Genomic DNA, 72,089 nt, shown 5'->3' with positions numbered 1-72,089 from the left:
ATAGTGACTTACATGCCCAAACTTATGCTAACTAGGTATGTTTGTTCATACATGTGAACTAGCATAAAAAGCATAGCACGTTAACATGCTTCTACCCAGCAAGCTGTAGAAAAATGTGTCCATTTGAAGACATCTTGATTCATTAAATCACTTCATGTTGTTGATGCAAAGTCCAGAGTTCCCTTGGGAAGATTGTGGTCTTTACTTTAGTGCCAGTAACTACTTTGAATCTGCCAATGAATATATTTCCTAGAATTGAGCAAGCTTCTCTTCTGATAAATGAGCTTTCTCACTCAATGAGATGTCCAATAATTGGTAGGATGGTGCTTCCCATTGCTTTGTCATTCATCTCTGCAAGGCATTTTGTGATCAGACATTTCAGAGATTAGGTCCAAAAATTGGCCAACAAGTTGTCCAAAAAAGTAAAAAAATGCAAATTTTGATTATAAATGAAAAATGAGTATTACTTGATCAAAACAAGTCCAAATTTGTCCAAACTTCACCAATGCAACTAGGGTAGCTATAGACACTAGGTCAAAAGGCTGCATGTCAAATTTGACTCAGGGGGTCATGGATCGTGATCCATGTTGGACAACATTTTGAACTCATGGTGGTACCATCTGATTAAGCATGTTGGGATGCTATGGATCCTTCTTTTTGAATTCGGATCACTGGTTGGGATTTCATGCCAAATTTTGGAATTTTTCTGAGACACAAATTTTTTTGGCATTTTGGCAAATATTTCGGAATCCAAATGACTTGAAACTTTAGGGTTAGGTTATGCTTGATATTTGGGACCAAGTGGTATGGTTTTGGCTTGGAGAGCTTGTAGGGGGTCATGGATCACCACCCATGTTGGAAAGACTTTTGGAATAAAACTTTGGGAACTTGTTCCTATAGTCTATCTTAACACACTGGTGAATTTATTCTCAAATTAGTTACTAGTTTATCTCTAGTTTTCCAAGTTATGGTCTAATTAGGTCCGACTTTTCCATATGTGGTTTTGAGTGGCACTTTAGATCCCTGATTGTGATCAATCTGGTTGGCATTTTGACCATCATAAGCTTTGGAGCTGAAGAAGAGACCCAATCCCAGCTATTTGTTGATTTTCACTGCATTTGGAGTCTATTTGTGCCCTCTCAGGCTCTCTAATACTTTGATTCATTTCTTAGGCATTTTTGACAGTCCTTGGGTTACAATAAGTTCACAACCCCTTTTGATACCAAAACTTTGCCCATGGCCACATTTTTTGCACTTTACACTTTGACAATTGTAAACTTGAACAAAGCACTTGACCAAAATTTGAAATTTTGCTACATCTTCTATTCCTTGACTTATGCACATAATGTATTCGTTCTTCATAAACTCTGAATTTGAACCTGAAACACTTTTCCAGTCATTCAGTCTGTTTCTAATCCCAGTAGAGTATTTCAATTCAGTTAACTATTCCAGTTCAGTCTCCAATTTCACTGACTAAACTGACGACTTCCGGTAGCTGTAAATTCTAACACTGGAATCATCTAATATAAGGAGATCAACTCCAATTCCATTTTGGCGATCATGGTGGCTAGAGCTATTTGCTTGTTGACGAGAACGCTTCTCCCAGTTTGAATTTTCAGTTGAAGTTATGGCACCCAAAACCAGTCGTGGTTGTAAACCATCCTACCACGTTGACCCTATGCCTGAGGAGTCAGAAAGAGATTATGATCCTAAGAATGAAGCGGGGACTAAGACTGAGGCTCAGTAGGAGCATAGTCATGCTAATGAGGCTAAGAACTCTCAGCACGCCAGTCAGTCCAGAAGAAGAAGTGATGAGAGAGAAGAACGCAAGGCCAGAAGTTCTCAGACCACACATGGGGATGAAGGAGCCAAAGGGAATAAAGGTAGTCGCCATAGTTCCAGTAGAAAATCCAAGGAGGAGGTAGAAACTAATACTGAAGAAGAAATTAAGTGGGATGCACACATAGACCATTACAAGAAATCTTCAAGAAAGAGGCAGGTTCCTAAGGTGAAAAGAGGCAGAAACGATGCTGATCGACATGATTACACCTCTTCATTGAAAATTTCTTTTCCAGTTTTCAAAGGTGGGAAGAAAGATGACCCGGATGTTCATATCCAAGTCTTTGAACAGTATGCTGAGTTGAAAAATATTGATGAAGATGACTGGGGAGAATACTTTCCTCAAACATTAAAGGAGGCAACAAGGAAATGGTACTACCATTACCCAGCTTGCCAACTCAAATCATATAACAAACTACTCAAAGCTTTCCAGCTGGAATATTCAGATAACAGAGGAGATGAGGATATCCTCTGTGAACTGGATAAAGCAAAGGAAATTATCAGTCAGAAGTTATGTTGAAAAAATCAAGGAGCTAACTAGGCCTGCAAGAACCACCATCAGAAAAGCGGTTGCAGGCATGGTTTTTAAATGGTTTCCGTAGTAAGAAGCTTAGGGAATAGGAGGTGGCTGCACCAACAAAGAAATTTAATGATTTGGTGCAGCGAACCTTGAAGCTGAACAACAGGCTAAGAAGGAAAGGAGTCATAAGAAGAGGAGGTCCAGTAGTAGCAGTACTTCTACTAAGAATTCCGATTCCAGTAAGACCTCCAGTAGTTCTAAAAGTAGCTTGGATGAGAAGAGAAAAGACAAGGCTAATAAGGGGTCTTGGTCTAGAAAGATTGATGAGATGGCCCGACAGATTGTTGAAATCAACCAGACCAGACAACCAATAAGAAGACTGGAAACCTGGTGTTCAAAGGGTAAATCTAAATATCATGTTTCCAATGAATGTCCACAGTGTACTTACTGCAGAGCTTATGGCCATCTATGGAACAACTGTGGCATTTGCATTCATCATTTCAAAAAGGGAAAAGATCTGTCTGTGGTAGCATTTACCAATGCTGAACCAGTCAGAGTGGAAACTACAGTGTATCCCAAGAAAAGAAATCAGGTATCAGTGGTACTGGTACGGGGCACGATAAGTACCAAGGGGGTACTGGCCCGGTCCAAGGTCATGGTAATTTCCAAAGTCGAAGTCTGAATTGCTATACTTGTGGTAAGTATGGGCATTTTGCGGCTTAGTGTCCAGAAACACCTGTTATTGCGGCTACTGAGGCGAAGGCCCGAGAACTAGTTCCTGTAAGAGCAGTTACATGCAGCAAAGGGGTGGTTATTGAGAAAATCCCAGATAACCCAGCAAAACCAGTCAATCCTAAAAGTAGCAAATGGGCTCAACAGAGAGAGGTGTGGAAAGCCAAGGGTAAAGAAAAGGTGGTTGATGAATGGCAGGAGCAGAGAGAATTGGCGGTGGTGAGAATCACAGAGGATTTAGCAAGAGCAGCCAGAGAATTTTGATGTGCTCGGGCCATTTAGAAGATACCAGCCTAGTCTTCTGAGAAAGCACAACCAGATTAGTCAAGGTTTGGAACACCTGAGACCATGTTGGCTGCAGTTCAGGGATTGATGGAAGAGTTAAGGACTGATAAGGGAGATGAAAGCACTAGAACAAAGGAATGGTATTGTGTAGATACTACCAATTCTTCAAATTCTGATAACAACTCTGATCATGAGAGGGAGGAAATTTATGTCAAGATTTGTGACATAATTCAAAAACTCATGGTGGAGTTAGAGGACGTTAGAAAAACTTTTCTTGAAGTAGTGAATTTCATCAAACAACGAAAGAAGGCTGAGGTGGAAGCTAGAATGGTTGACTTGGCTGCTATCAGAGATGATGAAGTGCCGATGATCCAGGTAGATTATAAAGTTAGGAAACAATGGGAGCCACTATCTGGCGTTATATGGGATGGAGGAGCAGGGGTAAACATCCTTGGGGAACATCTTCAACAAAGGATGGGAATTACAAATCTGAAACTTGCACCTTTCAAAGTTCAAATGGTGGACCATCGGGTAGTGCAGGCAACTGGTATGATAGAGAGTATGTAGATAAGCGTGGGCAAGGAAAAATTCAAAACTAGCTTCCTAGTATTAGATGTGCAAGGCATGTATGGGATGCTATTGGGGCACCCATGGCTACAAATGACACAAGCTATTAACGATTATGCTAATTAGACTCTAACAATACAAGGTGTCAGTCGCAGAATTCAGATTTAGACAAACAACACTAGGAGATGGAGAAAGGAGCTGAGACCCAAAGAGCTCTAGCTAATCCACACTGGCAGTGGCAGTCTACTGAAGACTGTCATTCCCTAGCCATCGAATTAGAGCTTCTGCTGGGGAACATGCCAACATATAAATGTATGAAAGATGTCAGAAGTCAATTGAAAGAAGGTTTATTGTAAATGCAAATTGCCAGGGGAGTTCTAGATCAGAGGGTATAAGCTATTATTGAAGATTAGGCTACCACCAGTAAGAGGCCTCCAACTCAAATGATAGTAGGAGAACAAGCAACTGCTCTCCGAAGACTGTTTCAGCTGGTCAGAGTAACTAGAAAGATGATGCAGCAGGAGAACCACGCTGTCCTCAACTTTCTGGAGTTTGTACCTAATTCCCCAGTCCTCTTGTATGCTTTACTAGCTAGAGAGGTTGAGTTGCCTAGGTTTTCACCAGCATTGTATCCTCAACATCTGAAACCAGTAGATCATCTCAAATACTATAATATTACTGATGATCTTCACGATTGGTATGAGTGATCCACTGTAGAACAAACACTACTCAATGATGCTCTTCAATTAAATGATCCTAGGAAACTAAAGGAGAAGATATAGAGGGTTAAGCTGTGTATCGGACCCTGGAAAATCCAGCTTAGAGGTCTCACCAAGATCACAAACCAATTGTTGCAACTTACTGTGGAGTCCTCTAAAATCCCTGAAAAGGATGTTACGGCTAAACCAGGCCTGGGACCATAGTACAGAGAGATGGCTGAGATTCTCTTTGAAGCTAGGATTAAAACAAATCAGCCTCTTCCATAAGGATGGATCCATACAGCTTTGCATTGTCAGAAATTGACCAGAACTCATCTAATAAAAGGCAAACGCACGCTCTATGATCTCGACACTAAAACCTATCATCCTTTCACGCCTTATGAATTCGAATTGACCACAGAAAGGTGGGAACAGCTTGAGCAGGAGGCTATAAAAAACTTAGAAGGACAATACTAGCACTAGGACTTCTGAAACATCAACACGATCAAAGGGCAAGAGGAAGCGGTTTCAGTGGAATGATACTGGGTAGTTCCATCTCAAAATCTGATGGTGGATTTTTCCAGCCGTTCTCAGAATGAGATGTTGGATTTTTCTAGCCAATTTTAGAATGAGACGGTGGATTTTCCCCGTAAGGTGCTGGAATTTCTTTGGCTAGACACCCTTGGAATTACAATTATAGGGGTGTCAGCATGCAACAAGCATGAATTATGGTATAAAGGTAGCAATATTAGGAGAGCTAGCAACTTCAGAAGAGTACTATCATGAGGAACATTGGCCAACCCAGCAAGCAGGCAAAGAAGTTCCTCAATACCTCAAAAGAATCAGATGGTGGATTTTTTTCAGAAATTTTGGAGTCATACCAAAATTCAATAAAGGAGGGAAGGATGTAGATGGTGAAGACAGTCTCAACAAGCGGAAACTGTCTCCTAGAAGCCAAACAGTGGATCAGTCATCAGTACCACGGCGGTTACCACAGTAACATCGAGAGGCTATAAATAGGACCCATTACATTGTAATTGGGCTGCTTGTATTTTTGACTTCTTACTCCTAGTCTCTTGGTTTTAGTCTCCGAATATGTTCTTGAGTTACAATCTCTTGACTTGTAATTCTACTTTGTAATCATTACTACAGTAGCCAATTGGGCTTCAGTCTATTATACCTTGTAATCGTTCTTCATAAACTCTAAATCTGAACCTGAAACACTTTTCCAGTCATTCAGTTTGTTTCTAATCCCAGCAGAGTATTTCAGTTCAGTTAACTATTCCAGTTCAGTCTCCATTTTCTATTCCAATTTCACTGACTAAACTAACGACTTCTAGTAGCTGTAAATTCTAACACTGGAATCAGCTAATCTAAAGAGATCAGCTTCAATTTCATTTTGGCATTGGTGTATCCTACCAATTTTGACGATATGTGCCCAGCCTACCTTGAATGCAATGTGCATACTTACCTTATTTGCCCACATTTCTCATGACATACCACTCGCAACTTAGACGGCTTGTTGTTTGGACTCTTGGTCGTTATTTGCTCCTGATTTTGCAATTTTGGACCATTTTAGATTAGCCCTAAATTTGACTTTTGCCAAATCATTCCACATTTGTCATGCTTGAAGCTCTTGATTTGTAGGTTTTGCGTTTGCTTTCGGATCTCAAATTCAAAATTCTTGGCTTTGTTTATCAATTTTTTATCATTATTAGGTTAAAAGGGAGAGAAAATTACTCAAAATAATTATTATTTGGCCATTTTATTTCCAAAATTATTTCTCACACTTGTATGTATATACTCTCACTCTAAATATCTCTTTCATTGAAATTTGTCAATATGGCTCAATACTTTGTCAGATAAGAGTAAAATTCTACTAAAAGTTATCAAAAACACAAGCATTTAACATCAAACACACTTTATGCATTGTACACATAATCTCTCAGTATCTTGTAGCCTATTATCTTGCAATTTGCTGCTTCATCTCTACTGTACCCACTATTACTCCCCGCTTCCCATTTTGAGTCACCCTGCACGAAGTTTTGTAGCGATGTACATGGGCAAAAAAAAACATGTCTACGCAAGGTCTTGTAAGATGGTCATGTAATGCCTAGAGAAGAGATACATTTATAACATAGTGATATGAAAAATGTGGGTACTGAATCAAGTGTCCAATGCTTTTGGATGGTGAGTTTTCATCTTTTGTATGTTTGCCAAATAGAAGTTGTTGAAGTTGGGAGGCCCTCTCCTTAATGCTTGGTTTTGTGATTATCCTTTGTGTGTCCAAGAGATGATTAGGTTGGACTTTAGGGATCCATTTGAGCCCTTCTTTTGGAAGAGTGAGACAAGATTTTGTTGTTTGATGGTTTCAATCTCCATTTTCATTTGGTTGTTGTTGATTTCTTTGGCTATTCCAATTTAGATTTGGGAATCCATTTGTAGTTTGTTAAGCATGTTGAAACATTTAGATGTCGATTGAGTTTAGCTATCAATTATGTTTAGCTTTGTTGGGTTTGTCAATAGGGAATCTTTTTTGTAGAGAGGTGCAATATTGAGTAACAAGCATTGTTTTTAAAATCCAAATTTGTTACGGTTTTGATGCCATGATTGATTTTTGGATCCAAACTTTGGTGATTCTTCTTTCATGATTGTGTGCAGACAACCCATATTGAGATGCAAGCATCTCTTCACTGGGTCATATTCATGTGCATGCTATTGTTCATCCTGATTGTGTTTTGCTTTTGCAATCTAGGCAACATAAGGCTTATCCTTGAGAGAATAATGCAGCATGTCATCTTTCCAATCCAGAACAACCTTGTAAGTGCGCATCCACAAAACTCCCAAAATGATTTTCTTGCTGATATCTGTATCGGCCATGATGTGGAACCAATGTGGGTAGTGGTTACCATCTATGTCAATTGAGACATTGGCTTGTCCTAGACTAACCATGGTTTCTCAATTAGTCGCTTTTTCAGCTCAATTCGAGTTGTTTCTATCATTGACTCTAATAGTTTCAGGTAGCTTGAATATTGCATAATTGACACAGGCTCCAATGTCTACCAATTCTTGTTTTGTTGTGCCGTCATCTAGCTAGACAGTAATCCGTACATCCATCTTCCTAGCCACATCTTGCACTACTTAAAGTGTAGGAATCAAGAACTCGATTGGCAGTATTGTATTTATTCCAAACACTAAGTTGAAAGGTGAAAATTTCTGTGAGCATTGTGCATAAGATTTTGTTTGTGCTCTCACCTTATCCGTTGGCTTGGGTGGTATGGACCTGACTTAGAATGAAGCACCATAAACTCCTTGCCCAATCCTCACTTTTGCCTCAATCACTCACGATTTCAATCAGAAGGCTATACCTCATAAAAATGTTCTCGTGATTCTAGGGTCATGAGTCTTTTGTGTTTCCTTAGCCTTGACCCATTTGGTCAAATAATCTGTGGCCACTATAATGTATTTAGAATGCATTCTATATGCCGGTGGGGAGATAGGCCCTACAAAGCCTATTCTTCATTTGGCAAAAGCTCGTGCTCCCATTATTGGTTGCAGTGACATGTCATCACATTGCACTGATACTTTAGTACGTTGGCAAGCATCACATTATCTCACGTAATATTCAGCATCCATCAATAGAGTAGAGGGCACCAAATTCCTTCTAGGAGTATCACTTTTACAGTTTTGTCTGTAGAAAAGTGTCCTCCAGCTAGACTGGTGTATGCTTGCTCGAGTATCGGTAGGTACTCATGTTTTGTTGCACAAATCCTCAAGTTTTCATCTATTCCTTTCCAATAAAATTGTTTTTTATGATAGCATAGTTTTTTGCTTCTTGTTGAACCAATTGTAATTTGGCTCTGCTCAAGTTCTCAAGAAAAACTTGTTGTTCTAAGTACTCCACAATGTACTTTTCCCACTTGGGTACTGTTTCTATTCTGAACAGTATAGCATGCTTGATTGTTGTTTTGATTTCACAAACATCACATGAGCTAACATAGTCGTATATGCTTTTCTGCATGTGACGCAAATACACTCCAAGTAGCATTACTCTCTGATATGTTTGCATTTTCGCATTATAATATCCAAAGTTTTGTACATGAGCTTTCTTCACATATATCTCTTTTTTAGATGGCTTGATGTGTAATTTGAGTATGTCGTCGTGTCCTTGCTTATATAATCGTCTTGTAATCAACACTAAGTTACAAGATTGCTCAAGGATTGATGACTGTCTCGCAATTTGCAGTGAAGCAATGGTGAGAAATGGTATAATGCATTCGCTCCACCTTGGTACCATCTGGATGTTGAAGAGATAAGAGTCAAGCAGATTATCTTCAACCCTGAAGGAGATTCTCCAAGTAGAATTCTCAAAAAATGGTCTGCTCTTTGGTGTGTAGCCCCTTTTTTGACCAGCACACTGAAATCAAATTCCAATAATATTAGGAACCATCGTGATGCGACCTATATTGTATGGTTTGTTCACTAAGTATAACAACGCCTCATGACAAAAAAGAACACAAACTTGTTCATGAGAAGGTAATGCCTAAAATTTTTTACAGAATAGATCATTCCCAAACCCTCTCTTTCTATGGTCGTGTAATTTTGTTCCATGTTTCGTATTCTATTCTGCATGAGGACACTATCACTTGTTCTAGCATTCCCAAGGGTCTTTTCACATACCCGTTCGATAATTCCAATTTTATACGCGTTTTCTCGAGAGTTGGTCTCCATTTCTCCTAGATTCACGACAGTGATTGTGCACCTTATAGGAGAAGACAAGACATCATGCAAGATCTTTGTATCCGTCACTCGTGGAATAGAATTCCATTGTGATGGCACAATTCTTACCTCGAATTTTGTCACATATTCCCCTACAAAGGATGATAAATTTTCTAAAGGTTCATGTTTACACTCTACAGAAACCTCCATTCTTGCATCTCCAAAGAATGATTGAATATCTCCTGGATAGATCTTATGGTCCATGTTGATTTCAAGGATTGGTGTTGATAGAAATGTGGCACTTTTATCTTTTCTATTTCTGATTGTTTTCCACAGTGATTGTGGCCACGATTTATCTATTTTTGGAATTGATTGCATCTCCAAAGATTTACCCTCATCTATTGTGTTCCTTGCGACAATCCCAAAAGTCCAGGGCTCCTCCTTGGTTGTTTTCATATATTTGATTTTATTATCTGGAATATGAGTGCAATTTATGAGAAAATGATCCCTTCCACAACAATCACAAAATCCTTGAATTTTATGTTTTTTGCATGTGTTTGTTTTTTCCCACATCCATGTGTTTTCTTTTCCCAGCTCATGCGTTACAGACTCGGGAGTTTTTGGACATTCAGGCTATAGCAAGGCTTGAGTAGTTTTTATGATTTTTTTGCACATCTACATTCTTTTGGTTTCATGTTCTGGATGCGGATAGGTTTGTAATCTTTGTTTCAAAGTTTGATTGTTATTGAGTCTTTCCTTGTAGGCTTGCAACATAGCATCTAGTTTCTTGTTCACCTTTTTCACCAAGACTGAACTTCCTAAGTCAATCTTTGACTCTTCCAAACCCTTTGTGTCTTTCTTGCTCTCTTGGTCACGTCTAATCAATTCCTTTGTTTGGTTCAATTTAGTTTCCAAAGCTGTTTTTTCCTTCAACGTCTTTGCTTTCATTTTATCGTGTTTGTATTTCCATGATTTTCTTTGAGTCCTAATTGACCTGTTTTCAAATTCAATTTGTTCAAAAAGTTTCAAATTGTCTGCTATAGGCTAAGTTTTTGTTGTTTCTTGAACTTGGGTTCTAGTCACTACTTTGATTAGAATTTGTTGGCTTAGACTCAGATCAGCTTGTGCATGGTAAAATTCCAATGACATTAAGAGCTTCCTTCTTGTGATTATCACCGGTTCTTTGTGCAATTTTGAATCAAGTGATATCTCCCACACCTGTCACAAAATCCAAATTTTTTTGTTCGTTGAACTTTATGTGGACACTCTCGTACCCAATGGTCACCTCCACATTCATAACAAGAGCCCTCTGGTCAGGCTGCTAGTAGTTCCCCTATACCCTAGGAAGACATCCCTTGGGCTTGTATTTTTGATTTTCTATGAACATGAGCGTGTTTTCATTTATCATGAACTGATTTCTAGTTGTTTGAGCCACAAAAGAAGATTCAACAGCTTCATCAACACTAACCCAAAATGGATTGTTTCCAAAGGCATAAGCTACACCCTCCGTCTCCCTCACATGGCTTTTGGCTGGTAGCATCATCAAATCAGTTATGAGAGACTTTGCCGGGTGCACATAACACACAATGGCCCCAATACTAGTTGTAGTTTGTCCCCTCCTTGTCTCAAGGGGGTCAGTGGTCACTATGTGTATAAATGTTGTATATCACATGTGTTCAAGGACTATTTATAAAACTCCTTATCTATGAATTTTTGAAACATAAAATGCACCCTTTTCCTAATCAATCTGCAAATTTGTTTTTCAACCCCATTTTATGGTACCCTTTTGTATGTAAAAATTGTGGGCACTCACATGATAGTAAGTCAACCCCCAAGCTCCCTGTATTGGGTTGTTGGGTCCAATCTGATACCTTGGAGGTGGTGAAAATTGTACGGGTGGTCCATACATCCTTTCCCTCACATGGCTTTTGGCTGGTAGCATCATCAAATCAGTTATGAGAGACTTTTCCGGGTGCACATAGCACACAATGGCCCCAATACTAGTTGTAGTTTGTCCCCTCCTTGTCTCAAGGGGGTCAGTGGTCACTATGTGTATAAATGTTGTATATCACATGTGTTCAAGGACTATTTATAAAACTCCTTATCTATGAATTTTTGAAACATAAAATGCACCCTTTTCCTAATCAATCTGCAAATTTGTTTTTCAACCACATTTTATGGTACCCTTTTGTATGTAAAAATTGTGGGCACTCACATGATAGTAAGTCAACCCCCAAGCTCCCTGTATTGGGTTGTTGGGTCCAATCTGATACCTTGGAGGTGGTGAAAATTGTACGGGTGGTCCATACATCTTTTCCCTCACCTAGTTTGGATTATAAAGGCACTCACTAGTGTCATGGTTTGTGTGTTTTTTCTCTATGGAACACCACTTCAACACTCTTGGAGCATTGACTGCTTGTGGTTGTTGTGGTCTCAAATTAGGGTTTTGCTTGTAGGTTTGGTTCATTCTGCAAACCACTTCTTTGACTAACTGATCTACGTTTTGTGCGATTGAATTAGGAGCACTACGTTTTGCAATTGACTCGCTGGTGGTAGAAGAGGCATTGCTAGTATTGGTCTCTACGTCTTCAATTACCTCCTTGTATGTTTTGCAATTGTCAACCAGATACAATGCTTCCCTAGTGACTTGTTTGAATGTTGTGCATGCTTAAGTGTAAGTCCTTTTTGATAGTTTTATTTCTTAAGCCCTTGATAAAGAGAAACAATAAGCAATTGTCCTGAGGTAACTCTTGCATTGGACATCTTTTGATGTATTGCTTGAAACAAAGTGAAGCTTCACCTTTCATTTTCTTTTTGTCTGAAAGCATAGATCTGAGAAACCATGTTGTGCTTGATTCCCCTCTTAGAGAATTCCTCCAAAAACTCTCATAAGAGTTAATCAATGTTCAAGAAATCTCTACTATTTAGTGGTTGGAACCAAGTCAATTCTATTCCTTGTAACGTTAAACCAAATCCCTCATATTGTGTGTGGAAGTCCACTAATTATTCCACTCTTAAGACTTGCTCAAAAAGTAGAAACATGTGCATATGGATCTCCTAATCTTCTTTACTTGTTTGGCACATACTTAGTGTAACAGTTAATGGCCTAGTAACTTGTGTGTATTGGAAAATAGCATAGACATAGTGAGCATTTCATTAGAATAGATTTCTAATGAGCATAGCAAGAGTGCTTGGATGGAGAGAGAAACAAAAAGTATAACATCTACTTATACAAGCATGAAAAATACTTCAAAAGAGAGAGAAATTAAGCTATTGACAATAGTTGAGGACCGTATTTATATGGAGCCGGTCCCCCCTCCAAAAGGCTTTGTATTATAGGTTTCTCCCATCAAGGGAGACATTTTACAATACAATTCTTCATGTTCCTTCAATAAATAGCGAGTGCAATGAAGATGAAATCTTCAAGCACTAGAAAACACTTTAAAACCCAACATCAATTTTCTCACGGTCTCAGACCCAAGGCCTCACACACCTTTGAAGATGGTGAGAGCTAGCAGGGTACGAGAGTATATTGAGAGGAAGGAGTAGTCTTACGAGAAAGAAGTTTATCTCCTCACATAATCACTCATAATAGCCTAGCATAGCTTAGTAATTAGCATGGGAGAGGAGATAAGCATGCATTGAAGCTTGGATCTTGGTTGGATTTGTATCACAAAGCCAAGAGTTGTTGGTGTAGGCCTTCCTTCTCACAAGCTTAGAGTAGGTGATGAGCTTTCCATTAAAGCTTGAGAAAGAGAGAGAGAGAGAGAGAGAGAGAGAGAGAGAGAGAGAGAGAGAGAGAGAGAGAGAGAGAGAGAGAGAGAGAGAGAGAGAGAGAGAGAGAGAGAGAGAGTCTTCTTGCTTCACATATGATATTGTGTGAGTGTGTGTGTGATTATGCCTTGCCAAAATCACTCCCCCTCTCTCTCTCTTGGTCGACCCCTCTTGCAAAATACTCATGCTGACACCCCATTGGACCCTGCCAAAGCTTAGCCAATCAAAATTGAGAATCATAAGTGATAGCCTTGTGACATGTGTCCCCCTTTCCCCTTTTGTGAGAGAATTAGGTAATTAAATGATGCAGATAAAATCTCATTGGACCCCTTTTTCTTTTGACCAATAGGAATCTGGCAAGCCATTGGGCTGCTTAATGCTCATTGGACCCCTTAGGAGATTGTCCATTAGTCTTCTAGAGAGCTTAATTCTTATTGGTTCTTTTATCAAGTTTTTTTAAATAAATAAAACTAGATTTACTCTAGCCTACTTCCCATTGGTCCACCTCTATGGTCATCCAATAGGATTTGAGTGCACCTTGAGGGCGATTGGGATAGGGAGCTGACATGTGTCCCCTATTCCCTTTGTGTAAAGGGAGCTTGTGAGTGTGTGAGTGTGTTTCTCTCTCATCCCCTACTTACAGGGCTCGCCCCCTCCTATGTAGGAGTCTTGAATACTTTTGTGTACACTCACAAAGCATCCAATTTCTAAGCTTGAACATTTGGACATAACCTTTGAAATTTTGGAACCTTAGCATTTTGGAAGTTTTAATGGATCCCTATTTTCCCTCCTTTGGATCCCTACTGTGGCCAGTCTACCAGATTAACCAATACTCTAGCTTTTTCTCCCCTGGTACTTCCCCATATTAAATGATATATTTAACATGAGAAAATTATTTAGGAGAATTAGATATTAGTTATTATGACATTACCTCTCTCTTGAAATCATAGTTGTCCTCGACTATGGGGTAGAGAAGATAAAGCCTATTCATTAGTCCTTGTTCTAGTGGGTAGAGGATCCCTATCTTACCCTATGACATCGTTCCAAAATGGATGACTAATCCATTTGGTGCTTGAGAGCCTAAGGCTACCGCAAGCATGTCTGCACAATAGTCCTTTCAATCCTCCATACTAGAGTGACAAGCTCTACTGGGTGTTTGGGAGACGTTGTCTTAGCAAACTTGATCCTAAGCATGTGTACTACTTAACATTTGTGCACAATAAAGAAAAAGAGAGTCTTACAAGACAAAAAGTTTGTTCATTTTAAACATTTGTACATTTGCTTACTCTAGGGAAGCATTGTAAGCATTTACAAGGTTTAGGTTATCCTTTAATTGTATGCCTTGCATCCATCTAGCATCTTCAAAAGGATAATTCTTAAACTTAATAAGATACCGTCGGATAGTCTTACCACCTCTTAATACCTTGTCTTCATGTCAGAGAATGGTGGACTCGGGATGCAGCATCTCTTCTTGGTCCTCAATCTCCGGTGGGTCTTCAATAGTTGGTTCTTGAGATGGATCTCCTTTGTAAGGCTTTAGTAGGCTCACATGGAAATCATTGTGTATGAACCAATGAGTGGGCAACTTGAGTTAATAGGCCATGTTATTGGTTGGTCTAAGAATCTAGAAGGGACCATAGTACCTTTTGGCTAACTGATCATAGTACTTTTGTTGTTCCGTAGGATTCTTGCCCGTCGTGTGCCTTAATCGAGCCTTGGGAAATTTAAGCAAGACCCAATCATTTTCTTTAAAGGCTTGGGATCTTCTGTGCTTATCCCAGCAGCAGCATTTTGCCTTTGTTGTGAGATAGAGATAGCATCCTTTATCTTTTGGAAAGATTCTTGTAGGTGTCGGCTCATCTGCAGCAGCAGTAGATGAGCCGTAGGATTCTTTCCCGTCATGTGCCTTAATCGAGCCTTGGGAAATTTAAGCAAGACCCAATCATTTTCTTTAAAGGCTTGGGCTCTTCTGTGCTTATCCCAGTAGCAGCCTTTTGCCTTTGCTTTTAGTAGATGAATAATTTTTGGTTAGCTATTTCACTTTGGCCATCCGTTTTCCGGTGTTAGGCCGAAGAGAAGTTTAGCCATGTCCTTAAATTCTCAAAGAGACCCTTACAAAAATTACTGGTCATTCTAGGATCTCTATCCAACACTATGGACATTGGCAATCCATGGTACTTGAAGATTTGTGAAATGAAGAGGGTTGCCCTTTGATGGGCTTTGATAGTCTTTTTGACAGGTATGAAATAAGCTTGTTTGCTGAACCTGTCTACTATTTTCCATATTCCCGGATAGACTTGGACAATCCAAAAATAAAATCCATGGATAAGCTCTCCCATGGTGAATTAGGGATTGGCAATGGTTGAAGCAATCCAGGTTTCTTCCCTCTATCAAACTTCGTGTTTTGGCATACCATACATTTTGAAACATACTCTTGTATGTTTGCTTTCATGGTAGGCCAATAGAAATATGTTTCAAACCTTTTAGGGTAGACTGAATCCCTCTAAGCCCCGCATAAGGAGGAGTATGAGGTTCATGCATTACTTTCTCACATAGTGAGTTGGTAACACATGGTCTATTGCCATAGAGAAGATAACCATCTTGTAAAGTAAATGGTTCCTCTTTCTTCCCTAGTGCAAGGGCTGAAATCAAATCTCTAAAATTGGGATCAATAGCGTACTCATCTATCATAGAAGATAGATCATTGTGAGTTGCTATGGAAACCGCATTCACTCTCGACCGTCTTGAGAGTGCATCAGCTACTTGATTATGCTTGCCGGCAATGTGAGAAATATGAAAATGAAATTGAAAAAGGAGATTTTCCCACCTCATTTTTTTGTTAGAGAGCTTGGGCTGCGTCATGAAGTACTTAAGGCTTTGGTGATCCATCCGCAGAATGAACGGAGTCCCCAGTAAATAGTGTTTCCACAAGGTCAAGGGCATGTAGAACTATGAGGAGTTCCTTTTCATATATGCCTAGAGCTTGCTCAACAGGGTTGAGCCTTTGACTTTCATAGGCTATGGCATGCCCTTCTTGGAGCAAAACAACTCCAAGGAAATTACCACAAGCGTCACATTGGACCTCAAATGGCTTTGAGAGATCCGACAGTGTAAGCACAGGTTGAGAGGTAAGCTTTTCTTTAAGATTTTTGAAAGCATTGTTCTCCTTGGTAGACCATGTATACTTAACATTTTTCTTTTTAGGTCATGTAATGGTCCTGCTATTAGTGAGAAATTTTCTATGAAGCATCTATAGTATGCACACATATCTATAAATCTTCTTAGTTCATGAAGATTCCTTGGATTAGGCCATCCTTTTATTACCTCTAGCTTTGATGGATCCATTTGGATGCCATCTTGAGAGATAATGTGACATAAATACTGAAGCTCTTGTAAGAAAAACTCACTTTTATTTCGATTAACATAAAGGTTATTCTCTAATAGAACTTGAAATATTACTTGGAGGTGTTGCTTGTGTTCGTCTAGTGAATTAGAGTAGATGATAATATCATCAAAGAACACTCCAGTAAAGGTTCGGTGAGGCCTGAATAGCTTCTCCATCAAGCAATTGAATGTGGTTGGTACATTGGTCAAGCCAAAAGGCATGACTATATATTTGTAAAGGCCAAACGTAGTGCGAATGCGGTCTTTACAATGTCTTGATCAACTATCCTTATTTGACGGTAGCCATTTTTTAGATCAATTCTACTAAAGTAGGTTGACCCTTGTAGCTTATCAAATAGGTCTTCTACCCGTGGAATGGGAAACCTATTTTTGATAGTGATCCTATTTAGTGCTCTATAGTCGACAAACATATGATATGTTTCATCTTTCTTTTGCACTAATAGAACGAGTGAACAGAATGGAGATGAACTAGGACTAACCATGCCCTTCTCAACTAACTCATGTACTTGCCACATAATCTCCTCTTGTTGAGCTTGAGAAACTCTATAAGGAGGTTTATTAGGCGATGAAATTCCTAGAAGAAGTTCAACTGCATGGTCATCATTGCCTCGTTTAGGAGGTAGTTTGCAAGGGATGTCGTCAATAAAAACATCTTAAAATCCCTTGAGAAAATTGGATAACTCTAATTCTTTGTGATTGTTTAAATTTTCTTTTGCTAAAGCATTAGGTTCATTTTGAGAATCTTTAACAAAAATCATGTACACGAAAATAGAGCTCTTTATTGACTTATTGAAAGCTTGTGTATGTACAATGGGTATGGTGGTACCCAACTCCTTAGCATCTACGTACATATCTTTTTCCCTGAACCTAAAGTATATTCTCCTTTCAGGGAATTTAACATTGGCAGACATGCGATCAAACCATGCTACCGCAAGGATTACATCCTCATTCTTGAGAGGAGAGATAAAGAAGTCCTCTTTGTCCACATAGCTTTGGACATGGAGCCTCAATTTCCCAATTAAGGGAATGAATGAAGCTTCTTGCCCCTTGAAAGCACCATCAGTGGGTAGGACATCTCCCATTTCATAGGATTGGATGCCTAGCTTGGTGGCCAAATCAGTGGTGGATATGAAATTGTGAGTAGAACCAGGGTCAAAGAGAATAAAAGCATCATTTTCTCTTACCTTTCCCCAAGCATGGCTAGAGGAGATCCTTTGTGGTGAGCTTCCTCTTCTTGGATTTCCACCAAGGTAGCTCTAGGAGGCTCATGGTGGGTGTTCTTTTGAGGACAAGCATGGTGCACATGCCCTTGCTCGCCGCATTTGAAACAACTGTTATCCTTGCGATAACACTCAAGATCTTCAGGAGAGAGTTTTTTTTTGCCTTTCTAAACTCCCTTATCCTTAGCTCTGTTGTTATTGGAATTGCCCTTAGGAGACTTTTGGACATTTTCCTTCCCCTTTGGCTCATTAGAACCCTTGGATTTCGTGGTCTTAGGATTTCTCTTAGCCCCTATTTGGAGATTGACTTGTGAAGCCACCATGGAATGGTGTATGACCATAGATATGGTGTGTGGACTTTGGGAGTTGACATACTCCACCATTTCTTTAGTTAAGCCTACACAAATTTGTTGTTTTTTCTCTCCGAAATCCATCTTTTTGAAGACAGTGGCTTTGAGATATAAGTATTTTGTCTTTGGGATTGGTGGCCAAAAATTGCTTCATAATGGAAGCTCTTAACACTAGGTTGGTAACCTAATAGGACATAAAACTGTCCTTTGCAAGGTTTAAGAAAAACTTAACAACTCCTAGAAGAGGTGTTTATTCACAAAACCCTTCATTGAGAGTATTCACAAGACCCATGTGCTTTAGGAAAAATTATAAGAATGTTGAAATGTGTAATCCAATGGAAGAACTAAGCCCTGAAAGTAAGTGCTTTTTTACAAATAGCAAAAAACGGGAAGTCCATTAGTGCGTAGCTTAGTGCTCCTAAAAAACATTTGTTCTAGTCATTCCAACATTTTTCCAGGAATCTATAATAGTATAGATTTCAACTGGAAGAGTACCTATGACCTCAAAAAATCTATTAGAAGTCTCACATTTTACTTGAAATTAGCATGTTTTTAGACAGTTTGAGGTGTAAATGCATTTACGATTACACATGGCTAATTGATCATTCAATTTAGTATACGAAGCACTTTATGAGCACTATGACTCTTGCTAGGTATCACTGACACAAAAAAGTCACTTCTTTTCATCCTCCATTGATAATGACAAGGAGATTATGAATGAGAAGTTCTTCCCAGCTATAGAACACTGTAATACTAGTAAGTTATATTGTAGAGGAACAAATTTGCAAGCTTGAATCAAGGTCCTCCATGATAATTTTCCATGTGCACCATGAATAGGGATGACCAAAAAACATTATGCACATTAGAAATTAGAAACCATTTTATAACAATGTATTTTTTTCTAAAAATATAAAGCTTATTAGAGCCATTCTAGAAGGACAAAAGATAACATGTCAAAGCACTAACTTTACAACAAGAACAAATTCTTCCAACCTAATATGCATACCACATTGGTCATCATCACCACATTTGAAAAGACTTGCATATACTACTGTTCAATGAATATAAGTTACAATGACCATAGCCTCCCACAATGATAGATAGACCTAATGAGAAAAACCATACAACCATGTGAAAGAGATCCATATGTACATTGGCCAAAAGGATAGCCATAAAATATAAGCATTTGGACGTCTTTAAAATCACAAGTGCTATTCTAGCATAGTTATAACCATAACAAGGCAATAATGCTATCATAATCATATCATGGCACATGTTGCTATTCCATGTTTCAAGAGAAAAATATTCTAAAACCCATTAGTGATACCATAAGATTCATGAGACAGGAGCTACCACATGTTCACAAGACCATAAGCCATCCACAACATCATGTCAAAAATACTTGGCAAGATGTAAAATGGTTGGCGCGATTAAAAACACCAAGAAGACCGAGAAGGATCACAAAATTTTGGTAAGATAGAGAACACTAAGCAAACAGACTTGGTACCTAATAAAACCACTTTAGTGCGTACATAAATCATAAGACCACAAACCATAGCAAGCATTTGGCAAAGGGCTCATGCACACCCTTCCGTACATAAACCACATCAAGTCCCTCCAGTGGAGTATTATCAACAAGTAGCACAAACCCTAACAAAGTTGGGCATGAACATTAACTTCATCAACTCGCTCCACCTAACCATCATACACAAGATCACAAACCTTGGCATACATAAACCACAAATACTTGCTCCAAATGAACATTACACACTCATGAACTTTGCGACGATGAGAGGAGGACAATAAAAGAAAGAGCAAGCCATCTACAATGGGAGAGCAAGCATCTATTGTCGCCATATGTCGCCTTAACAAAACATAATCTTCCAAAATTTGTTCCTACAGTTGTTACCATAAAAAAGTGTAAAAACATTTCGAGTGAACCCTGGCAAGAGAGAACTGGACAACAAACCAACAAGATAAATCATGAGACCCTGGCGAGATAAATCATAAAACCTTGCCAAGAACTCATAAAACCCCTGGCAAGAAAGGAAAATCATAATTTCAAGAGGGAAACACTGGATCAGATGTAGGCTATTTTAGAACCGCTATTATAAGTGACAAAATGCAGACACAACCCATAACCTAGCAATTCACAACCCATAACCTGGAGACAAAAACCCTGGCGAGACTGAACCCTGGCGAGATTGCAAACCCTGGCCTGGCGAGACAAAAAACCTTGGCCAGCCAAAACCCTGGCGAGATTGCAAATTGTAACAAGACAAAACCCTGGCGAGACACTACCATGAAGTATAAAACCATAACCATCAAAAAACAAGAATGGACCTCACAACTTGTGCAATTGCCATAATCATAATTGGGCCCTTGCCATAACCGTAAGCAAAAAATAAAACCATAAACATAACCTAGCAAAAACCATAAACATAACTTGGCACAAGAACATCTCTATCCATAATTGCCACAAACACATATGCCATAAAAAGACCAAGATATAAAGATTTCCATATCCATAATTGAGCACTTGCCATAACCATAAAGTGGCCCATGACCAAAACAACCACTTAAACTTGTCCTTGCCACAAGGCACATCACCAAAACCATAACAAAAGGCACATTGTCTTCACCCAATCCCCAATCCCTGGAAACAACACAATCGGCTAGGTGGCAACCATATAGAAGTTCTTGACATAACCAAAGGCATCTGTCATAACTAAAACCATAGACAACCATAATGCCGCAACAAAAGATCGTGCCAAAATATCACATGAAACCATATTACCTGCCATAAGACCACAACCAAAGAAACAGACCATAAGCTCAAAATAAGGGCAGCCCATGTCAGACCAGAAGCAAAGGGAAAAACCAACAGCAAATGTAAAAACCTACCATCATCAAAGGGAAAAACCAGCAGCCAAAAGGACCAGCAAAAGGGACCAGCCATCAGCAAAGAAAAACCATTTGTCACCAGTAGAAAACTAGTCAACCAACAAAAAGAACCAGCCATCGGGTAGAATCCATCATCCAAACCCTCCATGTCCTGCAAAAACAGAAGTTAGAGAGTATGAGAAACTAGGCCTAAGCCATGCAAGTATGACAACAATCACTAGACCATGAAGAATGTTAAAAGACTTACATAAGATGGAGTCTCGTCGTCTAGTGACTCTCGAGCGACCATCAAAGAGAAAATCAACAAACACCCTTGCATGGTAGTCCTTGAAGCAAGGATCAGCACACATTACCTTCTTACACTTACCACATCCCCAAATAGTGCGGGACAGTTTCGAGCCCTACACTTCTTTGTGCTCAGACAAAAGCTTCTTCCGTTTTGCTGAGCATACCACACAATACCTACTTGTTGTATCATGCAAACGAATGGGAAAATGGCCATTGTATGCATCCTCTATCACCGGTCGCTTACACACATACAGCCTAAAAGCATTATTTACCAGATGCTCATGCATATGTAGCATAAACTCAAACGTGAATACATCCCTCTTGCCATAGAGGTCTTTCCAAATGATCCAACAATTTGTGAAGACGGAATCCATGAGACCCTAAAAACCTGCATGCCACCACTTAAAACCATGCATTGTACTTTGCAAGCTATAACCACTCCCAAGAACCATACTATCAAATGTGTCATAGCCAGCCTTACATGCATTGTATTGCACCGCAACATCAGGACATACAACCTCCCTCCTCTTTCCATCACTCATCAAGCGCTTTACCTCACCTTTATGCATTACATAACAATTAGAAGCAAACAAAATTTCTTTCTTGTCCATCCATGTGCAAGCAAGGACACCTTGCTTCTTGCAATATGCAAACCAGCAAGCACCTCGTGATTGCTTACCCAAATGTAGCATCTTTGCATGTGGAAAGTTCTTTCTATTTGCTACATAAGTACCTGTACCACCTTGGCCTTCATGAAGCAAGTGCTCAAGAAGCTTAACTGAGGTAAAAAACCTATCAAAAAACACATGATGACCCTTCCTTGGAAGGGATTTTACCAAATTTGCAACTGCATGAAAAGACAGTTCTGGGCATGGCAATTTATCATAGATTTGAAATGCATGATTATACCCCGTTGATGAATCACATAGGTTCCATACCTGTATGCCAAACTTATGCGTCTTCTTTGGATTGTAAACCCTACATGGGTTCAATTTGCATTTAGAGGGAATTATGCGCTCATCAACAGTGACACACTTGCCTACATTGTAATGCTTTTGAAAAGTGTAATTCAGCCTCTCCTCCAAATCAATTAATTGCCACAACTTGTGCTCTCTACATCCACGAGGTGGCCTTTGTGCATTGTCTCGTAAGTGGACGAACCGTTTAATTTGCTAAAATGTAGTTTGGCTCATCTTCTCACCAAAGTTAGGAAACAAGAGTGAGCCTACCACATCATCCTTCCAATAGTGTTTCTTGGAAGGCATGTAGTGAAGTGCCATGCCCAATGCTATGCCCATGAAACGCATAAAAGAGTGACGATCAATAGGAACCCACCTACGCATGGAGTTATGCAAGCTCCCACACCTTCTCCTCTCTTTTTCCGCATACGTGTTTGTTTCACTTACAATGTGATCAATGAGATCAAGTGGAAACAACATCAAAAACAAATGAAATTCACAAAACTCACGAGGTAAATGACCCAAATCGGGTCCATGGAATCCATTGAAGGGAGGGAGAGTCCTAAATGTGCCATGGGGCTCTTGCTCAAGGCCATCACCACTATGCCATTCTAGAGGAATAACATCAACAAAGTCATTATCCGCTTCGGGAGAGTCATCAAGTACCGGCCCTTCTGCCTCCAAGGCCTCATCATCACCACCTTCAACCCCCTCACCCTCCGATGCATGCTCATCATTGCTTTCCTCCTCATCAACTACATCAAATGGGCTAGGTGAGGGACTAGCTCTACCTCCTGCATGCGGTAGTTTATGTTTACGAGGTCGGCCACCATTTCGGCCACTATATTTGCTAAATTCGGGTGATGGTCCTGAGGCATCATCACTTGTAAGCATGCTACAGCCCTTGGGTCTACCCCGGTTTCGTGGTTTGGGTGGCCTTCCACGCTACTTTGAAATCGGTGTGGCCTCCACCGGAGTGCTTTCAAAATCAGGATTGCTAAGAGGAGTATCCTCTTCAAGATGGTAGGAATGGCTTCCCTCCCTCAATGCATCCTCAGCAAGCTTCCTCCACATTTCAACCATAGGTGCATGACTAGATTGACCAATTTCATATGTGGAAGAAACAGGGGTACTTGCATGGCTTACCTTGCTTATTTTCCGAGGAGAAGTGAGATTCAGGGAGCTTTGAACAAGGTACTCGCAGATGCCATTCCAATTTGCAGCATAGGACTTTGGATCCCCCTCAAACTGACATGCAAATTTTTGAGTTTTTTCATGGTACTTGTGTATCACCCCAAAGAAGAACACCTCAGCATGATTATCCCCAAATTCTTATTGTGCCCAAGAAGCCCCAAACCAAGCCGTGGGTACTTGTAACAGGGCACCTTCTTGGGCCACGAGAAACTCAAAGGAGCGTCCAGCACAGTTGCAGCCTACCTCTGCAGGTGAGTAGCGCCTTCAATTGAGCTCCATGCGTGCAGAAAAATTTGATCCCTGCACCCGTTCCTCGGCCTCTATTTCTTGGATTTTTGGCTCTCCTCACGCTGCCCTACCCCAATTGCTTGAGTTGGGGCTTTCATTTGGAGCCCTTGGATCTAGGAAAGATCGTACGGGCCTCAATTCTCCCCGATCTGGAGCCCTCATGCATGAATTTGAGCTTTTGGGGAGGCACGACAGTCAATTGGAAGGTGACTGTTGCATGCAATTTTCCATGCTTGGATTGGATAGTTGCTTAATTACTCAAATTAGAAGGCATGCAACAATGTTGAAAAAAATTCCAAAGTTTTTTCAAGTTTGTCCTCACCTACCCCAATTGGTCAATCTATGTTATCTAACTTGAATTTCTAGAATTAATTTGTCGAACTTCTCCAGTTAAAAGGACATAAAACTGTCCGGTTACCAACCTAGTGTTAAAGCTTTCATGTTTGTGGAGATTCACCGTTTGGCCATAGGCTAGATCACCATTGCCTGGCCGACTTTTGAAAATGCATAGCTACATGGCATAGCTTAGAGGACTCCGTGAAGCCCTCATCTCTAAACGCCGCATCAAATTGTTGGATGAAAGCCAAGAATTTGTCCGTAGCACCAAAGGTGCCATTGTAGGTAAGGAAAGAGATGCTCTTCCATCCCTCTTTGAACTTTTTGAGCTTGGATGATCTCTTCCACGTGGCATAAGATTTCCTATGGCCTCTTCTTTTTGATGATTCAAAAGTTGCACCATTGCTTTCTTCAAAAGATGAAGAATTTGAGGAAGATGGAGAAGAGAGTGACCTCTTTCTTGCCTTTTTCTTGCCTTTTTCTTGCCTTGTTCCTCCTTGTCTGCACCATCGCTTTCTTCATAACAGGAAGAAATGAAGAAGATGGAGAAGAGGGTGACCTCTTTCTTGCCTTTTTCTTCTCTTGCTTTCTGTCATCCCTCTTTGAATTATGGTGTGGAGAAGTGTGCGATGGTCTTCTCCGTTTATGAGGTGATGGAGAGTGCTTTGCCTACCATCTTTACGGCGTCTTTGTGGATCCATCTCCGTCGAGGTGGCAGGAGACTCACTTTTTTCTTGTTCTTTTGGTGGGGGATCTTGAGTTCTCCTTTGGGAAGGAGATGCATCATCAAGAAGTAAATTTTTGAGCCCTTCGTATGGATCCTCTTATTCTTCCGAAATCGGAGAGAGGCCTCTTTTGGAAGTCTCTCAAGGAGCCTTCCTGGGTACTCTGTTGTCATGGTGGGGAGTTTGGAGAATCCCATGAGCACAAAGCTGCCGTTGCACTTCACTTTGGAGGGATGGATTGCCCATGGCTTGTTGAAGCCTAGAAACAATGTAGTTAACAAAAATAGGGGCATCATTAGTAGCTTGCTCATTAGAAAAATCAAAGATATCAACATTAATTTCACTCTCTTTACTATTGTCAACCATTCTAACAACTTTTAGGCATAAACATTTTTAGGTATACTTTGGCACTTCAAGCCCTAGTTGCTACTCCTCTTTACCCCTTTAGAAAAGAACTCAAGCTTCTGTACCCGTGGCTTGAATATCATTAATTGCAAGGTATAACACCTAGTAAGATATGCTTTGTATTATAGGTTTCCCCCATCAAGGGAGACATTTTACAATACAATTCTTCGTGTTCCTTCAAGAACTAGCTAGTGCAATGAAGATGAAAACTTCAAGCACTAGCAAACACTTTAAAACACAACATCAATTTCCTCACAGTCTCAGACCCAAGACCTCACACACCTTCAAAGATGGTGAGAGCTAGCGAGGTATGAGAGTAGATTGAGAGGAAGAAGGAGCAGTCTTACAAAAAAGAAGTATATCTCCTCACATAATCACTCATAATAGATTAGTATAGCTTAGTGATTATCATGGGAGAGGATATGAGCATGCATTGAAGCTTGGCTCTTGGTTGGATTTGCATCACAAAGCCAAGAGTTGTTGGTGTAGGCCTCCCTTATCACAAGCTTGGAGTAGGTGATGAGCTTTACATTAAAGCTTGAGAAGGAGAGAGAGAGTCTTCTTGCTTCACGCATGAGATTGTTTGAGTGTGTGTGTGATTATGCCTTGCCAAAATCAGCCCCCTCTCTCTCTCTTGGTCGACCCCTCTTGCAAAATACTCATGCTGACACCGCATTGGAACTTGCCAAAGCTTAGCCAATCAAAATTGAGAAGCATAAGTGATAGCCTTGTGACATGTGTCCCCCTTTCCCCTTTTGTGAGAGCTATAGGTAATTAAATAATGCAACTAAACTCTCATTGGACCCCTTTGTCTTTTGGCCAATAGGAATCAGGCAAGCCATTAGGCTGCTAAATGCTCATTGGACCCCTTGGGAGATTGTCCAATAGTCTTCTAGAGAGATTAATTCTTATTGGTTCTTTTATCAATTGTTTTTAAATGAATTAAAATAGATTTACTATGTCCTAATTCTCATTGGTCCACCTCTATGGTCATCCAATAGGATCTGAGTGCACCTTGAGGGCAACTGGGCTAGGGAGCTGCCACATGTGTCCCCTATTCCCTTTGTGTAAAGGGGGCTTATGAGTTAGTGAGTGTGTTTCTCTCTCATCCCCTACTTACAGGGCTTGCCCCCTCCTATGTAGGAATCTTCAAGACTTTTGTGTACACTCACAAAGCATCCAATTTCACTAATCTTGACCATTTGGAAATAACCTTTGAATTTTGGAACCTTAACATTTTGGAAGTCTTAATGGGCTGAACCTTAGGGTCTTTGAAGCCCATTGTTGCACATTTCTCTTTTGAAAATGGCCGTCCCTTTGTATCCCTACTCTGGTCGGTCTGCCAGCTTAACCAATACTCTAGATTTTTCTCCCCTGGTACTTCCCCATATTAAATAATCAGTTTAACATGAGAAAATCATTTAGGAGAATTAGATATTAGTTATTATGACACTTAGCCACTTGAGAAGTTTGCATTCTTCAAGTTTTTGCTACCATCCTCATCATTCTAGCTTCTCCTACTGACGGGAGCAAAGCGAACCCCGAAACCCGACGGCCTCTAAAACACCGGGGCCGAATGGCGCGCCTCGAGCCTGTCTCACGGTACAGCGAACAAGGGGCAACACCTAGCTTTGAGCAGTTAGGACGCAGACCATGATGATATGAACATCGCAAAACACACAGACACACACACACACACACACACACACACACACACACACACAGATTGAGATTTGCAAATGATGAAAGCCCTCGAGGGTGTGAGGGAGTATTATTTTTGCAGTATTTACAATGACCTTCCTTCCGGCGAGGCGGCACACCGTGGTGATAGAGAAGTAGGGAGAGATAATGGTGCAAACTACTTGGTGCGTTCTCTAAAACGACTCAATGATTGTGAAGCTTGCTACCAAGAGCATGTGTACGTGTGTGCATCGACCATTGGAGTCGAGAGGTGGACGTGGCTCCCTTCGCATGGTGCAAACCTCAAGGCAAACCAACACACAAGCCCCCCTTCCCCGTGATGCCAATAGTGTCAATTCTTCCCACTACACTCTACCAAGTGCTGACCTCTCGTGAGCTGCCCCCCCCCCCCCCGATAGTGACCTCTTAGTGATAATTTATAGGTGTTGGCTGCTTGGATTATGGTAATCCTAGTGTGATTAGGGTAAGCTAATCGGGGAGACAAAGCAAGTGGTGGGCCCGGTGTGGTTGACCCTTGCTTTGTTTTGGGAGGTTATTGAAATATGAGAATCTCTAGGTGGGCCTTTGTGACCATCACCTAGAGAGAGGGAATTTACAAAGTGGGAATTTTACAATGGCTTGGGGGAAAAATGAAGAAATGATGAAAATAGCCTATAAATTACTGAAAATGGCATCGTGGTTGCATGATGTCGGCGAATGGTGCGTTGCCGGTGCATCGGTGTAGCGCGTACTTCTCTTCGGGGTCGGCCGGGGCATGCCTTTGGCGCATTTATCCTTTTTGTTGTTGGCGGCACGTGATTTGGGTCCTTCTTTTTCGTTGTCGTCGTAGTCGTGAAATCCTTTGTTTGTTTTGTATTTGTGGTGCGTATATGCGTGTGTGTGTATGTATGTGCATGTGGACGGATGTGTGTTTATATATATAGATGTGGGTGCGCATGCGTGAGTGTGGGTGTGTGTGTGTATTTATATGTGTATGTGTGTGCACGAGCGTGCGTGGGAACGGGGCTTATATAATATATATATATTATATATATATATTTTTTAGTTTTTTTTCTTTCAGCCCTGTTGGCGGTCTGCTGCTGCAGCTACGCGATGCGAGGATGAGGGGTGGGGGGGGTGATGGTGTGTGTGTGTGTGTGTGTGTGTGTGTAGGCGTGGGGTGTGTGTGTGATGTGTGTGTAGAGAGAGAGAGAGAAAGAAGAGCAGTTTTTGCTACACCTGTACACGCTCGAGAGCGAGTGAGAGAGAGAGAGACTACGGGCGGGCTGGAGCCGTAAACAGAGCGCGAGAGAGAGAAGGGGGTGAGGGGGCAGAGAGAGAGTGTGTGTGTCGTGTGTGAGGTGATAAGGGGGGAGAAACTCTCGTTCTTTGCGCGCCTTCACCGGCTGGGACGAATGAGAGAGAGAGAGAGAGAGAGAGAGAGAGAGAGAGAGAGAGAGAGAGAGAGAGAGAGAGAGAGAGAGCCTACGGCAGGCGGGTTGGACGCCAGAGAGAGAGAGAGAGAGAGAGAGAGAGAGAGAGAGAGAGAGAGAGAGAGAGAGAGAGAGAGAGAGAGAGAGAGAGAGAGAGAGAGAGAGAGAGAGATGGGTAGGTGGGAGGGTGTGTGACACTGGAGCCTTCGGGCTAGGTCCGGGAGAAGGAGAGGGGAGGTGGCGGCGTGGCGACAGAGGGTGATGGGGGGGGGGGGTTGGTCAACGGGCCTTTTGAGGGAGAGAGAGAGAGAGAGAGAGAGAGAGAGAGAGAGAGAGAGAGAGAGAGAGAGAGAGAGAGAGAGAGAGAGAATATAATAAAAGTGGGTTTCCACCGAGGGGGGAAAGAGAGTGTGTGAGTGAGGGTGGTGATAGGGAATGGGTGAGAGAGGATAGGGGGGGGGTGTGTGTGAATGAGAAGGGAATGGAGAGAGAGAGAGAGAGAGAGAGAGAGAGAGAGAGAGAGAGAGAGAGAGAGAGAGAGAGAGAGAGAGAGATTCCTTCCATGGTCTGCGGGGCCACTCTCCAAGGAGAGAGAGAGGATGGGTAGGTCTAGGTGAAGATAGGGGGGGGGGGGGGGGGGGGGGGGGGTGTGAAGCTGGTGGTCCGCCAAGGTTGGGGAAGAAAATAGAGGGAGGAGGAATATGGCCGAACGGGGTGTGGACGAGAGGAGAGGTAGGGGTCGCGGGCCAAGGGAGGGAGAATTAGGCCGAGGGTGAGGCGAGCGGGTGGGGAAGAGAGAGGGAATATTTTCGGGTTACCGGCTTGCATAGAGAGCAAGGGAGGGAGTTGTTCTATGGGCTCGACACCACGGGAGCACGAGAGAGAAAGCGAGAGAAGGGGGGTGGGTGCTCGAGGCCGCTCCTGGACGAGGGTGGCGAGTGAGGGGGGTTATTGGGGTCAACAAGGTGTTGGTAAGAGAGGGAGGATATTAGAGCGAGATATGTAGGGAAAATGAGAGAGAGAGAGAGAGAGAGAGAGAGAGAGAGAGAGAGAGAGAGAGAGAGAGAGAGAGAGAGAGAGAGAGAGAGAGAGAGAGAGAGAGAGAGAGAGAGAGAGAGAGATACCTCAGTCAATGCCCGCCGGGGGAATAAAACTATAGAGAGAGAGAGAGAAGGGGTATCTGAAATCGAGGGTGGCCTGCTGCACCAGGGCATAGACGAGCGGGGGCATGAAGGTGATAAGGCCGGCCAATAGAAGGGGGGGGGGGGGCTAACTCTATGCCCGTAAAAGCATCGTGAGGTTGACCAGGCGTTGCCGAGCCTTCCAACAGTGTCGCCAAGGCTCTGGCAGAGGAAAAATAAGTTTTTTTCTTTCCTTTTTCTTTGACTTTCAAAAATCGGCCATCATTAGCCCTCTCCTTTTGGCTAGAGGCATTCATGCTTCTAGCCCTTCCTCTGCATCTTTAGCTGTGGCGTTAGAGGGTCCTCCCTTTTTCAGAATGTCTAGCATGAATTCTGGATCAAACCTAAGAAAATACCTTTTCAGTCTGCATCCATTGACCCTAGTCTTGTGAATTCTCCCATTTGCTTCCATCAGTTTATAGATGCCGTTGTCATAGCGTTTCTTGATGATGAATGGTCCCTCCCATCTTGGTTGAAATTTTTTGTCCTTCTTGTGGTTAAATCTGTTGTCGTACCTCAGCACTAACATACCTTTTTCCAGTCCCTTTTCTTTAAGCCCTTGATTGAAAGTGAGCCGACGTCATTCTGCCTGCGCTGCATAGTGATTGATTGCTTCTTCCCTATCTAGTTGGAGCCTCTCCAAATCCAAGATGTGGTTTCGGAGATTTACAATTGGACGATGTATCTGGCTAGCCAAAACTCGTAAGCTGGCTATCTGTACCTCAATGGGTAGAATTGCCTCCTTCCCATAAACTAGATGGAAAGGGGTGAAACCTAGTGATGTTCGGAACGTTGTTCGGTAGGCCCAAAGAGCTGCCATGAGATGTTTATCCCAGTACCCTGTGTGATTGTTCACCTACTTTGTGATGATTTTGCAAATCATTCCGTTTACCTTCTCTACCAGACCATTGCATTGTGGATAGTATGGTGTGGAATGTCGGCGTGTGATGCCTAACTTCGTCATCAATTCTCCCACCAAATCACCTCTGAATCCTGGTCATCTATCTAATGTTATCTCAAAAGGAGTGCCAAAACGGCAACAGATATGTTCAAAAATGAACTTTGCTACCTCTTGAGCTGTAATGCGGGTGGTGGCTGTTGCTTCTGCCCATCGAGTCATGCAGTCTACACCCACTATGATATACAGTTTACCTGATTGGGCCCTTGGTAAAGGACCGATTGCATCTATTCCCCATTTCTCAAATGGACCATATGAGATGATAGGAGTTTGTGGCTCGTAGGTTAATGTGTGATCATTGGCCATTTGACAGGCCTTACATGTTTTACACCAATGGTGTACATCCCTGTTCAAACTAGGCCAAGCGTATCCTGCTTGTAGAATCTTCCTACTGGTGATATCTAGAGCAAAATGACCACCGCAGACACCATCATGGCAACTTGAAATTACCTATGTGATCTCACTGGAGGTTGGCACCTGCCTGAGAATTTGATCATTTCCCTTACAATACAAGTGGTCGTTTTCAAGGCGGTATCTAGTAGCCTTCTTGACCAGCCATTGTTTCTGGCCTTTGGTGTATCCTTACGGACATTCTCCTGTATCTAAAAAGATGACAACATAAGGCATAGCATCACTACCTTGAAAGAGAGGTAGCTTCAGTTTGATGGCTCCTACGGGAACGTCTTGTATTCTTTCTTTGGCCAGAGCATCTGCCTCCTGATTTTCTGCTATGGGGACATGAAATAGTTTCACTGCTTCAAACTTCCTTAGAAGATCCTTAACTTGGCGTAGTTGACCAAGTAAAACCTGATTCTTACAAACCTAGCTGCCATTTATCTGCCTTATCAAAAGCAAAGCATCGCCAAACACATTTAGGCGCTGAATTCCTTGTGAGATACATTGTTCCAACCCAAGAATTAGGGTTGCATACTCTGCTTCATTGTTGGAGTGGGAGGGTAATAACTGCTCGATGGAGAATACTCTTTCTTGTTGCTCGTTGAAAATGCTATGCCTCTGCAGACTGGTCCATTGTTCTCTTGTATGGTCCGTCAAAGAAAAGAGAGTGAGCTCTTTCCGACCTAGGATTCTCTACCATTGGTGTTTCTTCCTTCCCTCCCGTGTTGACCTTCAGCTTCTTCTCATAATGGCGATGAGTGAGAATTCCCGCTAAACTAGCCCTGGTGGAGTTTTCTACTTGCATGGTTCAGTCAAACTCTTGTAATCTAATTAACCACTTTGAGATCCTAGATGAGACATCCATGTGTCACATTACATATGGGAAAAACTCTTCCATTGTCAGGATTACAAAGGGTCTAGGCAGGAGATAGGAGCGGAACTTTGTGGTGGCAAACATTAGTGCCAGAACCATGTGTTCTACTTCGGTAAATCCCTTTTCTGACGGGGTCATGACACGACTAGAGAAGTAAATAGGACGCATGAAAGAAGTTTGGGGGTCCTTTTGCATTAGCACAGCTCCGAGTGTATCACTTCCTACACTAGGGTTCACATAAAATGGCTCGTCCCACCTAGGAGATGAAATAGTGGGAAGCTTAGCTAGGATTTGCTTTACCTCAGTAAATTGATGCTCATTCTCTTCACTACATGAGAAGACATCCCTCTGGGTGAGTTGTTGTAGGGGAAGGACCACTTGAGATAGCAAGTGAATGAACCTGCTTAAGTATCTTACTTTTTGAAGGAAAGAAACCAGGTGCTTAGCGGTGGTGGTTGACGACAAAGATACCAGGGCTTGAATCTTGCTAGGGTTAGCCTCAATCCCTTTTGCTAAAATTACATGGCCAAGGAGAGTGACTTTGCTTTCACCAATGTGACACTTATCCACGTTGAGCTGGCCACCCAAGGTTTGCAGCCTGGTTAAGCCATCATAGACTTTGCTCAAATGAAGGGCTCATGAACTATAGATGCAAAAATCATCTATGAAAACCCGTATTGATGTTCCAAAGTAGGGTTGGAAAACAAAGGTTACATAGCGCTGAAATGTGGCCAGGGCGTTAGTGATGTTAAGTATGGAGCCTTGATTTACCCTTGTAATTTTCTGTGGTAAAAGCGCACATTTGTAAGGCCCCCATTATGAGGAGAAGCCATCATGCGTGAAGGAAAATCACTCACCGGAAACCAAAATTTTCACGGAGAAAAATCAGGGGCAACTTTAGAGGCCTCGGGGGCGAAGGCCCTCGAGACCTTTTTTTGCCGGAATATTCCTTTTCGCCGGAATATTATGGCCAGACGGCGGCCGGAAAGTGGTCGGAAAACAACCGGTCGGTTGGCCGATGGCCGATGGCCTGTGGTCGGAAGTCAATGGCCGGTGGCCGATGGTCGGAAGTCAATGGACGGTGGCCAGTGGCCGAATTCAAAAGCGGACTTGTCTTCTCAAGGGCGGCCACACATGGGTGGATTGGAGGGTCCGATTTGGACTTATTCGCACAAGGGCGGCTACACATGGCTGTCTCTCATAAGAGAGGGCAGCCCTTTTGGCCTATAAAAGGAGGCCATTTCTACACACATTTCATAGTGTGAAGTTGATGCAATAAGGTGAGTGTGAGGTGGTGAGAGTGAAGCAAGGCGGGAGCAAGGCTTTTGAAGTGCTAAAGCCATTGAGTGGCTGCTTTCCCGTGGACGTAGCCCACATTGGGTGAACCACGTATATCGTGTGTACTCTCTCTCTCTCTCTACTCTATAATCTCTTGTGTGTGAAATCTATCTCTCTCCATTAAGTAATCTACTCAAAAATCTATTTAGCTACGTCTTATTTCCTAACAACTGGTATCAGAGCAAGGTTTCCTCGTAGCTAAATTATCTCAAGGAAAGGATTCCTTGAATTGAGTGGGAGTTATGGCGGAGGAAGGGAAGCTCAAGATTGAGAAGTTCAACGGAAAAAACTACCAACATTGGAAGATGCAGATTGAAGACTATCTCTACCAGAAGGACCTCTATTTGTCACTAGGCGGTCTTGCAAAGAAGCCCGCAACAATGGCAGATGAAGCATGGATTGTCCTTGATCGAATGGCACTGGGAACAATCCGGTTAAGCTTGGCGTCAACGGTGGACTTCAATGTTTCGGAGATGAAGACCACGGAAGACTTGATGAAGTCACTTGACGACTTCTACGAGAAACCATCAACATCTAATAAGGTATTTCTTATGAAGCGCTTGTTCAATCTAAAGATGGCAGAGAATGGTTCAGTTGCAGAACACCTAAATGACTTTAACACAAACATAAGTCAACTTCGATCAGTGAAAATCAATTTCGATGACGAAGTGCGAGCTCTCCTTATACTATCATCTCTACCGGATAGTTGGGAAATCCTTGTGATGGCTGTAAGTAATTCTATCTCTGGCACAAATACTCTTAAGTTTGATGATGTTGTGGGTGTTCTCCAAAGCGAGGAAATGCGAAGGAGAAGCACAGGAGAATCATCAAGTGCTGCACTATCAGTGGAAACAAGAGGAAGGCTTAAGGAGAGGTTCCAAAACCAAAAGGGTCGTGATCGCTCAAGGCGGAGCAAGTCACGCACAAAGTCAGTTCTTGAATGTTGGAACTGCGGCAAGAAGGGCCACGTCAAGAAGGATTGCTGGTCCAAGAAGAAGAAGGAGACAGAGTCTCAAGACAACAAGCCAACATCGGAGGCCAATGTGGTAGGTAAAGTAGAGCAAGATGCTCTAATTCTCTCATTAGACAATGTGTCTAATTCCTGGATAGTAGATTCCGGGGCTTCATTCCATGCGACACCACACAAGCAACATTTCCAAGACTACACCAAAGGTAATTTTGGGTATGTATACTTGGGAGATGATGAAGCTTGTGAGATTGTCGGCAAAGGTACAGTTTCTGTCAAAACTGCTAACGGAAATGAATGGAAGCTTAAAGATGTTAGGCATGTTCCTTCTCTTCGAAAACATTTAATCTCTACAGGACAATTGGACGATGAAGGTCACAACATTGCATTCGGAAATAAACGGTGGAAGATCTCAAAGGGATCTTTGGTGGTTGCCAATGGTGAAAAAGTCGGTACACTTTACTTGTGTACTGTTAGCACGCAACCTTCAGCTTGTGTAGCAACTACAAAAGTTGACAGTGCGGTGTGGCACTACCGACTTGGGCATATGAGTGCCAAAGGAATGCAAATCCTTCAAACAAAGAAGCTTCTACCAGGTTTGAAAGAAGTGGACTTAGAGTTCTGTGAAGATTGTGTTTATGGTAAACAAAAGAGGATAAAATTTCAAAAATCAAGAAATGAAAGAAAAAATAAAAAACTTGAGTTGGTTCATTCTGATGTTTGGGGTCCTGCAAGTACACCATCACTTGGTGGCTCATTGTACTGTGTAACATACATAGACGATGCGACTAGAAAAACATGGGTTTATGTCATGAAGAATAAATCTGATGTATTTTCCATATTTCAAAGGTGGAAAGCCTTTGTGGAGAATGAAACAGGTACCAAGGTTAAATGCCTTAGATCCGACAATGGAGGCGAATATTGCAGCCAAGCTTTTGAAAGCTTTTGTGCTAGTAATGGCATTCGGAGGCAAAGGACAACCCCAAGGACACCTCAAGAAAATGGGATTTCGGAAAGGATGAACAGGACAATCATGGAACGAGCACGAAGCATGCGGCTACATGCAGGCCTACCGCTTGAGCTTTGGGCGGAAGCTGTAAGTACGTCTGTGTACTTAATCAATCGGTCACCCTCAACGGCATTGGATGGGGGAGTTCCAGAAGAGTCATGGACAGGTAAACCGGTGAATTATGCATTTCTCAAAGTGTTTGGGTGTGAGGCTTTCATGCACATAGATAGAAGCCTAAGATCAAAGTTAGATGCAAAGTCCAAAAAGTGTTTCTTCATTGGCTATGGAGAAGGAGACTTTGGGTATCGCCTATGGAATCCTGAAGATGGTAAAATCTTAAGGAGTAGGGATGTAATTTTTAACGAAAAAAATATGTACAAAGATTACTTGGAAAGAAAACAAACAAAAGAAACAGGTGATGAGTACATGGAGCTTGAGGACGGTGAAGACTCAAGGACTGCAAACGGTGACAATGTGCAACAACGTCAACCAAATGAGGAGCCTCAACCTATTCCCCGAAGATCTACAAGAGCAAGTAGACCTCCAGAAAGGTTTGTTCTTCCTTCAACCATCTCTTGATCTCAGATTCTGGAGAGCCGGAATCATATGAAGAAGCTATGCAACATGAATCCAAAGAAGAATGGACGAAGAGCATGCAAGTGGAGATGGACTCACTACATCGCAACCAAACATGGGAGTTGGTTGAGTTGCCTAAAGGTAAGCGGGCACTTCAAAAGAAATGGGTGTACAAGCTAAAGGAAGAAGAAGGTGGGAAGAAAAGGCTTGTCTTAAGCCTTGTGGCTGCTCATGATCTAAATCTCGAGCAAATGGATGTAAATACGGCATTCCCTCACGGTGACTTAGAGGAGGAAATCTACATGCTTTAACCAAAGGGGTATGAAGTAAAAGGTAAGGAGAAAATGGTTTGCAGATTAAAGAAGAGCTTGTATGGTTTAAAGCAAGCATCAAGACAATGGTACTTGAAGTTTGATCGATGGATGTTGGATCATGGATTCACAAGATGCAACTCGGATCATTGCATCTACACGAAGAATTTGGGAGATGGGAAATTTATCATCCTAATGTTGTATGTTGATGACATGTTGATTGCAAGTGCTAACATGCAAGACATCAAAGACCTAAAAGAGGAGCTATCTAAATCGTTTTCAATGAAAGATTTAGGTGCTGCAAAGAGGATACTTGGTATGAAAATATCAAGGGACAGGACGAAGAAGACAATAAAGCTATCTCAAGAAGATTACATCAAGAAGGTACTAGAAAGGTTTGCAATGCAAAATGAAAAACCAATTTCTACACCTTTGGCTGGTCATTTTAAAGTAACGAAGGATATGTGTCCAAAGACACAAGAGGAGATAGCCTATATGTCTAAAGTTCCATATGCTACAGCGGTAGGTTCTCTAATGTATGCTATGGTCTGGACAAGGCTAGACATTGCACATGCAGTGGGAGTTGTGAGTAGGTTCATGGACAACCCAGGTAAAGAGCATTGGCAAGCTGTGAAGTGGATACTTAGGTATCTAAAAGGGACAACAACAAATGCTTTGTATTTTGAAGGAACTGATATTTTTCTAGAAGGGTATGTTGATGCAGATATGGTAGGTGACAAAGATACTCGAAGGAGCACTACTAGCTATATGTTCACAGTTGGAGGCACAACAGTAAGCTGGGCTTCAAAGCTGCAGAAAGTGGTTTCACTTTCTACCACGGAAGCAGAGTATGTAGCAATGACGGAGGCAAGCAAAGAAATTCTGTGGCTTCACAGATTCTTAGAAGAGCTTGCATTTAAACAAGACAATTGTGTCTTGTACAGTGATAGCCAAAGTGCTATCCATCTTGCGAAGAACTCAGCCTTTCATTCAAGGACAAAGAACATTGAGGTGAGATATCATTTCAAACGCACTCTTTTGAAAGAGGGACAGCTCAAGCTAGGAAAGGTGCATACGAGTGAAAATCCTGCAGACATGTTTACAAAGGTGGTCAACAAGGAGAAGTTGAGCTTTTGCTCATCTTCAATCGGCATTCAAGGATAAGAAGCCAGAATGGAAAGCAGTCACAGGTTTGGTTTGGAGATTAGTCTCCAAGTGGGAGATTGTTAATTATGGAGCCTGATTTATCCTTGTAATTTTCTCTGGTAAAAGCGCACGTTTGTAAGGCCCCCATTATGAGGAGAAGCCATCGTGCGTGAAGGAAAATCACTCACCGGAAACCAAAATTTTCACGGAGAAAAATCAGGGCCAACTTTAGAGGCCTCGGGGGCGGAGGCCCCCGAGACCTTTTTTTGCCTGAATATTCCTTTTCGTCGGAATATTATGGCCGGACGGCGGCCGGAAAGTGGTCGGAAAACAACCGGTCGGTTGGCCGATGGCCGGTGGTCGGAAGTCAATGGCCGGTGGCTGGTGGCCGAATTCAAAAGCGGACTTGTCTTCTCAAGGGAGGCCACACATGGGCGGATTGGAGGGTCCGATTTGGACTTATTCGCACAAGGGCGGCTACACATGGCTGTCTCTCATAAGAGAGGGCAGCCCTTTTGACCTATAAAAGGAGGCCATTTCTACACACATTTCATAGTGTGAAGTTGATGCAACAAGGTGAGTGTGAGGTGGTGAGAGTGAAGCAAGGCGGGAGCTCTATTAAGGTTTTAATCCCTTTGTAAACCACTTCTTCTTTTGAAGTGCTAAAGCCATTGAGTGGCTGCTTTCCCATGGACGTAGCCCACATTGGGTGAACCACGTATATCGTGTGTACTCTCTCTCTCTCTCTCTCTACTCTATAATCTCTTGTGTGTGAAATCTATCTCTCTCCATTAAGTAATCTACTCAAAAATCTATTTAGCTACGTCTTATTTCCTAACAAGTGAGGCCAATTGGAATCACTGTGTAAGCAAAGCATCCCCAAGGTGTGATGAAGGTTGTCTTCTTCTGATCTTCTTCCGCAATGCTAATCTGGAAGTATCCTGAGTAGCCGTCGCACACTGTGTATCGTTCGTGACCTACCACTTCATTGAGATTCTCATCCTGGAATGGGAGGGGAAAGTGATCCCTCTTCGTGGCTGCATTGAGAGGTTTATAGTCCACATAGACTCTCCACTTACCATTTTTTTTTGGTGTGACTACTACTAGGGAGACCCACTCTGAGTCTTCGATAGGGTAGATGAAACCTGCTTGTAGCAAACCTCTCACTTCTTTAAGAAGTGCCTCTTGTTGGATTACTCCAAGTCTTCTGAGCTTTTGTACTACGGGTTTACTGCCTTCCTTGAGTTTTATGTGGTGTTGCACTACTGTAATTCCTGTGATCTTATCATAGCCATCAATGAACAAAGTAGTGAAGTTACCTAGCATGGAGACATACTCCTTCCTTTCTTCATCGGTTAACTCATTTGAGAGCATTTTTTGTAACTTACCTGCATCCTCCAAGGACTGCATACCTGATGATCCCTCTTGGTTTGTCGGGGGTGTTTCAAATTGTGTCAATATTTTTGGGTCTTTAAGAATGACCCCCATCACTTCGATGCTACTGTCACTTCCGTTGGTGGTGGTTGTCTCTTCTCCTGAGGTAGACGAATAGTCGCTGGTGGACTCATCTTTTGAAGCCTCCAAGATCATGTTGCGCTGCTTTCCAGTCCTCATGTCGTAGAATATGGACTTCCCTTTAGCGTCCTTCATCTGAATCATTCCGAGGCTCCAGTCTTGTTTAGCTTCCATAGCCTTAAGCCAAGGCCTCCCAAGAATGATGGGGTAGTCCTCCCATTTGTGTGGCATGACGAAGATGTCTACCTCTACTTCTGTACGGAATGCGTTTTACTTTGACCGCATCTACAATGCCCACGCATTTCACTCTTACATTGTTTGCCATCTTGGCTCGGCAGGGTGCCGACCTACTTACCTCTAGACCTAGATGGTGCATCATCTTTTCACTCATGACGCATATTTGTGCGCCACCATCTATGTAGATGTTTGAGATTCGTTGCCCCTTGATGTAGGCATCCATGGTTGGTAGGATTTCGTCGAGATCCCTTCCAGAGATAGCCCCAGCTATCCTGGGTGTTGATTTCCTAGTACTTAGCATTTTTGTCCATTGGCTCCTCATCCTTGGTGCGAGGTGGAGTAATTGAGGCCAAGTTATCTTCGGGCCCCTGCATTATTACATCCGGAACTAAGTCATAGGGTTTTGCATACTCACCTAGTGAGAAGTCCACGATGTCTATCTTCCGTCGCGGTTTAGCTGCTTGCTTGATAGACTCAGCCTTCCCTTTCATCTTCTCTTCTCTTTGAGAGGCTTCCTTGTGCCTGGCACGCTTTACTCCGATAGCATCCACTTCTTCTACCTTTGCTTTCCCTTTGTGCTTCTCTCGAACTGATTCTTCTACCTTTGCCTTCCCTTTAGCCTCCAAGCTAATAACACTCACCGCTTAGTTCACAGCAGGTGGTGGAATAAGAGGTTGGGGTGGTGTTTGTTGTTGTAAAGGTGGTCGAAGGATTTGGACCGGTGGGATCGGTCCTGGTTGCCTAGGTGGTGGTGGTCTTGCTCTTGGCAGAGAGATATGATTTTGTCTCCCCCCTCTATTGAAATTTTGCCTCCTTGGGTGTGGACAGTAGTACATTCCATGGCCGTCTTCCGCGCAGTTGTATTAGTGGTACTCCTGGTTCTGCCTTCGTTGTCCTCTTCCTTGTTATGGATTCCTGACAGGTGCATGACCTAGCTGCACCTGATGCATAGACAAACTCTCTAGTTGGGTGGTGATGAAACTCAGCAGGTCTTGTTGCTCTTTTGATGCCTCTTGCGGTTGGGCTCTATGACTAGCTGTTGCAGTCACTGGGGTTGGTCGGGCCGAGCTTGTTTCCTCTGACTCGTTTACTCTTGCTTGCATGCGCAACTTCTTGTCTTTAAGGTGGGCTACTTCGACTGCCAACTCATATGTTGCAGGAAACCTTCCCTTCACCTTCTCTCTAAGCAGCAACCATAGACCAACAATGAAACGGTCCTTCTTTAGGAAATTAGGTGCTCCTTCGCCTTCCTCCAGTGAGGCAACCCATATCTCCCATAAGTCCACAAATTTGGACTCGTAGGTGGCATACTCTAGCAGACCTCCCTGCTTCAATTCCGTCAGTAGTAGCTGTCATAGCTTCTCCGAGGTTGTGCCTCCACCAAACCTCTTTACAAAAGGATCCCTTAACACATCCCATGCATTCTTGGTAGTCTGGGGCAATGCATTATACCAGGACTTGGCCTCTACTTTCATCAGTAGAGGAAAAATTCTAAGTCGTGAAGCATCGTCATCTTTGTTGGAGACGACACAAGCAATGTCGAAATCATTTAAAAATTTGGTAGTGAGATCTTCTCCCTTCTTTCCACTGATCTTGGGGAAAGAAACAATTGCCATGGTAGTGACTCAGGAAATTACAAACCTTTTTTTTTCTTTATATAGATTAATACATTAACAACAGTAGCGGCTCATAGCGGCTTTTCACAGGGTTGGGTGGATAGGTTAAAACAGGATAAATATAGAAACATTAAAGGAATGATGGTAATCTAATATGGAGAGATTGATAGGGTTTGGGAAATTGAGGATTTCTCCTAGTATCGCCACACTGAATGGGTATACGATCTTCTGTTGGTAGAAGACTTTCCTACCTACATAGATATTCATATGCATATGCTGCAGGAATCTGAACGGGAATGTTGTCGGCCCGTTTTCCATCATGCACTGAGGGTGGAATACTTACTTATACTCTTACCGTGCCTGTGTTGATGAGTCGGCACATCCACAAGAGGTCGTCGCCTTTCATGGGATCTTCCTTTTGCTCAGCACGTGCGGGGTGATGGTGACGCGTCTGACCACTCCCAACCTTTTGGCTAGTAGCAATTGTAGGTAATTTCCGTAGTCGGCGTGTTGCATGAATTCTACTCCATTCAGTTGCAACTCGTCCCCAGCCCACTAGGTTTCACCTGTGGTAGAGAGCTTCTTCAGGATAAGTTGTACAGGGAGAGGAGGAAAATCCTCTACCCGTCTTCCAAAACAGCGAGAGCAGTAGCCGAACCACTCTTCCCTAGTACATGGGAATCTTCTTACCACTTCTTCTTCAAGATTGTCGAAGTGTATTGGTAGCACTCGCATGCGTCGTGCAAATCGGTAGGCGACCTTCCGCCGCTTAGCTTCGGATGACTTCCTCTTTGGCAAGCTAGGTACAACCCAGCTTTCTAAGCTTGAAGCACTTGCTTGGCCAGATGCTTCTCCCTTCGAGGTCATGTGTTTCCAGACTGGCTTAACTTCTCTTTACCTTTGGCTCGAGCAGCCCCTTTAGGCCACTTTGGAGTAAAGGTTATAACTTTAACTGCAGTTTCTTTAGGGAAAAGAGGCCTCACCGTTTTCTTTCCTTCTTTGATGTGAATGACTTCTTCGTGATGAATGTCGATGTAGATGATTTCAGCCCTTTCGCTGCCTTCGTTGTTGGCACTCATTGACAATGTGTCTTGGTTGACAACGGTGATCGCACTTCACCAGCCTCCCACCTGATGCTCTCAATTTGTGGTTAGAACGAGCGACACGAGATGGAGAATTTATCTCTTGAATACTGACGACACTGCAGCCTGGTAGTAGTACTTCAATGAAGGCGGCTGGCACCTCCTTCGTCTCCTCTTCTTCCCTCCTCCAGTTAGAAAATTCCTTCAGCCATTCGTCCATAATTGATAGTGGGCACCACTTTCAGCATTGTAAACCGAAGGGTCTTAAAAGCCCTCCTCCGTGGGGGCACCAAATGACGGGAGCAAAGCGAACCCCGAACCCCAACAGCCTCTAAAAACGTCGGGGCCGAATGGCGTGCCTCGAGCCTGTCACGGTAAAGCGAACAGGGGACACCACCTAGCTTTGAGCGGCTAGGACGCAGACCATGATGATATGAACACCGCAAACACACACACACACACACACACACACACACAGATTGAGATTTGCAAATGATGAAAGCCCTCGGGGGTGTGCGGGGAGAATTATTTCTACAGTACTTACAATGACCTTCCTTCCGGCGAGGCGAAGCAGCCCGAGCACTTCCTCCCTCTTTCTCTCTCTCTCTCTCGTGTTTTAGTGTGTGAGAGTGTTCCATTGGTGTTAGGGTTAGTGTAAATTCCTTGCTTGTTTGTGGGTTGCTCTAACGATTCTCCTCTTTTGCGTCCTAGTTCGCTCTTAAACTATGTGGTGCCCCTTGTGTAGTTGGGATTTGGCTGTGGGTTTGTTGTTTTGGTTTGTGTTGTGTTGTGCCCTAGCCCCATTGAGCAGCACGGGAGCCTTGAAGGGTGTCTAGAGGTTGCTCTTCTTGTTGCCCGCCCCGGACCGCCTCAAATTGGTGGCCCCACTGAGGACGGCTTGTGTATTTTTGTGTAGAATCAACCTTTAGCATAGTCAAGTAGTTTGCATGAATCACGAAAATTTGTATGATCCCTTCATTCCCATTGCAACGCAAAAGGTACACATAATTGTTAGTACTAAGTTGCAATTTCAACGTGTCATTCGTAGAATTTTAGGTCCTCTTAGGTTGGCCGAGATAAACGCTTCAGTAAATCCTTTTATTTTGCCTCTCATTAGGTACGACCTTAGTTTGGACGTCTATATTTTTGTTTTGTTTTAAGCATTAGGTCATGCATAGACCATGGATAATGGCCCAAGAATAGAGGTTTTCCCTTCCATTTCACTCCACACATTAAATAAACATTGCAATTAGTAGGAAAATCCATTTTCAACAACGTATGGTGTTCATGTTTGGTGCCCAAAGAGTAGGAGAAATTCTCGCATCACCAAACCCTGTCATCCTACCTCTTATTGATTATCATAGGTCGTTTGATGTGAATATCTTTATTTTGTTGTAGAATAGATTGCAAGCTAGAAAACATTATTGTGTAAATCTTTTTAAGAAAGAAAAACAAAAACGGGTGTCACTTTGAAATCAATTCAATGCAAAGCCAACGCCAAATGTCTGGGTATCCTCTTTTCTTTGGAGAGCCTGGAGAGGATGCAGAATTATTTTTAGCAAATTTCAAGATGTCTTGCCGTATCAAGAGGATAATAACTGATCAAGAACGTGTAGAAATGTTTGAGGTGGTCCTTAGGAAAGATGCTAGCACTTGGTTTGACTCTTTGCCTGAGGAAGTTAAGGGGAATTACACAGAAGTTTTGAATCATTTCAAGAAATACTTCTTTGATCCCCAAAACACTCAAAAATTATGGCAAGACATTGTTTCTCATAAGCAAAAAGACTTAGATGACTACTACTTGTACAAGCAAGAGTTTCTATGTCTTTGGGCTCTATGGATACGAAATGTTGCTAACCCTGGTGATGGTGCAGAATTTCTAAAGAAGGAGAGGTTCATAGCCGGACTCTTTCCTAACCTTAAGGTAAAAGTTGAGGCGGGTGCACCTACCTTTGATGCAGCTGAAACTAGGGCTGTTGAGAAATATAGGAAACTCAAGTGCTTAAGGGGAGAGGTTCCAATAGAAGGTCTTAGACCCAAAGGTAAGTCACAAGCATCAACATCGAGGGAGCTTCCTGAGGTAACGGCGGAAGTAATTGATAAGTTAAACGAATCTTTAAGCAGCCTGTCAATTCACCTTGCACAAGCTGTAGGTCCAAAGGGACAAGCAAAGAAGTCTGAAGAGCGAGATCCACGACCTAGGAGAGTCTTGCAATGTTGGAATTGCGGAGAGTCTGGACATGGGATGTATAATTGTCCTTGGCCCCGTGGGGAGCCAGGGAGAACTAACTTGAATTACCCAGTGATGAATGCAGGTGAAGGAACTTGTCAACAACCAAGGCTTCTACAAAGACCAAATGGACCAAGACCACCTCCACAAGGGGTAGAAGGAGTTCCACCTTTGCCAAATCCAAATGTGCATGTGGTAGAGGTGACAAACTCAAATGAGGTTGACATGGAAGCAAATGGCATTAAGCGTGGCCGAGGGAAAGGTAAAGAGAAAGAAGGAGTCACATCACAGAGTGACCATGGACAAGGCAAGAAGGCAAAGGAGACCAAGGAAGCTAAGAGGACTCGACGTCGTATCAACCTCCAAGACTTCCCTCTTGGACATGGTATGGCTCCGTACAACTTGTTGGAAGACATGAGAGGTAGTCCTGATATTTCATGGCCTCAATTTCTTGCATTATGCCCACAAGTTAGGAGGGATTTAACAAAGGCAGTTAGCACTAGGAGAAAGGTAAAAGAGAGTTTTCCTGTTGTAAAAATTGCACATGCTGAAATGAACGAGGATATTACACCTGTGCTAGATTGTTACATAAAAGGAAGATTGGTTAGGAAAGGTCTAGTGGATGGGGGTGCACAAATTTGCATCATGACAGAAGGGCTCATGCAAAGACTAGGCATGCACATCCATGAGACACCTGAAATCAAAGTGAAAATGGAAAACAATAGCAAGGCTAGGTGCGTAGGCATTTGTAAAAATGTTTTTGTGGAGGCCTTTGGCATTAAGAAGGCAGTGGATTTCTATGTCATGTCTACCAAGGGAAATGGTTACCCATTTATCCTAGGGAGACCATGGCTAATGAAAATGCGAGCTTTGCAAGATTGGGAGAGTGGGAAATTAATTTGCAGGAATGACAATCATAAGAAGGTTGTCTTTGACATGAAGGAGCAACGCCAAGAGGAGCTCCATGAAGAATCATCTCAAAGTGATACGGAAGAAGGTTGGACCGATAGCACTTCAGAAGAAGAAAGTAGCGGCAGCATTACTGAAGAGGAGTCTTCCATCGAAGTCATGGGGGTAACGTTTAAGCCAAGCAACCAAGAGACCTCTTGTCAAGGCTTGGAGGAGGTAGGTCCTCAAGAGAACGAAGGTGTTCAAGATGAAGGGATGCTGGAAGGTATGCTATCAACAACACTTACAAAGGATGAAAGAGAGGAGTTAAAATGTGTGCTAAGGAAGTTTCATAGGCTTTTTGCTAAAGACTACACCGATGTGCGTGGAGTAGATGTTGTTCAACACAAAATTGAGTTGAAGCCAGAGGCCACACCTAAGGCTCAGAAGCTACGAAGGCTAGGAGTCATCAAGGAGCAGGCTTTACTCAAGGAGGTAAGAAAGCTTATAGCAGCAGGTTTCATTTATCCAGTGGAGAATTCAGAGTGGGTCTCTCCCGTTGTTGTCACTCCTAAGAAAAACGGAAAGTGGAGGGTGTGTGTGGATTACCGTCCACTCAATGAGGCAACAAAAAGAGATCACTTTCCCCTCCCATTTCAGGATGAGATACTAAATGAGGTAGCTGGTCATGAGAAGTACACTGTGTGTGATGGCTACTCAGGTTACTTTCAAATAGGGATTGCATTGGAGGATCAATTGAAAACAACCTTTATCACTCCTTGGGGTTGTTATGCTTTTAGAGTCATGCCATTTGGTCTGACAAATGCTCCTGCAACATTCCAACGTTTCATGAACATGGTGTTTCAAGCATTCTTTGGAAAGTCAATTAGGGTGTTCATTGATGATTTCTGTATTTATAGCTCAAAATCATTGCATCTACAAAGGGTAGAAGAAGGTTTAAAGAAGCTCTACGACATGGGAGGTCAACTCAACCCCGACAAGTGCCACATAGGTGAGGATGAAGTGATCTTGCTCGGTCACAAGGTTTCCTATAAAGGCATTGAGGTGGATCCTTCAAAGGCAAAGGCTCTTATTGAGCTCCCATCACCGAAGAGTCTTAAGGAGGTCATCTCTTTCATTCAGAAGGTGAAGTATATGTCACGCTTCATTCACTTAGCCTCGGAGTTGCTTCATCCTTTGCAAAAGTTGACACAACAAGTAGAATTTGCATGGTCTGATGAGCTTGAAGAGTATTTTTGTAACATTAAAGTCATTTTGTCAGAGCTACCAACACTCATGCCTCCTTGTTGGGAGTACACATTCTTTGTTAGCTCTAGTGTTGGAAGGGAAACAATTGGTGCTGTGTTGCTACAACAAGATCCCCACAGTACAAGGATGCGACCCATCTACTTTGCTAGTAGGGTCATGAATGCTTTGGAGAGAGACTACACAGAAGCAGAACTCATGATGCTTTCTCTCATGTTTGCGGTGAGAAAGTTTAGATCCTACCTACTACCAAAACCTTTTGTAATTCTCACTGCAGAAAATTTGTTCCCTTGGGTGTCATCTCAAATGAATCTTAGTACTAGCATCTCAAAGTGGATTATGGAGTTTCAAGAGTTTCAATACTCTTTCAAGGTAGAAGATAGTGTGCGTGCACAATTGGCAGGGATTCTCACTTATAGGGTGCATGAAAAGGAGATTAAGGTGCCTGAAGTAAAGACCCTACCATTGCCACCACCAAAAAGTATTCCTAATGCTTTTACCTTGTTCTTTGATGGAGCTTTTCGTCGAGCCACAGGAAAAGCAGGGGGAGGGCTAGTGTTGCTCAACCCAAGTGGAGAGGTGGTCATGAAAGAGAAGTTCAATCTACCAAGTTCAACTAGCAACAATGAAGAAGAATATGACACACTAATTCATGGTTTGAAGATGTGCATTGGCCAAGGGATACAACGCCTCATGGTAAAGGGAGATGCACTTCTCATTGTTAAACAGATTTTAGGTATTTGGGCATGCAAGAATGAAAGGTTACGGACAAAAGTTCATGCCATTCGTAGATTGTTTAATCAATTTGAAGAAGTGCAACTATATCATATTCCTAGGAAACAGAATGAAGATGCCGATTTACTTGCACAGCAAGTAGTTACATGTGTTGAGAAAGAAGTGCAGGTCATCATGGTGGCAGCAACTGTCAAGCAACCGAGATACCAGGGATTGGAGTCATTGACTCCCATTATTAGCTACATTTTGGAGGGCGAGTTTCCACAAGACTTCACGAAGGCTCAGAAGAGGAGACTCATGAAGAAGGCAAGCGCATATCTCTTCCTAGAAGGCTCCCTCTATCAAAGAGGGAGGGATCAAGTATGCAGAAGAGTACCAACTATTGAGGAAATTCCAGCCATTCTAAAAGGTTTGCATGAAGAAGCATGTGGTGGTCATTTTGCCCAAGAATTAACTGTGAAGAAGATTTTGCTTGCGGGGTATGTTTGGCCAAGTCTGCATGTGGATGTCCAACATTGGTGTAAAAGTTGTCACAATTGTCAGGTAAATGGGAATAGAAGATTGGTTTATGGTCCAAGGCAAATCGTGCTTGCAAATGGACCGTTTGAAAAGTGGGGCATTGATGCTATGGGTCCTCTGCCTAGGACAAAAAATGGTAAACTCTACATTCTAGTGGCTGTAGACTATATGACTAGGTGGGTGGAAGCACAGAGTGTGGCAAAGGTAAATGAGAAGACAGTGAGCAAATTCGTCTACACTCACATTTGTCGTAGATTTGGCACGCCTTTGGAGATTGTTTCTGATAATGGTCCAGGGTTTAGAAAGGGATTGCTCACAGAAGTCTGTGAAGAACTTCACATTCTACATCGTCACAGTACACCCTACTATCCCCAATCAAATGGTTTGGTAGAAAAAGCTAATGGTGTCATTGCAGGCATCATTAGAAAGATGGTGAAAAACAAGACAAAGTTGTGGGATGACTTCTTGGATGGTGCCTTGTGGGCGTATCGAACCACATATAGGGAAGCCACGGAGTTCACACCATTTCACTTGGTCTATGGTCAAGAGGCTTTACAACCAATTGAGCTAAACATTCCAACAATGCGACTTCATGGCAAAGGAGCACAAGATGATCAAGAGGTATGGATGGATCGACTTCTTACGTTAGTGGAGCTTGAGTGGAAAAGAGAAGCAGCATATGAGTGCTACAAGAGGAAAGCCACACAAGCGAAAGAAACGCACGACAAGAAACTGAAGGACAAAGGAATCAAGGAAGGAGAGCTTGTGCTAAGGTATGACAATCGACTTGACAATCGTTTTGATGCCAAGTTTGAAACTAGATGGCAAGGGCCATACATAGTCAAGAAGGCTTTCAATTCTAGTTACTATCAGCTTATGGACTTGAATGGTAAAGAGCACTCCAGGAAGGTAAACGGGTATCGCTTGAAGCCCTATTTGAGTCGCCTTCTACCAAAGGATCTACCAAAGATCTGTCCAAAGGCCGCTGTCTCATGTAAGTATTGTTACATGAAGCATGAGTGTAACTCCAACCAAAATTCTGAGGGGCCAAACAATGAAAATCTCGTCAAGGACTCTGAAGCACTCTCTTTGGAAAAGATGCTCTATGATGGTACATGAATATACCATCATCCTGGGGGAGGGCTAATGATAGCCGTTTTTTCGGCTCTCTGTGAATTGTCCATAGTGAGTTACTCTACCCTACCAAATTCACCCAAACGCTATGGTTACCCTACCCTTTCACTGTATATAGGTGCGTGTGAGTTAGGGGACTTTTCCCATATCTCCTTACTGAAATAAAAAACCTCTCAATTAGCTAGTCATTGGGCTAGTTGAGCCAAAAAAATAAAAAATATAAAAAATATAAGTATATTATGGCCCATGCGTATGTAAATATTTCTTTGTATATAGGGCCTAAATAAAAGATTTTTTCATAATTATTTTGGTATTTATTTAAATATTTCTACCTAGGTGTGTGTTATTTATGCTCTGTACATTGCCTCACCATTACCACAATTTTTCTTACCATTTTTCATACTCTTTATTCCATATAGAAATAATTTCATGTAAGCTTCTCTTATATTTGGTGTAACTCCACCCCAACAAAAATCCAAAAAAACTAGTTTTATTTATGTGTATATTTTTTCACTATTGTGATTTTTCCCTTCCTACATCTATTTTGTTTTTTTTTTCTAAAAAATTAGAACACCAAAAATATTTATCTTTTTATGGTAGCCTCATAATGAGAGAGATTTCTTTTGACCCCTTTATATTTTTTCCACTTATATTATTTATATTTGACATGTACATATTTTTTAGACCCCTCAATATTTGATTTTCTTAGTTGTACTATTCACTTATATCATAATCTCAACAATATCTTCAATTATAGACCTACCAAATAAGGTCAAGGGTAGGTGGCATGCATACATGCACTATGGAGGGCTCACTCTTGGAGGTATTCAAAAGAATCATCCAAAGAAGGACCCCACAAGGACCTTGTGCAGTGGAAAAAAACGGTCGGTTTTGCTGAATTTTTAAAGTTCACTTGCTCTCCGAATTTGAAAAGGTGATACAAACAAAAGTTGTAGCTCGTGGGCTGAACTTTTGCCTCAAATTTTTTCATATTTTTTTGAGCTACGAGCTGTGAGCTATGATTTTATTAGTGGACCCCAGTTTTCCCATGCTATGCAGCCACACTCTCTCTTCCACTTTATCATTTTCCTCTTTCACACACACTTCTCCACTCATCATCCCCACCTCTCTCACCCCTCCTCTCTGCACCCTACTCACCTTCTCCTCAACCTTGAAGAATAAGAGAAACCATGGTGAACTCATACCTCCCACACACAATTCCATTCCAAAATTGACCACCTAGTCTCATTTTTCCTCCTCCAAATTACCCATATCTATCAAAAAAACCACAAAATTCAGCCTCTTCTCTTAAAAGACAGCATCATGGTGGTTGATTACTCAGCTTCAATTACCTTGTCTCTCAAGGAAGGTCAAGAGTGGAGAAAAAATGTACCGTCAAAGCTAGTGGACCGTCAACAAGCGTCAAAATTGGCCCTACTCAAGACACTTGGAGCATCAACCTTGTAAGAAATCCACCTTTTCTTACCTCTTAAGAGTTTTTCTTCCTTATTTGTATCCTACATGGATACTCCCATTGTAAATATCCAATTCCATTTGTAAATTAATACTAACTCTACTAACACTAACCCACTATGAAAAGTCCTATCACCTCCATTTCTCTCCTCTCTCTTTCCCCACCAACTTCTTGATAATTCCAAGCAAAAGAAATTAGATAAATGCTGAAAATCTAACCCAACCATGGTTAGAGGAGTAACCCTAGCCTTCAAAATTGCTATAAAAGGAGGGTGTGGCTAGCACAAAAGGGAAAGCCAGAAGAAAGAGCACTATGCTATAGCTTGAGAAGCCAAGCTCCACCTCTCTAGAAGGAGCTCTTGAGTGGAAGCTCATTGTCTTATGCATGTGCATGTGTTGTAATAGGAGATTAGCAAGGGAACTCTATGCCATTGTAAGAGAGAGAGTGATCATTCAATTGAGAGTAGGAAATCTATCATTTCTCCTACTAGTGTAAGCCCAACATTTGCTGAATCAAGGAGGGTGGATTTGGACTAATCTTGGATACTTTGTCTCCCTTCCAACGTGAAGTAATGGACAACAATGATGCGTAAGTGTCTTGGTGTTTTTTGTTAAGTTCTTGATAGCTTGTCTCTGGTGTTGTCATCAATCTAGCCATAAATCCCACATACTGTAAGAGGGCGACAGGGTGGAGAGGACTCCCCTGGCCTTAAGACAGTGATTGGGATGGCTTTTCTTGTGATGTGTTGTGGTGAAATTTACGCAAGCTATGTTGAACAAATACTAATCTCACTTTGATTTGTCATGACAGATTTGTAAGAAGGTATTAATGCAACAAGCACCCCCTCCCCCTTTCTCTCTCTTTCTTACATATATAATTGTGTTTGCTTGATCATTGCCGATACGTTTCAAAGCAGCCCGAGCACTTTCTCCCTCTTTCTCTCTCTCTCTCTCTCTCTCTCTCTCTCTCTCTCTCTCTCTCTCTCTCTCTCGTGTTTTAGTGTGTGAGAGTGTTCCATTGGTGTTAGGGTTAGTGTAAATTCCTTGCTTGTTTGTGGGTTGCTCTAACGATTCTCCTCTTTTGCGTCCTAGTTCGCTCTTAAACTAGGTGGTGCCCCTTGTGTAGTTGGGATTTGGCTGTGGGTTTGTTGTTTTGGTTTGTGTTGTGTTGTGCCCCAGCCCCATTGAGCAGCACGGGAGCCTTGAAGGGTGTCTAGAGGTTGCTCTTCTTGTTGCCCGCCCCGGACCGCCTCAGTGTGTGCATCGACCATTGGAGTCGAGAGGTGGATGTGGCTCCCTTCGCATGGTGCAAATCCCAAGGCAAACCAACACACAAGCCCCCTTCCCCGTGATGCCAATAGTGTCAATTATTCATCCTACACTCTACCAAGTGCTGACCTCTCGTGAGTTGCCCCCCCCCCCCCCCCCCCCCCCCCCCTCCCCCCCGATAGTGACCTCTCAATGCCAATTTATAGGTGTTGGCTGCTTGGATTATGGTAATCCCGGTGTGATTAGGGTAAGCTAATCGGGGAGACAAAGCAAGTGGTGGGCCCGGTGTGGTTGACCCTTGCTTTGTTTTGGGAGGTTATTAAAAGATGAGAATCTCTAGGTGGGCCTTTGTGACCATCACCTAGAGAGAGGGAATTTACAAAGTGGGAATTTTACAATGGTTTGGGGGAAAACTGAAGAAATGATGAAAATAACCTATAAATTACTGAAAACGCCATCGTGGTTGCGTGATGCCGGCGAATGGTGTGTTGCCGGTGCGTCGGTGTAGCGCATACTTCTCTTCAAAGTTGGCAGGGGCATTCCTTCGACGCATTTCTCCTTTTTGTTGTTGGCGGCGCGTGATTTGGGTCCTCCTTTTTCGTTTTCATCGTAGTCATGAAATCCTTTGTTTTTTTTGTATTTGTGGTGAGTATATGCGTGTGTGTGTGTGTGTGTGTGTGTATGTGCATGTGGGCGGATGTGTGTATATATATATAGATGTGGGTGCGCATGCGTGACTGTGGGTGTGTGTGTATTTGTATGTGTATGTGTGTGTGGAGTGTGCTTGGGAACGGGGCTTATATAATATATATTATTTTTAGTGTTTTTTCTTTCGGCCCTGTTGGCGGTCTGCTACAGCTACGCGATGCGAGGATGAGGGGGGGGGGGGGGTGATGGTGTGTGTATGTGTGTGTGTGTGTGTGTGTGGGCGTGGTGTGTGTGTATGTGTGTGTGGTGTGTATGTAGAGAGAGAGAAAGAAGAGCAGATTTCACTACGCCTGTACAGGCCCGAGACTGAGTGAGAGAGAGAGAGATTGCGGGTGGGCTAGAGACGTAAACAGAGCGCAAGAGAGAGAAGGGGGTGAGTGGGGAGAGAAAGAGTGTGTGTGTGTGGTGTGTGTGGAGATAAGGGGGGAGAAACTCCCATTATTTGCGTGCCTTCACAGGCTGGGACGAACAAGAGAGAGAGAGAGATAGAACCTGCGGGCGGGTTGGACGCCAGAGAGAGAGAGAGAGAGAGGATGGGTAGGTGGGAGGGTGTGTGGCGTTGGAGCCTTCGGGTTGGGTCCGGGAGAAGGAGAGGGAAGGTGGCGGCATGGCGATAGAGGGTGATGAAAGGGGGGGGGGGGGATTAGTCAATGGGCATTTTGGGGAGAGAGAGAGAGAGAGAGAGAGAGAGAGAGAGAGAGAGAGAGAGAGAGAGAGAGAGAGAGAGAGTATATAATAAAAGCGGGTTCCCACCGGGGGGGGGTGGAAAGAGAGCGTGTGAGTGAGGTTGGTGATAGGGAATGGTGAGAGAGGATGGGGTGTGAATGAGAAGGGAATGGAGAGAGAGAGAGAGAGAGAGAGAGAGAGAGATTCCTTCCATGGTCTGCGGGGCCACTCCCCAAGAGAGAGAGAGGATGTCTAGGTCTAGGTGAGTATGGGGGGGGGGGGGGGGGGGGGGGGTTGTGAAGCTGGTGGTCCGCCAAGGTTGGGGAAGAAAACAGAGGGAGGGGGAATATGGCCGAAGGGGGTGTGGACGAGAGGAGAGGTAGGGGTCGCGGGCCAAGAGAGGGAGAATGAGGCCAAGGGTGCGGCGAGCGGGTGGGGAAGAGAGAGGGATTATTTTTGGGTTACCGGCTTGCATAGAGAGCAAGTGAGGGAGTTGTTCTATGGGCTCGACACCGCGGAAGCACGAGAGAGAAAGCAAGAGAAGGGGGTTGGGTGCTCGAGGCCGCTCCTGGCTGAGGGTGGGGCCAGTGAGGGGGGTTATTGGGGTCAACAAGGTGTCGGTAAGAGAGGGAGGATATTAGAGCGAGATATGTAGGGAAAATGAGAGAGAGAGAGAGAGAGAGAGATACCTCAGTCGATGCCCGCCGGGGGAATAAAACTACAGGGGGGGGGAGAGAGAGAGAGAGAGAGAGAGAGAGAGAGAGAGAGAGAGAGAGAGAGAGAAGGGGTATCTGAAACCGAGGGTGGCCTGCTGCGCTGGGGCATAGACGAGCGGGGGCATGAAGGTGATAAGGCCAGCCAATTGAAGGAAGGGGGGGGGGGGGGGGGGGGAAACCCTATGCCCGTAAAAGCATCATCAGGTTGACCAAGCGTTGCCAAGCCTTCCAACAGTGTCGTCAAGGCTCCGGCAGAGGAAAAATAAGTTTTTTTCTTTTTTTTTCCTTTGATTTTCAAAAATCAGCCATCACTACAACTAACAGGTATGCTGGAGGGGGTTCGGTCAATCACCTCTCCTTTGGGTCTTACATGTTGACTTTTGTTTCTAATATCTAGCACCCTCGTGATGAAATTTTTGTTTGAGATATCACTACCACAATGTGTAGGCATAGAAACTCGGGAATCTTATTGATCTCAGCTCAAAAAGGTGTTGTCTACTAAATGAATCCCCTACATGAGATTTCAAAAGACTCACTCTCGTAGTTTTTATCATGTTGTTTCTAAGATAGTAGGTATGTGCATGCTAGGGGTGACATAGTACTGATGGAGTGGACCCCTGTATATCCCTCAAGCTTGTTACAGCTCACTACCGAATAATTCCGACTATACTTGTCTAACATGATTATATACATATCTCTCTCAACTTCAAACGTAAATACATACAAGCATTTCTGCTTTGTTAACTCCCTCACATTGGGCTCCTCACACCTATAGTAGAGCATTTGCTCTTGATTATCATACTTATATAAGCCCACATACATGTTGTCAGTGTTGATGCATGTAACCACATTTACTCGTCTAAGCTTGGCATTCAGAATGTCTAGTTTCAGTGGCTTCTCCTCAGGATCTACGTCAACCGTCTCTTTCGTGTCTAATAATCCACACCGGTCCACAATAGAAGGATTAAGCACAACTATATACATGTTTCCCTCTTCATTGAAATATTAATCACCACTATAATCTACGGGAACTGTGAGCTTAAGCTCACTAGGCCTCTCCTCAATTTTAACACAGTTAACGATCTGTACCATCATTATAGATTTGAGCACCCTGATCATTTTGAACTGATATTACAGGTGCAAAAGTTTCAAGTTTGCTTCACGCTGCAATCGTCCGCTCCAATTTCGTTTTCTTCCTTGAAACTCACACTTTTGGATCCCTTAGCCATATAGGTAACTTTCCACAAGTGCTACACCACTTCTACGAGCGGTTGATGTTCTTACCTAGCTTTCACATGCAAGCCTTTGAAGAGGCTTTTACTTTTTTTTTTTCACATATGACAGCAAGATTTTTGGACCAATGATGAGCATCATTAACGTCAAATATGAATCCTACTTGAAGATGATTAAGCCATCAGGGTTCTATTGAGCAACGGAATGGACTAAAGACCAAACACATGGACCAGTGATGTTAGGGACTACATGGACGCATCATGTCAAGGATGATATTTTTTATTTTCCTTCACTGCCATGATATCCTTTGCCCACCTGCCTATCCAAATGCCCATGGAAATAGGTTTTGTTTAATTTCATCTTGTTCATGTAAAATGGACAAGTCAATCAATGACATTAAAGGTTCTCAAGACAATAACTCAGCTTGACTATACAAGGGATTGTCATGCTCGATTGAGATGGTCGTGTCCAAAGATGACTATCAAGTTTTTGCTCCAACCCTTCCATTATTTTCTTTTTCCCAAAAGTTTCAAGCAAAATACAAACAATAACTGTATATTTGAAGAAGCTCATTCACTTGCAAAGGATTTTTTCACATCTTTAACAGCTTCTTGAGTCCAACATCTCCTTCTTTATTTTGCATCCATTGGATAATGGACATAGATGGTATATCTTCACTGTCTTCAATATCACCATCAGGATCCAACACTTATACACATGCATCATTGTTCGTAGTGTCCACATCATGTAACTTTTTTCTTGTACCTTTATTGTAGTCTATCTCTATGCTCTTGCTATTAAGTATAAACACATTTTGTTGAGTACAAAATTTGATATTCTTTCAGCTCTAGTTCTTTGTCAACCAAATATCAAATTGAAATTGAAATTTAGGTTTCAATGCATTGGAAAGATCTATGCTAGTGCTCAAATTTTGTACTCAACAAAATGTTCACATTTCAATTTTCTAGGAATAGACATCATATGTGTATGATGTCTAGGTCTACCAAATGGAGGTTCTGTCAGCATTTTGATTATCCAAAATTTATTCTCATGTCATATATAGCCTCTACACCAAGTTTGGGCATGTTTTGGCCATTATACACTTCATCTTTCAAATTCAAGTGCCACAAACACCTTCTATGGCTTTGGGCACATGAGCACTTGTCCAAATTCAAATATGAACACATTGGAGTAATGCACGCATCACGAGCAAGCTATACATCAAGTTTGAGGCAAAAAGGCCAACTTAGACATGTCTAGACCCCTTTAATTTGACATGCCGCACTGCTTTTGACAACCCTAGCAGTTTTATTACATCTTTATGAGCTTGTCAACAAAGTTTCATGATATTTGGATATCATTTGACCTATTTTCACCCATATAATGGAAATCTAAGCCTACAAATCCCATTCTTTACTTTTGACATCCATTTTCAAGCTCAATTTCAATTTTGAAGCTATAAGCACTATACACATGCTATGGACATCCTATCATATGAGTTTCAAGCCATTTATAGACAAAAGACATCATATGTGTATGATGTCTCAAAGTGTCAAATTGGCGATTTCAGGAGGTTTTGACCTATCCAATGCTCTTACCATATGCTCATGTCCATGCCACAAGCTTCAAGCCAATTGAACTGGATATACCCAGAATATAGCCATTCTAGAGTTTGAGATTAGATTCTAAGACAAAATCTTGCTAATTACATGTTAAAATCTCCTTCAAGGCATGTATGTGTGATGTACATGCTATGAGCTATGCATATGCCAAATCTTACCTCATTAAAATCACATAGAAATCATACGCGCATGATGTCTCACATCATAAAATGAGCATCAAAATGCACTTTTTTCAACTTACATAGCATCCTTATGCCTTAATTAACTTGTGATTCATTTTTGAAATCATTTGGATAGCTAGAAGCTAATCAATTGCCAAAATTGGTAAAAGACGCTAATTTTTGGACTTGGAGTGCACGCAAGATCCATGGAAGTCCACTTTTCCAAAAACTTGGGCTACTTGACATACGACAATTAGTAATGGTGGTACAGTGAATGAACTCACCATGGAGAAGGTTGTTAGTTCTTTGCTGACTGAGGAGATAAATAGGAAGAACAATGACAGTGGGAAATATTTTACGGCTCTTAATGTTCTTGGTAGATCTAAGTCAACAAAGGAATTTGTAGAAAGAGGAAAATCAAGAAGCAAATCACCAATAAAGAAGAAAAGGCACTTAATTATCTTATATTTATGTTGAGGTTGGGAAACCTTGAATCTTTTAAGTGTGAGAGGATGTAAGCTCCCAGGTCTCTTTTAAAAACAAGAAAATTGGGTTCTAAATGTATATTACCTTATTTTTGGTATAGAATGCTTGTAAAGCATTTCTGTGAGGTTATGAAGTAGAAAGCAAAGTCATTTTCATGTTCTATTAGGTGAAACAAACACTCGGTTTACTTTTGAAATTTTTTTCTTGCTTTTTGTGATTTTTTATGAAAAGTAGGTATTGATCTTTAATCTACTAGGCCTAGGGAATCTAAGGTTCAACTTTATAAAAACCTCTTTTTTTAGTGCTTTTCAATGCTTTTGGTAAAAAGCAAGTTTTTTTCCTACTTTAGGTAGACCAGGTGAATCCATGTTTCAATTTTAGAAAATTTCTCTCTTTTTTGTGTTTTTTTTTTCATGCTTATTTCTAAACCCAATATTTTCTTTTAGCTACTTTTTAAGTGCAAAACAGACTACAATGGAGAAACGGGATTAAAAATATTTTTATGGAAATTATTTTTATAAAGAATGGCATCATAAATATAACGGACAGTATAATCTGTACTTTGATTATGTGGGGTCATCAAGGTGCTCTATCGCTTCACTTCCACAATGGGATTAAAGGAAGTAGGTCAAGATAGTTTAAAGTACAATGGAAGTATATGTTGGACATGATTTTTTTGAACTGGTAAGTGTGTATTTTAATTGTGTAATCCAAGATGCTTGGAAGTTGATGAATTTCCCATTTATGTGTTGAACGTGTAGTACTCAAAGTTCTCTTCATGTTTGTTTTTATGGCTTGTTAGAGTCTTGATGGGAAACATATGGGCAGAACAATATTTCTCGGAGATCGGCTCTACTATTTTTGGAATAGCTTTGGGATAGGTACTAGATAAAAAAGTTTAGCTTGCCAAGGGTTTTCTCAGACAAGATATAAGATGTGTTTTATGGTGTCTAATTTGGGGTTCAAATGAGTTAGTTTTGGATATATGTCAAATTACCACAATGATGGGGGGTTTGTTGAATGGTTGTTGGTGGATCGCCCACCACGATCGGAGGATGCAGCCTAGCGAGAACTCAAACTATTATTAATATGTCAACAAGAGGACGTAGAAGGTCATTTTGAGTGATTACGTGAATTTCAAATCTTTAGCTACAGGAGAAGACTCTGGAGAAGCAAAACTCCACAATGAAAATCCATGAGTGCCCACACAATGAAAATGTGTTTGCTTTTCTTACTTTGACACCTAAGTTTATGAAAGTGACAACTATGTTGGTGGTGCAAATTCTAGGTCTGAAGATGACCAAAAGGGTAAAGGAACTGGCAAGGGATTCCGTGCCACTTATGAAAGGGAAAGGCTCTGCCACCCCCGCCCCCCCCCCCCAGGAAACAAAATGGGAGATGTGTGTCGCTCCTCTTGAAAACCCCTTTGTTGTGCACTAAGAAAATAAATCCTCTGACTCAAAACCCACAAATTCTCCGAGGAATCTCTAAGCTCGAGCGAGATTTTCCGAGCAATCCCTAAAACGAGCGATATAGGGCAAGGCACATATACAAAAAAAAAAACCAAACATGATATCTTAGGTGACTTCAAGCACAACAACAAAAAATTAATTCAAGATTGCAACTATGTTTAATGGTAAATCAACCACAAATTTTTGATCGACAAAACCCTTTGAACAAGGTTTGGGTAGAGTGTTTCCTTTGATTGGCTAGAACACTTGGAACCATTACAATGGCATGTTGATATTCCTCTCCTTGGAAATTGTTGGGTGCGGACATATGTGCATGAGCAGCGCCAACACACCCTTAAAAAATTTTGGAGGCATATCCTCGACTAGCACGTTGCATTTTCCATCTTTTTCTAACAAAGAAAGACGCAAATTGACAGCCACTATACCATTTCCTTTTTACATTTCTTTTGATGAAGCAAGCAACAACAGCAAGTAGCACATTAAATAAGTAGCAAGGTTTGTTAAAGCTTGCTTATAACAGGCACATTTCTGGCGACGGATTTCACTTGGTGTCTTTTAGGGATAGTGACGGTTGGCACACCATCTTCAACTACAACTTTCACATCATCCAATTTGACATTATCAGGACGTTCCCACCTCAGAAGTTCATAATTTTATGGCCTTGGGCTCATTATTGACAAGAGGAGAGTGGTAGCGGTTGAATGCTTTTCATTGACTACATGAGTACTTGAGGAGCATGAACATTTCTTTGTAATGAATTGCGTATGTCGACGAGGAATGCATAGACTTGTTAGGATATATGAGGATCTTGATCATTTTAGTGCTTGTCTTGAAAAAATGATTAATCTTTCGAAGTCATCTTGGCCAAGCATACAATACCGACTTTTGATTAACCTAAAAGAGTAAAAATGTCGCTTCACTAGAAACTCTCTCTCTCTCTCTCTCTCTTCCTATGTATGCCATAGCCATTGAGATTTTGTGCATGGACATTATGAGAATTGTGTTTGTTCTTGAATTTTAAATGCTTGGATTGATAGAAATATTCTCTCCACACTACATGAAAAAACTCATTGTCATATGCATATGATCACGACGATAAAATTGGATGATGAGTTGTAGCATGGTATGCTATGATTGAGTATGGTTTTAACATTTGGCTTAATTGACTTTTTTATTGCACAAGTGAGCTTCATTGCCGTGGTCTGAGTATTATGCTAAATGGAAAAATTCCTTGTGATATGCACGTAGACATGAGAGTTGCATTGATGGATGATGGGTGGTGCTTTATGCTTGAGCTTGGCATTGCTTAATACATTTTAGTGCTCGACTTAAATGAAAAATCATTTGAAAGCATTAAAATTGAGCTTGTTATAATGGCCAAGAGTGAGCATTAAAAATTTTGGGCTTGTGATTGGTTGTGCATGCTTTTAGTGCTTGTATTGGATGTTCAAATGATTGCGAAGCACTAATGATTTGAGTTGTTTGAAGGGATGTGGGCAGGTGTGTGATTCCAAATGATCCAAGAAGGGGTCATCATTGCAATATTGCAAAATTTGGCTAATTAGAGCCATTCCAAATGTGTGGATTAAAATTGTAATGCTAGCTCATAGCTTGGTCTAGAAATGCATTTTTTTCATTTGAGCTAGTGTTTAGCCAACTTTTTGAGCTTTTAAAGTACAAATTTGGCTATCGAGAGCCACTCACTTTCATTTCATCAAGTTGCAGTCATCTCTAACTCATAGAGTGTGCTCTAAAATTGTAAAAATTATTGAGCTAGTTGTTAGCCAGCTTTTTGAAAAGATTAAATTGTAAAATTTGGCTATTGAGAGCCACTTCACTTCATTCAAAAGTTGCATTATTTTCAGCTCTTGGCTTGTTTAGCTCCATATTTCATTGAGCTAGAAAATAACCAACTTTGAAACATGCATGAGAGATGGTTGAAATTGCACTATTTGCTTATGTAGAAGCTTATTTTATCTCTCATGGTTGATATGTATGCATAGATTTGCTACATTAGAGCATCATGTGCATAACCAAAGGCATTTTTTCCTTGGGGTTTTGTCCCTTTGGCAAATTCGGGTATGCAAGACCCTAGCTTTAGGTTTTCATTAATGTTTTTGTGTGGCTTTTCAATAATTGGCTTTTGTCACTTGTGTTTACACTTAGCTTCAAAAGGCTTCTTTTTGCAAATAAAAAGGATCAAGAGACTTCTCTACACAAAGGATGCTTGCTCAAGGATGCTCAAAGAGCATGAATAGGTGTAATCCTTCCATGATTTTGCTCTTTCTCATCTCTTCATTCTCTTGCCTGGCTTAAGTGAAATTTTGCTTCTAAGCTATGGTTTTTTCATGTTAGAAAGACGAGGCAGTTTAAAGTTTCAACACTTTGTTTTGTGAAAATTAAACTCATCAAAAAATTAGGTTTTATGTATGTTAATCATAGGTAATTGGCCTTGACCTTAGGTTAATGTAGGTTCATTTCTTGCTAGTCCTAGATTCATAGTGATAAGTCTTAATATTCCATTCATTTTTGTCATGACTTAGGGCTATGATTAGGCTTTAGTATTTTTTAGTCCAATTGCCTCTAGTATCTCATAAAGGAAGGATAAAAAATGTGCAAAAAAATGAACCATGAAGCAAAGAAGTGTCCAAAAAAGTAGCAAAAATGCTACTAAGGCACATGAAAATAAAAATTCTATGCTATGTTGTGTCTGTGTGAGGCCTAGCTCCTTATTGGCACTTGGTAGGCGAGGGGAATCACCTTGGCTTGCCTGGTCAAGGCCCTAAACCGATGCCCTAGGTTGATAGGGGTTAGCCGTCGCCTTGGTAAGCTAGTAGGCTTTTGGAACACCTTCTTGAGGGTTCAAGGAGCTGAGAGTCGCACCTAGACTTGCCTTGGGGTGGTAGCCTTGTGATTGTGCTTTAATTTTTCAATGAATGACTAAATCAAAACTTCCATGAGCTTCAGAAAACTTTGACAATGTACTAATAGATTATGAGTTTTTTTATAGCCCGTAGACATGATAGACTTGAATGATTTATTAAGATTGTTCACATAGTTTTAGGCTAGTACGTTTATGAACTTGCATTAGCATAGGGTCATAATTGATTGCTTGTGTTTCATGCATAAAACTGAAATTTCAAGTGGTTTAATCTTCACAATAGTTTGAGTATTTTTTTGCTTTATGTTGTCTAGTTTTTGACTATGATTGACCTATCTTTTAGAAGCAAAAAATCACTTTGCATGATTGTTTTATTCATTCTTGGATATTTCTTCCAACATGTCTTATAAACATGTCCTAGAAGTTTCGTTACGTTTGGATGTCATTTGATGCTGTAACGGTTGTGATTTGTTTGTCGATGAGCGATTGGCTTTTGGTGATTTCAATCACTTGAGTGTAGCTTGAGTTATCTGCGAGTTGTTTGTTGTTTTTTGAGATATTGATAACCTCTTGTGGCCTCTATGCACTAGTCAAGTCAGCTTCATCCCATGGATTGACAATTTAATCGTGGTTCTCGCTAAATCTGCAATAAGATAGGAGTGAGGTTAGATACGCGTCCCACAAAGGATATGCTGTAGATCTTCAGCTTTAGGTAGAGGTGTTTAGTGAGGCTCATGGAGAAATGGAGAACTTCAGCTTCAGGAGAACCCAACAAACTTGAGGAGAATGCAGTAAGCTTGAGGAGGGAAAGAAGGTTCAAACTTCTACTGCAGAGATTTTGGGAGGGAAAACTGAAAGGAAGGAAAGAGAAGAAACTCTTGCAAGGTGAAGTGAAGAGAAGTGAGAGATGGTATAGTAGAGAGAGAGGGAGGGAATGATCAACACGTTTTTGGAGGGACCCCTTTTTAGAAGAGAGGGGGGGAGAAACTGATAGCCACTAGAGAGAGAAAGGATTGGTTTTTACTCAACTATTTAGAGAAAAGTTCATTTTTTTGAATTTATAAGAGATTTTCTCTTTGTATTTTATAAAAGAGTACAAGTTTGATCACTTACTTTTAGGCCCTGTCATACCCACCATTTTAGTCCACATGGCATCCACCCATTTGCCCCTTCCATAATCTCCTTTTTAATCCCATGGAAAATAAAGAGGCCCCCTTAGACCCCATTCCCTTCCTAATGTGGAAATTCATTTGAGAGAGTAATATTCACATTTTTTAATGCACTCATCTATAAGTCTAGTCATCTTAATAGAGTATACATAATCAAGATGCAGCCAAAGCAATTTTTCCAAGACTCTAATATCGGAATGCAATGTTGGGAAGGAGATGGGGAGAATGGCTGCTTTCAATTCAAATCTTGCTTGCACACTTCCCTGTCAACCTCTCACCATCTCTCCCAATTTCCAAGGACATACACACCTAGACTATGCTAATATAAACACACATAAGCTTGATAATAAAAGAGTGTAAGAGAGGAGATGTAGACTTGATTAGGGAGTACACATAACAAATTAACATAGTATAAGAGAGAGGAAGGGGAAAATTGAGAGCATCTACACAAGAAAGACCTAAAGATTGTAGCCCCAAACTCCAGGAAACCTCTTGTGGAGTTTGGTATTTAATATTTGATATTACTTTTTGGTGCCAAAAATTGGAGGCCCTCTTTTACACTTAGTCCACTTTAGTTATGAGTTGAGCATATCACTTATTACGTGACCCTCTTAGGGTGATTTCTCACTATCCTATTTACAAAGCAGCCATAATAGCTTATTGCTAAAATATCTAAACACTGTGCAAATGTAAAATGGCTGATGAATTTATATATTTCCGACACCTTCTCCTCAGCTCTTAGAACTCTAGTCTACAAGTCATAAACTCACCATTAGTAACAAAAAGAAAGACATCATAATAATTACCCATTACGCTCCAACTATCCCAATTGTAGTTAACCACATACAACAGGAGGGTGACCACTCTTATAACATCCCTCCCTCTAGGGATAACAACTATCCTCAGTTGCTTGATAGAGAATCAATTGGACCGTGAGTGATGAAATGTGTGGAGAAGGGCTGGGAAGTTTTGGGAAAAAAAATTAGGCATCCATTTAGCATCTTCTCTAGGGTGGCCTTTACAAGTCAAAAGATAATGATGATAAATCATGTCAATGCGTGTAGTGGTGGTTTCATGATCAACTATTTGGTCAGGGATGAGTTGCTCTTCTTGATCTATAAGTGTGGGTGGTTATTCATATATATGATGTGTAGGTAGGGGTCCTCAAAAGGGTCGTAATAAACTAATATGAAATGTATTGTAAATGTACCAATGTGAAGGTAATTCCAAATGAAATGAAACATCATTGATCATAGGAGAAATTTTGAATGGACCATAAAAATGAGGAGCAAGCTTGACAAAAACATTTGTATCAATACTTTTTATTCTTCTCTTTTCAATTCAAAGCATAAGATAATCTCATTCTTTAAATGCATGTGCTTTGTAATTCTTGTTAGCATGCTTTGTGTATAGATCTTGTGAATGCTTAATAACAGAGTGTACACTTTCATAAATTTCATGAAAATTAGCAGTCAAAGTATCAGCAGTAGGCACAATGTTAGAAACTCTTGAAGCAGGAGTAGGAAGAGAATGAATATACACAATCTCAAAAGGAGACTTACCTCTAGCAGAGTGTGTGGTGTTGTTATAAGAAAACTATAAATATGTAAGTAATCATCTCACTTCTTGGGTTGAGAAGACACATAAGCTTTTAATAAATCAATAATAGTAGAATTAGTGACTTTGGTTTTACCATTAGATTCAGGATGGAATGCGGAAGTGAAATCAAGTGTAGTGCCAAGATTTTCAAAAATTGTAGTCCAAAAGCACTACAAAATTTTGAATCTCTTGCAGATATGATGAATTTTGGAAAACCATGATGAGGAAAAACATCTTTTAAAAAGAGAAGTGCAACTTGATGTGTAGTGAGAGTTTTCTTGCATGGAATGAAATATGCTTGATTAGAAAAATGATCAATAACAATCCAAATCAGGTCATGTTTGTGAGCAGTGAGTGGAAAAATACTAACAAAGTCCATAGAAATGTGATCCCAAGGTCTTTTACGACGAATAGGGAGAGGGTGTAACAAACTTAATTTCTAACCTGTGTTTTGCTGCTTTATCTTTTGGCAAATTAGACAAAATGAAACATATTGTTTAACATTACTTTTCATACAGGCCAATAAAAATTACAACATAAATTCTAAAAAGTAGTAGCAAAATTTTTGTGTCCAGTATAAAGTGGTTTATGTAACCCTTCAATGAGCAAAACTCAAAATGGTTTTGTGACAAATGATTTCTGTTTGAAGTAAATAAAATTTTCTTGTATAGTGTATTCAAGAAAGGTGTGCACTAAATTTTCAAGCATATGCAACCAAGTGGTTTTAAAGTCATCATCTTGTGCATAAGTATCAAACATAATATCAAATGAAGTTCCCATAATAATAGATAGATTTTTAAGAGAGGGTCTTTGACTCAAAGCGTCAGCTACAACATTTTATTTACCAGGTTGGTATTGAATGTTGGGCTGAAAACTTTGAATAAAAGCAGTCTACTTAATATGTATATCATCTATTAGGGGTTGAGATAACAAGTACTTGATACTTTGGTGATCAATTTTAATGATTAAGCCAACATCCATTAGATAGTGTTTCCAACTTTTCAAAGCATGCACTAGAACAATCAATTCTTTGTTATAAGTACTAAATCTAGATTTAGACGGTTTAAATTTACGACTTTCAAATGAAAGTGGATGGTTATCTTGCATAAGAACTACACCAATACCTTTCCACTGGTATCAGTGACTACCATTAGGATATTTTGGAGGTCTTTTAGAGAGCCTTATTGAGAGGAGAGAGAGAAAAGGAGGTGTGCCCAATGAGCAGTGAGGCAACGTAATGTAGAAAATAGAATAGATAAATCAAGAAATACAAAAAAAGACCAATCTTTGAAATAAATAAAGAAAGACAAAAAAAAGACCAAGTTTTTTGAGGCTTATGGAATCCATATGTGAACCCACTATAAATAGAGTCTGATAATCATAAAGGTTTTGAAAGATTGCTACTAAAATCTGTCATACTCCCACCACCAAAAGCTCTTGCTCCATTACACAATCGTTCTAAACTAAAATTCCTCCATTGCAAGTAAGTTCAAGCTTTCTTTTTACACTCAAAAAGAGCCATGGATTCTTCTTCTTCTTCCCGCCCTAATAGGTTGAGGGGTTGTTGTACTCTCTCCCCAGATAGCCTCACTATTACTATGCCAAGGAGGCCAAGTAGCACCATATACTCTATCACCATCTCAAACTCCATCAATATAGATAGTCAATGGCAACATCAGACAATATCCAAAGGTTCTTATGCAACCAAGAAGGAGAAAAAGATCCTCTACAACAAATCTATTTTTTTCAGCATGGAAAGCACGAGTGCTAGATTTCAAAGCGGAGGTCGGCAAGAAAACTATTAAGGAAGTTTTGGTTCATTATGTCTACAGTCACTCTGATGTGATTGAAAATGGTGGAGATGTCTCATTGGTTTATCATACATGATGCAACTGTAAGTGCTTTCTTGGCCGTCCTTCTGTATTCTTCCTTTTAGACCTTGCTAGTCTCTTAATTTCTTTTCTTTTTGAAGAGGTAGAACTATATTAAATGAGGTAGATCTAGTTCTCTAAAGTATTCCTAAATTCTATTGAGTTGTCAGACTAAGTGGTCTCTTACTATTGGTTATTGCAATTGAAGATGTTTGTCCTTCATCATATGAGGAATGGGAGCCAATTGAGTGTATTGTAGGTCTCATGTTTGTAATCCATGCTGACATTGGTGTTCTACAGTATGCTGGAATAACTAGCAAGATCCTTGCAGATGAGGGTGTTTTCTTCTACAAGCAATTCTACTAGCTCAACCAGAGAAATAGAAAAGGTAGTTAGGTTAAAATCCCTCTCCCTACCCATTGGAGATGTATTGATTGGTTAGTCCCGGACACCACAGTGTGTGAAGCTCTCTGAAGAAGTAAGTTGTTTAGGGATGTATAGAAGTCCCTACAAAATTTTGTACCCACCAAATTGGGGAAGATTTCTAGTTTCTTTCCTCTAAGTTTATTTGTGGAACTATTTCACACCTGCCACATACATGTTGCAAAGACAATGCTAGTTTGTAAATCTCTAGACACTTGCTTATGTGACAAGCTTCTTTTTAGAGGGTGGTATGTTAAAGAGTGTTTGGCAGACGAAGCGACGAGCGGCCGTTTCCAGAGAAGGATCATATTTTTATGAGAAACCTTTGTAAAATTCTTTTGTAAGGAAGCATATTTAAGCCGAGAACTTGTCAAAGGATTTATGATTATTCTTCTGGGAGCAATTGTATATTAGAGAGCCAGTTAGAAGTTTAGGAGCTTTTGGCCGGACAAGCCATTTGTAAAGACCTTAACTATAAAGGTCAATTTTTCGTAAGTTTGAAGATGATATTTTTGATGGAAAACTGAGAAGACAGCGTACGTTTAAGAGCTCCTTCCTGCTCCAACTTGTAATCTTCGCCATTGAGACTACGGTAATCCAAATTCAGATTTTTTCATTGCATTGTGTTCCTCTTACCTTGCTCATCTATTCAAGTGTAATCATTCAAGATTCGGTGTAGGCTTTCAACTACGAGTTTGAGGCCTTAAATCGCTATTTTGAGTGTCTATATGCGCGTTTTATGTTGTTTTGACCCTAGGAGGGGCTTTAGGGACCCTAAAACGACCCATTAGGATCATCTGTTCGCTGTTTTTGCTGACTATTGGACGAACGATCGTGATCTTTGTTCCTCTCCAGAATGTTGTGGCAATGATAGGATATGTTCCTGATAGTCCCCTGAGCTTCCCTTCAAGTTTCGTGCGATTCCGATATGATTTGCATGGTAAACGGGCGTGATGATTGTAGAGCTGTGTAGAAGGACATAAGCAGATTACTTGGCTTTAGTGCGTTTGATGTGCTTGTAGAGTAGTAGTTGCATCTCTTCGAATTCACTTCATTAGGGTTGACATCCTAATGAGTTTCCATGCCTCATCCGAGTCGCTTCCCCTGTATCGATAATTGTTTGTTGATGCTTGAGAGCTATGCTATGGACGTCCATCGCGGTGACCCGCAAACATTGGCGCCGCTGCCGGGGAATGCACCTTAGGTGATGAGTGACCGAGTGCGCAGTTAGATTACTTTTTTTAAAAAAAAGATCAATCCACAAATCCTTTTTACACCTCAGATAGGTTGCTAGAAAAGGGTTTAGAGCTTAGTGGAGTCTAGAGCCAGTGAACCGGCTAGATCCTCTCTTAGGAGATTTAGGGAGCTGTGAGTGAGAGTGTTAAAGCATTTTTGCTCTTCAATTTCTCTAATTCGATTGAGTACTGAAATCTCACCCGAAATCCGTCGTGTTTGTTTTGTTTGATTCATTTCCTTATGTTTTTTCATTTCTATACTTAGGAGTAGGATAAGCAAATCACATTCCAATCAGATTTGGGGCAAAAGTTAGAGTCGAGAAACCAGGAAACCATAACTTTGGCAAAAAAAGCCATAAGACTCTGAAATTTTGAAAATCTGACCAAACAGGGTTGATATTGATTCAAAACACAAAGTGGTAGCACAAAACACTAGAAAACACTTGTCAGAGGGAGCAGACAAAATTTCATCAGGTTAAGCCCAGGTGTACTACGATCACGATCGGTGTACCTCAGTGTCAGAATTGTACAAGATTTGACATGTGCCTTCTTGATAAGATTCTAAACAAGTTTGTCTAAAGCAACCACACCCAAAAACATCAAAAATCAAGGAAATCAGGCCACTTGGGTAAAACTAGCCTGACAGACCCAGAAAATGCAAAATATTGGCTTTTGGTGATGCAGATGCAAAAAGACTTGGAGGATAGCCTTAAAACATCAGTGTCTACAAGTATGTCAAATTTGGTCTAATTTGGGCTCAGAACTATGATCGCGATCAGTGTACCTAAGTGCAAGATTTTGACCAGATTTCATCTGTGGGATCCTCAGGTGTATACAAACATAAAAGTCTAAAGGACCTAGAGCCATAAACCTCAAAATACCTGTCAAACCATCTGAATACAGATCCAAGTCAAAAACTGCTAAACTGGCTTAGAAATTGACTTTCAGTAGACCAAAACACATCAAAACTGGGAAGTAACCATATAGAGGGATAGCATGTACACAGGACAACCCCAGATAGCTTCCAAACCCCTAAATAATCACTAAAGTCAGATCAAACTAACAGATTCTGGGAAACAGACATTTCCAACCAAGAACTGGTAAAAGCTTGACTTTTTAGAATCTGGTTACAAAAGTATCAGAGAGGTAGCCTTAAAATAGCCTAGTGAACAAGCTGATGAAGTTTGGTCAAATTTGGGCCCAGAAGTACGATCGTGATCGGTGTACCTCTTGCTCAGATCTAACTCATTTTTGACCTGTTCATAGACCTAGACTATTTAAGATATTAGGAGTTGTCAAAACTCAAATTGGACATACTGTCAATAATCTGCAAGCAAAATTGTGTTGAAATCATTGTGAAAGTGTTGAATCTGCTGACAGTTGGAATGATATGTTAGGAAATAAGACGTAGCTAAATAGATAATTGAGTAGATTACTTATTGGAGAGAGACAGATTTACATACACGAGATTATAGAGTAGAGAGAGAGAGAGAGAGAGAGAGAGAGAGAGAGAGAGAGAGTACACACGATATACGTGGTTCACCCAATGTGGGCTACGTCCACGGGAAAGCAGCCACTCAATGGCTTTAGTACTTCAAAACAAGAAGTAGTTTACAAAGGGATTATACCCTTAATGGAGCTCCCGCCTTGCTTCACTCTCACCACCTCACACTCACCTTGTTGCATCACCTTCACACACTATGAAATGTGTGTAGAAATGGCCTCCTTTTATAGGCCAAAAGGGCTTCCCTCTCTCATGAGAGGCAGCCATGTGTAGCCGCCCTTGTGTACATAAGGCCAAATCTGACCCTCCAATCCACCCATGTGTGGCCGCCCTTGAGAAGACAAGTCCGCTTTTGAATTCGGCCACCGGCCATTGACTTCCGACCACCGGCCACCGGCCAACCGACGGTTGTTTTCCGACCACTTTCCGGCCGTTGTGGCCGCCGTCCGGCAAGGGGAAAAAAAAGTCTCGAGGGCTTCCGTCCCCGAGGCCCCTAAAGTTGCCCCTGATTTTTGGCCCCATGAAAATTTTGGTTTCCGATGAGTGATTTTCCTTCACGCACGATGGCTTCTCCTCATAATGGGGGCCTTACAAATGTGCGCTTTTACCAGAGAAAATTACAAGGGTAAATCAGGCTCCATAATTAACAATCTCCCACTTGGAGACTAATCTCCAAACCAAACCTGTGACTGCTTTCCATCCTGGCTTCTTATCCTTGAATGCCGATTGAAGATGAGCAAAAGCTCAACTTCTCCTTGTTGACCACCTTTGTAAATATGTCTGCAGGATTTTCACTTGTATGCACCTTTCCTAGCTTTAGCTGTCCCTCTTCCAAAAGAGTGCGTATGAAGTGATATCTCACCTCAATGTGCTTTGTCCTTGAATGAAAGGCTGAGTTCTTCGCAAGATGGATAGCGCTTTGGCTATCACTGTACAAGACACAATTTTCTTGTTTGAATCCAAGCTCTTCTAAGAATCTGTCAAGCCACATAATTTCTTTGCTTGCCTCCGTCATTGCTACATACTCTGCTTTTGTGGTAGAAAGTAAAACCACTTTCTGCAACTTTGAAGCCCAGCTTACTGCTATGCCTCCAACCGTGAACACATAGCCAGTAGTGCTCCTTCGAGTATCTTTGTCACCTGCCATATCTGCATCAGCATACCCTTCTAGAAAAATATCAATTCCTCCAAAATACAAAGCATTTGTTGTTGTCCCTTTTAGATACCTAAGTATCCACTGCACAGCTTGCCAATGCTCTTTACCTGGGTTGTCCATGAACCTACTCACAACTCCCACTTCATGTGCAATGTCTGGCCTTGTCCAGACCATAGCATATATTAGAGAACCTACCGCTGCAGCATATGGAAATTTAGACATATACGCTCTCTCCTTTTGTGTCTTTGGACACATATCCTTCGTTAGTTTAAAATGACCAGCCAAAGGTGTAGAAACTCGTTTTGCATTTTGCATTGCAAACCTTTCTAGTACCTTCTTGATGTAATCTTCTTGAGATAGCTTTATTGTCTTCTTCGTCCTGTCCCTTGATATTTTCATACCAAGTATCCTCTTTACAGCACCTAAATTTTTCATTGAAAAAGATTTAGACAGCTCCTCTTTTAGGTCTTTGATGTCTTGCATGTTAGCACTTGCAAGCAACATGTCATCAACATACAACATTAGGATGATGAATTTCCCATCTCCCAAATTCTTCGTGTAGACACAGTGATCCGAGTTGCATCTTGTGAATCCATAATCCAACATCCATCGATCAAACTTCAAGTACCATTGTCTTGATGCTTGCTTTAAACCATACAAGCTCTTCTTTAATCTTCAAACCATTTTCTCCTTACCTTTTACTTCATACCCCTTTGGTTGAAGCATGTAGATTTCCTCCTCTAAGTCACCATGAGGGAATGCCGTATTTACATCCATTTGCTCGAGATTTAGATCATGAGCAGCCACAAGGCTTAAGAAAAGCTTAATTGAGTTCATTTTTACAACAGGAGAAAATATTTCATTGAAGTCAATACCTTTATTTTGAGAAAACCCTTTTACCACAAGCCTAGACTTGTACCTTTTCTTCCCACCTTCTTCTTCCTTCAGCTTGTACACCCATTTGTTTTGAAGTGTCCGCTTACCTTTAGGCAACTCAACCAACTCCCATGTTTGGTTGCGATGTAGTGAGTCCATCTCCACTTGCATGATCTTTGTCCATTCTTCTTTGGATTCATGTTGTATAGCTTCTTCGTATGATTCCGGCTCTCCAGAATCTGAGATCAAGAGATGGTTGAAGGAAGGAACAAACCTTTTTGGAGGTCTACTTGCTCTTGTAGATCTTCGGGGAATAGGTTGAGGCTCCTCATTTGGTTGACGTTGTTGCACATTGTCACCGTTTGCAGTCCTTGAGTCTTCACCGTCCTCAAGCTCCATGTACTCATCACCTGTTTCTTTTGTTTGTTTTCTTTCCAAGTAATCTTTGTACATATTTTGTTCGTTAAAAATTACATCCCTACTCCTTAAGATTTTACCATCTTCAGGATTCCATAGGCGATACCCAAAGTCACCTTCTCCATAGCCAATGAAGAAACACTTTTTGGATCTTAGGCTTCTATCTATGTGCATGAAAGCCTCACACCTAAACACTTTGAGAAATGCATAATTCACCGGTTTACCTGTCCATGCCTCTTCTGGAACTCCCCCATCCAATGCCGTTGAGGGTGACCGATTGATTAAGTACACAGACGTACTTACAGCTTCCGCCCAAAGATCAAGCGGTAGGCCTGCATGTAGCCGCATGCTTCGTGCTCGCTCCATGATTGTCCTGTTCATCCTTTCCAAAATCCCATTTTGTTGAGGTGTCCTTGGGGTTGTCCTTTGCCTCCGAATACCATTGCTAGCACAAAAGCTTTCAAAAGCTTGGCTGCAATATTCGCCTCCATTGTCGAATCTGAGGCATTTAACCTTGGTACCTGTTTCATTCTCCACAAAGGCTTTCCACCTTTGAAATATGGAAAATACATCGGATTTATTCTTCATGACATAAACCCATGTTTTTCTAGTCGCATCGTCTATGAATGTTACATAGTACAATGAGCCACCAAGTGATGGTGTACTTGCAGGACCCCAAACATCAGAATCAACCAACTCAAGTTTTTTATTTTTTCTTTCATTTCTTGATTTTTGAAATTTTACCCTCTTTTGTTTACCATAAACACGATCTTCACAGAACTCTAAGTCCACTTCTTTCAAACCTGGTAGAATCTTCTTTGTTTGAAGGATTTGCATTCCTTTGGCACTCATA

This window comes from Adiantum capillus-veneris, chromosome 8 (genome assembly GCF_014529385.1).
Source record: "Adiantum capillus-veneris isolate H3 chromosome 8, ASM1452938v2, whole genome shotgun sequence".
NCBI classification, from domain to species: Eukaryota; Viridiplantae; Streptophyta; class Polypodiopsida; order Polypodiales; family Pteridaceae; genus Adiantum; species Adiantum capillus-veneris.
Note: the sequence above shows the minus strand (reverse complement) of the source record.